This window comes from Trachypithecus francoisi, unplaced genomic scaffold, assembly GCF_009764315.1.
Source record: "Trachypithecus francoisi isolate TF-2019V2 unplaced genomic scaffold, Tfra_2.0 Lachesis_group4, whole genome shotgun sequence".
NCBI classification, from domain to species: Eukaryota; Metazoa; Chordata; class Mammalia; order Primates; family Cercopithecidae; genus Trachypithecus; species Trachypithecus francoisi.
In genome coordinates, this window is record NW_022681469.1 from 17039372 (window position 1) to 17100319 (window position 60948).

General features: G+C 41.3%; 4 protein-coding genes across 6 annotated transcripts; all 4 read right to left on the reverse strand.

Annotated features, from left to right (window-relative positions):
• Positions 1 to 8009: 8009 nt before the first annotated feature.
• Positions 8010 to 12149, reverse strand: TAS2R5 (taste 2 receptor member 5). Its single transcript, XM_033192641.1, has one exon. It carries the CDS (start codon positions 11983 to 11985, stop codon positions 10813 to 10815), a length of 1173 nt encoding a protein of 390 aa, XP_033048532.1. The 5' UTR covers positions 11986 to 12149; the 3' UTR covers positions 8010 to 10812.
• Positions 12150 to 27187: 15038 nt separating this feature from the next.
• Positions 27188 to 28267, reverse strand: TAS2R4 (taste 2 receptor member 4). The gene has a single exon (XM_033192644.1). It carries the CDS (start codon positions 28126 to 28128, stop codon positions 27229 to 27231), a length of 900 nt encoding a protein of 299 aa, XP_033048535.1. The 5' UTR covers positions 28129 to 28267; the 3' UTR covers positions 27188 to 27228.
• A 6632-nt stretch (positions 28268 to 34899) lies between these two features.
• On the reverse strand, positions 34900 to 36179 carry TAS2R3 (taste 2 receptor member 3). The gene has a single exon (XM_033192646.1). The coding sequence runs from the start codon at positions 35930 to 35932 to the stop codon at positions 34982 to 34984; it is 951 nt and encodes a 316-aa protein (XP_033048537.1). The 5' UTR covers positions 35933 to 36179; the 3' UTR covers positions 34900 to 34981.
• An 11821-nt stretch (positions 36180 to 48000) lies between these two features.
• Positions 48001 to 60373, reverse strand: SSBP1 (single stranded DNA binding protein 1). Of its 3 annotated transcripts, XM_033192647.1 has the most exons (8): positions 60203 to 60336; positions 59526 to 59592; positions 56232 to 56292; positions 54763 to 54903; positions 54480 to 54567; positions 52924 to 53012; positions 48316 to 48406; positions 48001 to 48151 (listed from the first exon to the last, which is right to left on the reverse strand). In XM_033192647.1, exons 2-7 carry the CDS (start codon positions 59547 to 59549, stop codon positions 48333 to 48335), a joined length of 477 nt encoding a protein of 158 aa, XP_033048538.1. In that variant the 5' UTR covers positions 59550 to 59592; positions 60203 to 60336; the 3' UTR covers positions 48001 to 48151; positions 48316 to 48332. The 3 variants fall into 3 exon arrangements, with proteins under 3 accessions (XP_033048538.1, XP_033048540.1, XP_033048539.1); XM_033192649.1 differs by lacking the exon at positions 48316 to 48406 and having other exon boundaries at positions 60290 to 60373; XM_033192648.1 differs by lacking the exon at positions 48316 to 48406.
• Positions 60374 to 60948: the final 575 nt, after the last annotated feature.

Here is a 60948-nt window from a genome sequence, read left to right on the forward strand (position 1 = left end):
TAATCAACCACTGAGCCTCCACTGACATTTTTAGAATTAACTCTCCATTTGTAATTAATATAAAATATGTTGCTAGCCAGGAAAATATTTCTAAACTTCTCTTCTTAGTGTTACTTGAAAATAAGAACAGAGTTGGTCTGCACGGTCCCGGGCGCCGGCTGCATTTTCGCGCGCGGGAAAAGTTGGTGAAGAAGAACCCGGAAGTGCACCATCTTGCCTCCGTTCGTCCAAACACTGACGATGACTCTCTGAGTCTATAGAACCTCTGTATCTCTTTCGGGGCGGAGCAAGATGGCCGAATAGGAGCAGCTCCAGTCTCCAACTCCCAGCGCGAGCGACACAGAAGACCGGTGATTTCTGCGTTTTCAACTGAGGTACTGGGGTCATCTCGCTAGGGAGTGCCGGACAATCGGTGCTGGTCAGCTGCTGCAGCCTGACCAGCGAGAGCTGAAGCAGGGCGAGGCATCGCCTCACCTGGAAGCGCAAGGGGGAAGGAAATCCGTTTTCCTAGCCAGGGGAACTGAGACACACAACACCTGGAAAATCGGGTAACTCCCACCCCAATACTGCGCTTTAAGGAAACAGGCACACCAGGAGAATATATCCACACCTGGCCGGGAGGGTCCCACGCCCACGGAGCCTCCCTCACTGCTAACACAGCAGTCTGCCGCGATCTATCCGCAAGGCAGCAGCGAGGCTGGGGGAGGGGCGCCCGCCATTGCTGAGGCTTAAGTAGGTAAACAAAGCCGCTGGGAAGCTCGAACTGGGTGGAGCTCACAGCAGCTCAAGGAGCCTGCCTGTCTCTGTAGACTCTACCTCTGCGGACAGCGCACAGCTGCAGCCCATTAGGGGAAAGAGCGGGGGCGGGCAGACGCGAACGACTCTGTCTGACAGCTTTGGGGAGAGCCGTGGATCTCCTAACGCGGAGGTTGAGATCGAGAACGGACAGACTGCCTGCTCTAGGTGGGTCCCTGACCCCTGAGTAGCCTAGCTGGGAGACATCCCCCACTAGGGGCAGTCTGACACCCCACACCTCACAGGGTGGCGTCACCCCTGAGAGGAAACTTCCAAAGAAAGAATCAGACAGGTACACTCGCTGTTCAGCATATTCTATCTTCGGCAACCTCTGCTGCTGATACCCAGGCAAACAGGGTCTGGAGTGGACCTCAAGCAATCTCCAACAGACCAACAGACAGTCCTTCTGACTGTCAGACGGAAAACTATCAAACAGGAAGGACACCTATACCAAAACCCATCCGTACGTCACCATCATCAAAGTCCAGAGACAGATAAAACCACAAAGATGGGGAAGAAGCAGGGCAGAAAAGCTGGAAATTCAAAAAATAAGAGCGCATCTCCCCCTGCAAAGGAGCGCAGCCCATCGCCAGCAACGGATCAAAGCTGGTCAGAGAATGACTTTGACGAGATGAGAGAAGAAGGCTTCACTCCATCAAACCTCTCAGAGCTAAAGGAGGAATACGTACCCAGCGCAAAGAAACTAAAAATCTTGAAAAAAAAGTGGAAGAATTGACAGCTAGATTAATTAATGCAGAGAAGATCATAAACGAAATGACAGAGATGAAAACCATGACACGAGAAATACGTGACAAATGCACAAGCTTCAGTAACCGACTCGATCAACTGGAAGAAAGAGTATCAGCGATTGAGGATCAAATGAATGAAATGAAGCGAGGAGAAACCAAAAGAAAAAAAAAAGAAAAAGAAAAAGAAATGAACAAAGCCTGCAAGAAGTATGGGATTATGTAAAAAGACCAAATCTACGTCTGATTGGGGTGCCTGAAAGTGAGGGGGAAAATGGAACCAAGTTGGAAAACACTCTTCAGGATATCATCCAGGAGAACTTCCCCAACCTAGTAGGGCAGGCCAACATTCAAATTCAGGAAATACAGAGAACGCCACAAAGATACTCCTCCAGAAGAGCAACTCCAAGACACATAATTGCCAGATTCACCAAAGTTGAAATGAAGGAAAAAATCTTAAGGGCAGCCAGAGAGAAAGGTCGGGTTACCCACAAAGGGAAGCCCATCAGAATAACAGCAGACCTCTCGGCAGAAACTCTACAAGCCAGAAGAGAGTGGGGGCCAATATTCAACGTTCTTAAAGAAAAGAATTTTCAACCCAGAATTTCATATCCAGCCAAACTAAGCTTCATCAGTGAAGGAGAAATAAAATCCTTACAGATAAGCAAATGCTTAGAGATTTTGTCACCACCAGGCCTGCCTTACAAGAGACCCTGAAGGAAGCCCTAAACATGGAAAGGAACAACCGGTACCAGCCATTGCAAAAACATGCCAAAATGTAAAGACCATCGAGGCTAGGAAGAAACTGCATCAACTAACGAGCAAAATAACCAGTTAATATCATAATGACAGGATCAAGTTCACACATAACAATATTAACCTTAAATGTCAATGGACTAAATGCTCCAATTAAAAGACACAGACTGGCAAACTGGATCAAGAGTCAAGACCCATCAGTCTGCTGTATTCAGGAGACCCATCTCACATGCAGAGACATACATAGGCTCAAAATAAAGGGATGGAGGAAGATCTACCAAGCAAATGGAGAACAAAAAAAAGCAGGGGTTGCAATCCTAGTCTCTGATAAAACAGACTTTAAACCATCAAAGATCAAAAGAGACAAAGAAGGCCATTACATAATGGTAAAGGGATCAATTCAACAGGAAGAGCTAACTCTCCTAAAATATATGCACCCAATACAGGAGCACCCAGATTCATAAAGCAAGTCCTTAGAGACCTACAAAGAGACTTAGACTCCCATACAATAATAATGGGAGACTTCAACACTCCACTGTCAACATTAGACAGATCAACGAGACAGAAAGTTAACAAGGATATCCAGGAATTGAACTCATCTCTGCACCAAGCGGACCTAATAGACATCTATAGAACTCTCCACCCCAAATCAACAGAATATACATTCTTCTCAGCACCACATCGCACTTATTCCAAAATTGACCACATAATTGGAAGTAAAGCACTCCTCAGCAAATGTACAAGAACAGAAATTATAACAAACTGTCTCTCAGACCACAGTGCAATCAAACTAGAACTCAGGACTAAGAAACTCAATCCAAACCGCTCAACTACATGGAAACTGAACAACCTGCTCCTGAATGACTACTGGGTACATAACGAAATGAAAGCAGAAATAAAGATGTTCTTTGAAACCAATGAGAACAAAGATACAACATACCAGAATCTCTGGGACACATTTAAAGCAGTGTGTAGAGGGAAATTTATAGCACTAAATGCCCACAAGAGAAAGCAGGAGAGATCTAAAATTGACACTCTAACATCACAATTAAAAGAACTAGAGAGGCAAGAGCAAACACATTCAAAAGCTAGCAGAAGGCAAGAAAAACTAAGATCAGAGCAGAACTGAAGGAGATAGAGACACAAAAAAACCTCCAAAAAATCAATGAATCCAGGAGTTGGTTTTTTGAAAAGATCAACAAAATTGACAGACCGCTAGCTAGACTAATAAAGAAGAAAAGAGAGAGGAATCAAATAGACGCAATAAAAAATGATAAAAGGGATATCACCACCGACCCCACAGAAATACAAACTACCATCAGAGAATACTATAAACACCTCTACGCAAATCAACTAGAAAATCTAGAAGAAATGGATAATTTCCTGGACACTTACACTCTCCCAAGACTAAACCAGGAAGAAGTTGAATCCCTGAATAGACCAATAGCAGGCTCTGAAATTGAGGCAACAATTAATAGCCTACCCACCAAAAAAAGTCCAGGACCAGATGGATTCACAGCTGAATTCTACCAGAGGTACAAGGAGGAGCTGGTACCATTCCTTCTGAAACTATTTCAATCAATAGAAAAAGAGGGAATCCTCCCTAACTCTTTTTATGAGGCCAACATCATCCTGATACCAAAGCCTGGCAGAGACACAACAAAAAAGAGAGAATTTTAGACCAATATCCCTGATGAACATCGATGCAAAAATCCTCAATAAAATACTGGCAAACCGGATTCAGCAGCACATCAAAAAGCTTATCCACCATGATCAAGTGGGCTTCATCCCTGGGATGCAAGGCTGGTTCAACATTCGCAAATCAATAAACGTAATCCAGCATATAAACAGAACCAAAGACAAGAACCACATGATTATCTCAATAGATGCAGAAAAGGCTTTTGACAAAATTCAACAGCCCTTTATGCTAAAAACGCTCAATAAATTTGGTATTGATGGAACGTACCTCAAAATAATAAGAGCTATTTATGACAAACCCACAGCTAATATCATACTGAATGGGCAAAAACTGGAAAAATTCCCTTTGAAAACTGGCACAAGACAGGGATGCCCTCTCTCACCACTCCTATTCAACATAGTGTTGGAAGTTCTGGCTAGGGCAATCAGGCAAGAGAAAGAAATCAAGGGTATCCAGTTAGGAAAAAGAGAAGTCAAATTGTCCCTGTTTGCAGATGACATGATTGTATATTTAGAAAACCCCATTGTCTCAGCCCAAAATCTCCTTAAGCTGATAAGCAACTTCAGCAAAGTCTCAGGATACAAAATTAATGTGCAAAAATCACAAGCATTCTTATACACCAGTAACAGACAAGCAGAGAGCCAAATCAGGAATGAACTTCCATTCACAATTGCTTCAAAGAGAATCAAATACCTAGGAATCCAGCTTACAAGGGATGTAAAGGACCTCTTCAAGGAGAACTACAAACCACTGCTCAGTGAAATCAAAGAGGACACAAACAAATGGAAGAACATACCATGCTCATGGATAGGAAGAATCAATATCGTGAAAATGGCCATACTGCCCAAGGTGATTTATAGATTCAATGCCATCCCCATCAAGCTACCAATGACTTTCTTCACAGAATTGGAAAAAAAACGGCTTTAAAGTTCATATGGAACCCAAAAAGAGCCCGCATTGCCAAGACAATCCTAAGTCAAAAGGACAAAGCTGGAGGCGTCACGCTACCTGACTTCAAACTATACTACAAGGCTACAGTAACCAAAACAGCATGGTACTGGTACCACAACAGAGATATAGACCAATGGAACAGAACAGAGTCCTCAGAAATAATACCACACATCTACAGCCATCTGATCTTTGACAAACCTGAGAGAAACAAGAAATGGGGAAAGGATTCCCTATTTAATAAATGGTGCTGGGAAAATTGGCTAGCCATAAGTAGAAAGCTGAAACTGGATCCTTTCCTTACCCCTTATACGAAAATTAATTCAAGATGGATTAGAGACTTAAATGTTAGACCTAATACCATAAAAACCCTAGAAGAAAATCTAGGTAGTACCATTCAGGACATAGGCATGGGCAAGGACTTCATGTCTAAAAACCAAAAGCAACGGCAGCAAAAGCAAAAATTGACAACATGGGATCTAATTAAACTAAAGAGCTTTTGCACAGCAAAGAAACTACCATCAGAGTGAACAGGCAACCTACAGAATGGGAAAAAATTTTTGCAACCTACTCATCTGACAAAGGGCTAATATCCAGAATCTACCAAGAACTCAAACAAATATACAAGAAAAAAACAAACAACCCCATCAAAAAGTGGGGAAAGGATATGAACAGACATTTCTCAAAAGAAGACATCCATACAGCCAACAGACACATGAAAAAATGCTCATCATCACTGGCCATCAGAGAAATGCAAATCAAAACCACAATGAGATACCATCTCACACCAGTTAGAATGGCAATCATTAAGAAGTCAGGAAACAACAGGTGTTGGAGAGGATGTGGAGAAATAGGAACACTTTTACACTGTTGGTGGGATTGTAAACTAGTTCAACCATTATGGAAAACAGTATGGCGATTCCTCAAGGATCTAGAACTAGATGTACCATATGACCCAGCCATCCCACTACTGGGTATATACCCAAAGGATTATAAATTACTCTACTACAAAGACACATGCACACGTTTGTTTATTGCGGCACTATTCACAATAGCAAAGACTTGGAATCAACCCAAATGTCCATCTGTGACAGACTGGATTAAGAAAATGTGGCACATATACACCATGGAATACTATGCAGCCATCAAAAAGGATGAGTTTGCGTCCTTTGTAGGGATGGATGCAGCTGGAAACCATCATTCTTAGCAAACTATCACAAGAAGAGAAAACCAAACACCGCATGTTCTCACTCATAGGTGGGAACTGAACAATGAGATCACTTGGACTCGGGAAGGGGAACATCACACACTGGGGCCTATCATGGGGAGGGGGGAGGAGGGAGGGATTGCATTGGGGAGTTATACATGATATAAACGTCATGCACATGTACCTAGAACTTAAAGTATAAAAAAAAAAAAAAAAATAATATAAAAAAAAAAAAAAAAAAAAAAAAAAAAAAAAAAAAAAAAAAAAAAAAAAAAAAAAAAAAAAAAAAAAGAAAAAAGAACAAAAATATTACTAGAAAAAAGTCATGCAAAATCTTTGTTCTGTATTCTCCCGAGAAATGTCAATCTGATTCTTGATCTGTTCTTTCAAAATTGAAATTCCTTGACTTCGGTATTCTTAAATCTCTACAATGCGTTTAAGTGTGACGAATTCCTCCCACTTTATCTGTCTTCTTTGACACCCTTTGAGTCCTTTTAGTCCGTCTTTTTTCATCATTAACTTAATTCAATTCTTGGTCGTTAATTCTTCAAATATTTCATTCCTTGTGCTCATTTTTTCCATGTCCTTCTGAGGCTCCAGTCATACCTATGAGTGTCCTTTTATTGCTGAGTGCCATTTTGCTTTGCTTTTAAATTTCCCATCTCTTTATTACTTCACCACATCTCCTGTGAGAGTTCTAGAGCTGGCCTTCCAGTGCCTCAGTTCCACACCAGGAGCTGTACCCATTCCGCAGCTTAATTCAATGGCGGGATAATTTATTTCACCTAATTTAAAAATGCATATTTCAGAAGCCAAAGGGAAACCAGGCTTTTCCTCACCCCAGGGCCTGTCAGCTAGGGCAGGCCTGTGATCTAGAATCAGCCAGCCAAAAATCCCACCCAGGATGGCTCAAAGAGACACAGTCTCAGAGGCCGTGGCAGTATCAAGGACACAATGCTAACAGCTGAACAGGAGAGGCGGTGCCGGCATCAGTCCCTGTAGTGTGACTTGATTGTGTTCTTGTTTATTTAACCCCTCTTGGTTCCCATTCTGGGGTGGATTCTCCAGCCTTCTCCTTGGTTCTATAATCTAGCCAATTTCCTTTCAATAGTGTATTTTTTCCTGAAGTCATATGAAGTTGGACTATGTTGTTCATAACTGATACCATAGGTGACAGAAGTTGGGATATGGGAGAAGTGCAGGACAGGTGAAGCACTAATTTCTTCCTCCTACATAGTTGGGACTCTGTGGATACTGTCATAAGGCACGGTTCAAAAAAGCAAGGTAGAAAATATATTACTTACAATTGTAAAAGTAATGACTGTTAGAACGACAAAATAAAACTAATCAAATCTAGGAGAGGAAAATGGATTGGGGTAAAATGAGATAGTCCCCAAACCTGATGAATGGGACTCAAAGGCTACAGTTTAAAGCTGATAAGACAAGTGCGAGAACCAAAATCTTACTATTTAGAGTCATAAAAAATAACCAATAAAAGAACTAACACAAGTGATAAGATACAATTCTATCCAGTCTGTGGGACTAATAATGGAAGGTGGGAGGGAAAAACGTTGCTGTTCATTTTCTATCTTTCTGTCGTTTTCAAATCATTTTTAGCCATGCTCATATATCACATTTTTAACACTTCACATCTCTCAGCTACACCACCATAGAGCATATCACATAATTAAATGTAAGGCCATTAATATCTACACACACACACACACACACACACACACACGGATCCAGCTGCAACTCTAAGAATGCAAATTACAAAAGATTCAATTACATAAGAATCAATTCAAGAGTATATATTTGCCTTCGGATTTGTTTTCTTTGCTAAAACACAAAGCAGTCTCATACCCAATGTAAGGTAAACTGTGTACAGAAAAAGAAGAAAATCAAATCCCAAAAGGTGATGTGGAAAATGCAATAATTTTTTCTGCTTTATTGAGGAATGATTGACAAAAAGGGTATATATCTACAGTACACAACGTGTTTTGACATATGTATACACTGTGAAATGATTACCACAATCAAGTTAACATATCCACCACCTCACAATTATCTTTGTTGTTGTTGTTAGCAAAAACATTTAGCATCTACTCTCTCGCAAATTTCAAGTATATGATATGGTTCTATTAACTATAGTCACTACGCTGTACGTTAGATCTTCAGAGCTTATTCACTCTGCCTAACAGAAACTGTACCCTTTGATAAACATCTCCTCATTTCCCCCATGCTCCCAGCCCCTGGCAACCACCATCCTACTCTCTGCTTCTGTGAGTTTGGCTTTTTGAAATTCCACACATCTGTGGTATCTTACAGTATTTGTCTTTCTGTATGTGGCTTTTTTCAGTTAGCATAATGGTCCTCTAGGTTCATCCACATTTTTTCAAATGACAGGATTTCCTTCTTTTTTAAAGCCGAATAATATTCCATTTTGTGTGTATATATACATATATATATGTACACCACATTTTCTTTATCTGTTCAAATGTTAAAATCTGATATTTGAGCATGGCTAAAAACCATTTGAACAGTACAGAAAAGTAGAAAATGAAACAGATACACATACATGTATACACTATATTTTCCTCATCTGTTCATTTGTTGATGGACACTTAGGTTGATTCCATACCTTGTCACTAAGAAAAGCAGATCATAAACTTTGATCTGTTGTGATTTTAGATCTTAGATCCCATCAATACCAAATCTGAAAGATTAGTTGCTTATTGCCTGTGTGTAAAAATACTCATAAACTTGAGGGAAGTTCCACAGGCGAATCCTAGTTTGAAGTCTTATAAGTATGAACAATGAGATACTTAGGATTTACTGGAAAGAGCACAAGACTCGGAGTCAAAAAATTTGGGTCTGCCCCATCTCCATTATTTACAAGTTCATGATCTTGGGCAAATCATCACTCCAGCCTGAGTTTTGTCACCTATGAATTGGGGATAAAATTGCTAACTGCATAGGGTTGCTATTAAAATCAAATGAGATAATGGGCTATATATGAGATTGGTAAAATGTAAAGCCCAATACAAATGTTAAATACTGTTGTCACTATTACAACAACTGGTCACAAAGGACATCTGTAAAAAAAGTAGAAATGGCATAATGAAAATTCATCCTAATAAAAAAAAATATAACCAAGCACAAGCACCTTTCTTTTTAAAAGGAATGAATATGATCCTTCCCAGGACACAAAATATGGTACTTGACCTCACACAGCTCACGGTGGCAGTGGAACCAGTCTCCTGCTGTGTGATGACTGATACCCACACGTCCCCAGCAGGTATCTCAATTCTCAGCTTCAGGTAAGAAAAAGATATGTTTGAGAGAATATATTAATGAACAGATTTTCACTTCCTTGATCACAGGAAGTGAAAAAAAAAGTTTAAGAACATCAAGTGTTGTCCTTTGGATTTCAGATTCCCTGGAACTGAAACAAAGAAGGCTAGAAAGAAGGTAGAGAAAGAGGGGCGTAGAAGAGTCTGTAAAAGAGGCATGGGGTTCCAAGGAGGGAAGGACAAAGCTAGCTCGTTAGGAAAGTAGTATGTTGTAAAGGAAAGAGCCCTGGACCAGGAGTCAAGAAACAGCTCCAGTCCCCACTGTCAGAGGCTCTCTATGAAACCCTGGGCAGGCCACTGCCCCTCTCTGGGCCTCGGTTTCTTTACCTATAATACAAAGGAGGCATCATAAAACCAGTTAGAGCAGCTACTCAATCATTTACAAAATATGTATTAAGTGTTTATTATGCGATAGGCAGTGTTCTAGTCACAGAGACATGGGAGAAAATAAAAACAGACATGGTTCCTGCTGCCATGGATCTGGCATTCTAAATGATCTCACTCCAACTCAAAGACCTGGCACACTAGAACTGACTGTGGGCTGTGGTGAGGCCACAGTAGACAGGCACAATGGCTAAATGACTGAAGAGTAGACAGCATGACCTCTTCAAAGGCAGTCTATTTTTTTTAAGCAGAAGCAAGTGCTCCTCACTCTCATGTTGCCCCACTCCAGGTCCTGGGCCTCGGAGCTTAATACAGATCATGGCATCCAACAGACTTTTATCTGAAAGCCAAGGTTAGGGCTCAAAGAAACTTCCAGAAATATAAAGATGTTTTGTTTTGTTTTTCAGTTAGATAATTAGACTCATTACAGCAGAGAAATGGGGACATTATCTGATACTTTTTAAAAAGCATATCTAAAATGACTAACATTAATGTACAGGTGAAATTTCATACAAATTAATGATCACTGTAATTGTTCCTAATCTCTGTTTTCTATACTAGGAAAAACACAATTTATATATGAATTATTTGCTACATATAGACAGAATTGTTCCTAATCTCTGTTTTCCATAATAGGAAAAAACACGATTTATATATGAATTATTTGCTATACGTAGAGAGAATATAATACCTCTTTTACCAAACATGAAGTCCTAGCCTTGATTTCTGTGGTACATTAAAAAAAATGTACTTTGCATTGCCAAAAGAGAAATAGTATTGAGTTTTGATCTGTATTTTCTGTTGCTCATTCATTAAATTGGTGTAAAAGAAGGAAAATCTTAAAAGACATGGAAGGCAGCTCCCTTACAGACAGCTATCAAAAAAGCGTCCCAAGGGTGCCCAGACCACACTTTTCTTCCCAGATCATGGGCCCCAGCATCTCCGAGCACACACTGTCTTCCACAGGATCTTCTGACAAGTCTGCTTCACCCTAGGAATCCCCATGATCAATATGAGAGAATGAAGAGAAGGATAGGCCGCCATGAGTGTCTCCCAGATGAAGACACTGGTGAGATCAGGAGGATAAGTCTTGGAGGTGATGGAGAAGGGGCTGGCCACGATATAAACCAGGTGAAGTAAGAGGAAGCAGCCCAAGGACTTCAGGGCAGTGATGTGAGCCTTGGCCCGGGCATCCCTCCTACCAGCTGAATGGACCTTCATCTTCTTGTGGTGTGTATACAAAGAGACAATCAGCATCCCAGAGGAAACAAGAAACACCATTAAAGGCAAATAACTTCCAGAATTGAGCTGAAATACATACAGGTACTGCCAGTGTTCAAAGGGATAACGAATGCTGCTGTTTCCTTGGGGAGGATGATGGACCGTTAAGCCAAATTTGACTGTAAGCAACAAACTGATTATAAAGTAGCCCAGAAGGCACCAGAGACTCAGGTTATAGGCCCTCTGCTTCAGCCACAAGTAGGCAGGGCGATCAAAGGTGGTGATCTTCTTGCAATAGAAGACACTGAGGAAGGTGGCAAACCACAAGCTGGCCTGGCTTACCAGGACCCAGAAGACACTAAGATAGCGGAGCCAACGGCTGCTCTGGAAAAGTGGAAACAAGCTTAAGTCCAAAATGATCAGCCACTGCAGGAAAAACCGGCAGCCAGCCAGGCCCAAGATAATGAGGTTATATGAGGACCAGCTGAATTTTCTGATCCATTCTCTAAAACTCCAGACCACAAGGACTCCGTTTCCAATTAAACCGATGAGAAATTCAATCACGGCCACCAGCATCAGCAGTCCTAGGCCAGCGCTCAGCATGACGGGGGAGGGGAGGCTCTCACTGCTCCTGGCTGAGCTCAGATCTCCTAGCAGTGATAACACACCAGGGTAAATTTGCACACCACAAAATCTGGATTTGGCCTTGTCCTTCCGTAATCTGTCTTCAAGCAAGACTGAACAGCTGTTACGAGGAACAGAGAGGTTGAAAGTTACGATACCATCTGTATTTGCATCTACACGAATGAACTCTGGGTGTAGACCCAGAGATTGCCAACAGTACCATAGACACTGGCTCTCCATCTCAAAGGTCATGGGCCAAAGTCTAGACACCAGGATATAATGTAACAAGGCCCCTCAACAAGAAAGATCAAATCAAAACATGCTCAGGTGCTATATAGTGCCAGTTATGAGCTCATATATATATAAAAAGAAATTTTATTTTCATAAAAACAACATTGGGCCGGGCATGGTGGCTCACACCTGTAATCCCAACACTTTGGGAGGCCAAGGCGGGTGGATCACCCGAGGCCAGGAGTTTGAGACCAGCCTGGCCAACATGGTGAAACCCCATCTCTACTAAAAATATAAAAATTATCCAGGCATGGTGGCAGCTGCCTGTAGTCCCAGCTACTTGGGAGGCTGAGGCAGGAGAATCACTTGAACCCAGGAGATGGAAACTGCAGTGAGCCGAGACTGCACCACTGCACTCCAGCCTGGGCGACAGAGCAAGACTCTATCTCCAAAAAAAAAAAAAGAAAAAAAAGTAAGCATGCTGAGAATTCTCTGTGAAGCTGTAGGCAGGCAGGCCACTGCCCCTCTCTGGGCCTCAGTTGCTCTACTAATAACCGAATGGATTGTAGGACTAGATTTCCATTCCTTTGGATTAAATTTACAGAGTGCTTATTTTGTGTCAAACTAGTGTACTAGGCACTGGGGATGGTGCCATTGTAATACACAGTCCCTGCCTCCAGGTGGCTTTCATTGTACATCATCTCCACCCAGCTGCAAGACCTAGCACTCTAAAACTCTGGCTGTAGGCTATGGAGGGGCAGAGAAGGTCACGATCTTCTACTGGCCTAAAAATCTAGATGATGCTTGAACCTGTCCAAAAGCAGTGTTTCTTTGGCGACTTTCTGATAGAGACATAGTGCCTCTCTCTGCCCACCTGCCCCAATCTAGCCTGGCAGTGGAATTTGCCACAGATCCTGGTAGCCAACTGACATGTTTCCAGGAAGCTAGTCTGGTGTCAAAAAATCAAAGTATCCAGAAATATAAAGAAAGGTTTTTGACAGACTAGTTTACTACCAGTGTTGAGAGGCTAAACCACATAGAAAATTGAGATAATAATTTAGCTAATTCCACTAAGAAAAGTGCTTGCCTAAAAAATATCCAGCAATTAACATACAGGTTCACCTCTTTTTAAAATACATTAGTTTCAAACTATAGCTATTTTCTACTTCCTTTTATCAAAAACATAGCGTATTGGCAAGGAGAATTGGATTATCTGCAGTAATTTTTTAAAATGTGATACTTTCCATGCAAAATATGAAAACTCAGTTTTGACTTCAGTAGTTTATTAAAATGATGTGATTTGCATTGCTTATAGAGCAGTAAGGTCCAGTTTCTAACCTGTTTTTCATGTTACCCTTTCATTTTGTTTCAAAATCAAAGAAGAAATGAGAAGAATTGAGAATAAAAGTTTTATTTTTCTAAAATCTAGTTATTTCTACTGTTGTCAATGATACAGTTAAGGACCTGATTAGATCCTTCTCCCAAGCCATGGCCTCTAAGATTTCCAAACACATATCAACTCCTACAGAATTCTCTGACAAATCTGATTCCTCATAACCATTACAACAGAGGAAAGTGAAGTATAGACAGCCATGAGTGTTGCAGAGATGGCAAGAATGGTGAGATCAGAAGGAGATTAGAAGGTTATGGAAAAGTGGCTGGCCAAGGCAGAAACCATGTAAAACGGGAAGTTCAGAGCAATGAGCACCTTGGTTCGAGCCTCCTCCTTACAGCTGTGTGGTCCTCCATCTTCCTGTAATGTCTATACAAAAAGACAAGTGGAGCAGAAACATCACAAATAGCAACCAGTTTCCTGCACTGGACTGCGATCTATAAAAATAACAGATTTAAAATGGGCTGCAGGATGTTGCTGTTTCCTGTTAATGGTTTTTAAAGCATCCAGCCAACAGAAGCTGAGAAATAAAAAGTGATCTTGAAAGACACTAGCAAAAACCAAAAACCCGGCCTTTTCAGCTACAAGAAGTCAGCGGGGCAAAGGTCATGATCTCCATGCAGCAGAAGCCACTGAAGAAAGTGGCAAACCGCATGTTGGCCTGGCTTACCAGGACTCAGAAGACATCAAGATAATAAAGCCAACCACTGCTCTGGGAACGTGGAAACAGACTTACGTCCAACATGATCAGCCTGAGTAGGAGAAAGTGGCTACTTACCAGAATCATGAGGATTTATAGGAACTTCTAACTTTTTTTTTTTGACCCATTCTCTAAAACTCCAGACCACAGGGACTCCATTTCCAACCAGGCCAATGAGAAATTCAGCCACTGCAATGGGCATCAGCAATCCCAGGGCAGCAGCCAACATGGCTGGGGAGGGGAGGGTCTCAGTGCTGAATCAGGAGGTGCCCTGCTTTAGTGCTGATTAACATGTACTGCTCTCGGCTGTGTCAGAATCCCTGAGGATGGTATTAGTATCATGGCAGAGCATTCCACTTCTCACGACTCAGATTTTGTTACTGTCTGAAATCCCTTCTCTGGTAAAGATGTTACAACTGTGAACAGAATAAACGTTCTTGAAGGTAACAATCCCTCCTTCACTTACATCTACCTGACACTGGCCTGAGATCTGAGATTAGGTACAGAGACACAATTACAGAATGGCCTTCCGAAGGAAAGAAACTCCAGACAGCCTAGAGCACAGTCTCCTGAAATCCTACTTCCACCTGACCTAACTCCACAAAACCTAAGTCAGACATTCTGAGAATTTAAACAGTGGCAAATGCAAGGCAACTCATGTTATATAACGGGAAAGCATGGGCCGGGCGCAGTGGCTCACACCTGTAATCCCAGTACTTTGGGAGGCCAAGGCAGGTGGATCGCTTGAGGTTAGGAATTTGAGACCATCCTGGCCAACATGGTAAAATCTCGTCTCTACTAAAAATACAAAAATTAGCTGGGTGTGGTGGCACAGGCCTGTAGTCCCAGCTACTCAGGAGGCTGAGGCAGGAGAATTGCTTGAACCCGGGAGGTAGAGATCGCAGTGAGCCGAGATCGCACCATTGCACTCCAGCCTGACAACAGAGCGAGACTCCATCTCAAAAAAAAAAAAAAAAGGGAAAGCATGACATTTATCAATTATTTAACCAATATTTATTAATGACCACTATGTGCCAGTCCTCTGTTCCAAGCTCTTGGAATACAGTGGAAAGAAACAAAGTTGCTGCTCTCATGGAGCTTACGTTCTGGTGGACGAGGCAAGTAATTAATGGTTTTAATATGTTTGTAATTTGAATATATAAACATGAGAGCTATATTTACACCTATGCAAAGGCTTATTGCAATAACAATGAAAACAAATGGAAGGATAGGGTGAGCAAACAAGCAAAAACAAGGAGAATACAGGATAAATATCAACTGCTGAATAACAAATTCTAGGAGAGGTGAGGCAGGAGAGAAATCTGTGAACCACGGCTGCTACTTCATCTCCACACAGAACTGTTCAGCCTATCGGCATCCACACCAAGAGCTGCAATGAAGGGGTGTATGTGCAGAGTAACAGCCTCTGTGCCATCCACTTTACCAGAGCAACAGTATGGTTTTTACTTTTGACACAACCAAAATGTGCCTGCCATTATACTACCATAAGTCTTTCTACCAAAGTCCCTTCTATTCATGCTCCTATTCCCCACTGCTCTGAGCCCTCAGCTACTTTAGCAGTACCTGAACCAAGAAAAGAAAGCTGATGAAAGATCAAGTGGGATACAAGCATCCAAAGAGACCCTCCTGCGGGCAAGTTATGGCTTTATACTCAGCGTCAACAGAGCAGTCTATAATAAGAATATTAAAAAGAAAGAAACAAAGAACAAGCATTGGTTTCCAAAACCTGGCACTTTCACCCAAAAAATCACCCTGTCCTTCTACCACTCAGTACAGTTCCACCTTCCATCCCCTATTCTACATCTCTCTTGCAAATCTTCTGTATTCCTGTACTCAAGACTTCTTAAAATGCTTCTCAGACTTGTTCCTATTTTGCCACTAGATGGCGTCAAGGCAACGCCTCTGTACAAGATGTGGCCGTAAACCTTAATGAGCTGAATTAGTTCAGATATTCAGAAACTGAACAGATCAAGCATGTTTTTAATAAGCATGTGTAACAGGAACACAATTTATAAATGTACACAAATTTACAGCCTTGCCAGCTTCCTTCCTCACAAACATGAAGAAGAGGAGTCTTGCTCACCAGTCATTGCGGCCTTTTTGGTGCTGCAATTTAGGCGTTTGGAGACAGGAGGAAGCACAAACTACACCGTGGAGGGTGCTGTGTGCAGCAAAGACCACAATTCTGAAGAACAAGATGACCAGTATCGGCAACGTTGCTCAGGGCAGGGAAGTGAATACAGTAAAAGCGGACTAGTGAGGAGACTGCAGATGAGAGGGCAGGAGCCTCTTCTCCCCTCCCCTCCCCTCCCCTCCGCTCCCCTCCCCTCCCCTCCGCTCCCCTCCCCTCCCCTCCGCTCCCCTCCCCTTCCCTCCCCTCCTCTCTTCTCTTCAGAGTCTCCCTCTGTCTGGAGTGCAGTGGCGGGATCTCAGCTCACTGCAAGCTCCGCCTCCCGGGTTTACGCCATTCTCCTGCCTCAGCCTCCCAAGTAGCTGGGACTACAGGCGCCCGCCGCCACGCCCAGCTACTTTTTTGTATTTTTTAGTAGAGACGGGATTTCACCATGTTATCCAGGATAGTCTCGATCTCCTGACCTCATGATCCACCCGCCTCGGCCTCCGAGAGTGCTGGGATTACAGGCGTGAGCCACCGCACCCGGCCCGGGGAGTTATTTTTGTGTGCTTTTATGAATACGAAATTTGGAGGACTGAGAATTTTTAACTATTGCAGGCAAAATGTGGGGAACCCTCCAGGAGATGCAGCATAATTTCCCTCCCTCTGAGTTTGTACAGGACATAATGACTTGCTCCCAACGAACCAAGTGTGGAAATGGGGGAAAAAATCGTAACTTTACAATGTTCCTGGCAGACATCACCTTCACCAAGTGATCAAGGTTAACGTCACCAGTGACCAGTCATGTTGATACCACAGAACTCCTAACGTGATGAGTAGGGCACGTTACCTCAGTCTAACTGAGAAAAATACCAGACAAACCCAAACTGAGGGGCGTTCTACAAAATGCCTGGATAGTAATCTTTAAAACTGGCAGGGTAATTTTAAAAAGAGCTGAGAAACCGACACAGACTAGAGATACTAAATGCAACCGTACCATGGCAATGGTAAGCTATAAATATTAGCAGAAACTGGGTGAGGAGGATGTTTGAAATCTCTGTACTCATTCTGCAACTTTTCTATAAAATATTATAAAATACAATGAAATAAAAACATTTTCAAAATTTAAATAAAACTCAGATATAATAATTACATTTTTAGCATTGAGAATTACATTTTTAGCATTTAGCAATGAGAATTGTGGATATCCAGAAGACGCTGAGGTGTTCCCATAACATTGCAAGATCATGCTAAGGAAAGGGTCAACCAGCACAGACTACAGACAGGGCTTTCTGAGTGTCTGCCCATCCAAGGCAAAGAGTTCACATGTTCATGCTAGTACCGGCCCTCAATGGGACACAGGCCTCAAGGCTAGCTTTCTGTTACATGTATTAATCAATGGGGCACTTGTGGCCATGCAGAGAAAGGCAATGCGTTTTGAAGTCAGACAGATTTGGGGGTGCTCCCAACTCAACCAGTTAGCAGCTAGGTCCTTAGACAAGCCAATTAACCCCTCTGAGCTTCAGTTGCCCCTCTATAAAAATGATAATGTTTACTTCACAGGGCTATTGTGATGATAAAACACATTACCTAGCCTGTTGCTTCCTAAATAGTCTAATTAGTGTTATTTTTCTTTCCTTCCCTGGTGATTTCTCTCCCTAACTACTACTTTCAATAAAGTCAGAGAACACCTGAAGTCTGTTATTCACAGTATGCAAATCCAGGATGAACTGAGCTACTGATTCTAGACACAGGTGTCCAGTTCTGAATAATTACAGAATGTCTGGAAAGCATGAATAAAGAGGAGACTGATTAATCCAGGCCTTTAAAACACATAGAAGTCAAAGATGTAAAGGGAGTTAGGAGAGGTCTTTTCTGAGTAATATCAATGTTTAGCTATTTCTTCTCTTGAGATACCTGGAGTTCAGATCATAACCATAGTCATTGTCGCATCTGTGAAAGCAGCAAAATCAAGACAAATAATTTTTCCATATTTAAAATAGGTCAGAAATGTTATCAGACCAATCAAGTATGCACCTGTGTTTAGATAGCTCATTGGCAAGCTAGCTGTGCACACACCCAGTCATTTGCCCAGAGCTCCTGACTCCTTCCTGCTGACCCAAGGCAGAGTTGCAGTCACCCCATTTCCCAGACCCCATATATCCACATAGACATAACACAGAGGACAATCATAACCTGGTGAAGTGATGTTGACCTCACACCTCCACCAGGCATAGGGAGGAAGGTGTACAGAATGCACCCCTCCTCCTGCTATTGACCTTACCCTCATGTCTCCTGTTTCCTCTCCTCTTCTCCCACCCCCATTAACCCATATCACTCTCTTGTTAATTTCTATGCCAGGCAGATTCTTACACAAACATGGAATTTCTTTTCACACTATTTTCCTCATGGAGTTAAACTGGCCTTGGGGTCTTCTCTTAGAGGGGGAAATAAATGTATATCTGTGCCTTTCCTTAGACCACAATATCCAAATCCCTAGGGAGTTTTGTCAAATTCCACTTCCCCCTTCCACTCCCACACTCAGAAGGAATGAAAACAGGGTATATAAAATGTGAAAAGTAAACATTCCCAACAGACTCTGACATACTTCTCACCCTCCTGGCTCTCTTTGAGAACCAGTGAACTAGACTAGATGATCCATCTCCAGTTTTAACTTGTAAAAAAAAATTATATTATTGGAAAATTTATTTTAAATGCCTTCAGTAAGCTTCAATTTCACCTGAAGACTGTAGCTTTTGACACTACCTTAAAAGTTACATTCCGTTCAAGCTTTAAAAGACCCTTTTCTAGTAATCTTTTCTCTTTTTTAAACAATTGAAAATGGTTCATCAACAGAAGGCTAGTAACAATTATCAAGGAAACCCAAAGCCTGACATGTTTAGAAATGTTTAAATGAAATTTAAGCGATATAAAGAAGCTTTTTAAAATCCCTGAAATTTTTGAGGGGAGGTTCCAAGATGGCCAAATAGGAACAGCTCCAGTTTACAGCTCCCAGCGTGAGCGACGCAGAAGACGGGTGATTTCTGCATTTCCAACTGAGGTACCGGGTTCATCTCACTGGGGCTTGTCAGACAGTGGGTGCAGGACAGGGGTTGCAGCCCATGGACCGTGAGCCAAAGCAGGGCGAGGCATCACCTCACCCAAGGAGCACAAGGGGTTGGGGAATTCCCTTTCCTAGCCAAGGGAAGCCTTGACAGAGGGTACCTGGAAAATTGGGTCACTCCCAACCTCATACTGCACTTTTCCAACGGTCTTAGCAAATGGCACACCAGGAGATTATATCCCACACCTGGCTCGGAGGGTCCCATGCCCACGGGGCCTTGCTCACTGCTAGCACAGCAGTCTGAGATCAAACTGCAAGGCAGCAGCGAGGCTGGGGGAGGGGCGCCCGCCATTGCTGAGGCCTGAGTAGGTAAACAAAGAGGCAAGGAAGCTGGAACTGGGTGGAGCCCACCACAGCTCAAGAAGGTCTGCCTGCCTTTGTAGGCTCCACCTCTGGGGGCAGGGCATAGCTGAACAAAAGGCAGCAGAAACTTCTGCAGACTTAAATGTCCCTGTCTGACAGCTTTGAAGAGAGTAGTAGTTCTCCCAGCATGGAGTTTGAGATCTGAGAACGGACAGACTGCCTCAAGTGGGTCCCTGACTCCCGAGAAGCCTAATTTGGAGGCACCTCCCAGTAGGGGCTGACTGACACCTCATATGGCCAGGTGCCCTTCTGAGATGAAGCTTCCAGAGGAACGATCAGGCAGCAACATTTCCCGTTCTGCAATATTTGCAGTTCTGCAGCCTCCACTGGTGATTCCCAGGCAAACAGGGTCTGCAGTGGACCTCCAGGAAACTCCAACAGACCTGCAGCTGAGGGTCCTGACTGTAAGAAGGAAAACTAACAAACAGAAAGGACCTCCACACCAAAACCCCATCTGTATGTCACCATCATCAAAGACAAAAGGTAAATAAAACCACAAAGATGGGGAGAAACCAGAGCAGAAAAGCTGAAAATTCTAAAAAGCAGAGTGTCTCTTCTCCCCCAAAGGATTGCAGCTCCTTGCCAGCAATAGAGCAAAGCTGGATGGAGAATGAGTTTGACAATTTGAGAGAAGAAGGCTTCAGAAGATCGGTCATAACAAACTTCTCCGGCCTAAAGGAGGATATTCGAACCCATCACAAAGAGGCTAAAAACGTTGAAAAAAGATTAGACGAATGGCTAACTAGAATAACCAGTGTAGAGAAGTCCTTACATGACCTGATGGAACTGAAAACCATGGCACAAGAACTACATGATGAATACACAAGCTTCAGTAACCCATTCGATCAACTGGAAGAAAGGGCATCAGTGATTGAAGATCAAATTAATGAAATGAAGCGAGAAGAGAAGTTTAGAGAAAAAAGAGTAAAAAGAAATGAACAAAACCTCCAAGAAATATGGGACTATGTGAAAAGATCAAATCTACGTCTGATTGGTATACCTGAAAGTGACAGGGAGAATGAAACCAAGCTGGAAAACACTCTGCAGGATATTATCCAGGAGAACTTCCCGAACCTAGCAAGGCAGGCCAACACTCAAATTCAGGAAATACAGAGAACGCAACAAAGATTATCCTCGAGAAGAGCAACTCTAAGACACATAATTGTCAGATTCACCAAAGTTGAAATGAAGGAAAAATTGTTAAGGGCAGCCAGAGAGAAAGGTCAGGTTACACACAAAGGGAAGCCCATCAGATTAACGGTGGATCTCTTGGCAGAAACTCTACAAGCCAGAAGAGAGTGGGGGCCAATATTCAACATTCTTAAAGAAAAGAATTTTCAACCCAGAATTTCATATCCAGCCAAACTAAGTTTCATAAGTGAAGGAGAAATAAAATCCTTTACAGATAAGCAAATGCTGAGAGATTTTGTCACCACCAGGACTGCCCTACAAGAGCTCCTGAAGGAAGCAAGAAACATGGAAAGGAACAACTGGTACCAGCCACTGCAAAAATATGCCAAAATGTAAAGACCATTGATGCTAGGAAGAAACTGCGTAAACTAACAGGCAAAATAACCAGCTAACCTCATAATGACAGGATCAAGTTCGCACACCAAATAGTAACCTTAACTGTAAATGGACTAAATGCTCCAATTAAAAGACACAGACTGGCAAATTGGATAAAGAGTCAAGACCCATCAGTGTGCTGTACTCAGGAGACCCATCTCATGTGCAGAGACACACATAGGCTCAAAATAAAGGGATGCAGGAAGATCTACCAAGAAAATGGAAAACAAAAAAAAGGCAGGGGTTGCAATCCTAGTCTCTGCTAAAACAGACTTTAAACCAACAAGGATCAAAAGAGACAAAGAAGGCCATTACATAATGGTAAAGGGATCAATTCAACAAGAAGAGCTAACTATCCTAAATATAAATGCACCCAATACAGGAGCACCCAGATTCATAAAGCAAGTTCTTAGAGACTTACAAAGAGACTTAGACTCCCACACAATAATAATGGGAGACTTTAACACCCACTGTCAACATTAGACAGATCCATGAGACAGAAAGTTAACAAGGATATCCAGGCACTGAACTCACCTCTGCACCAAGCAGACCTAATAGACACCTACAGACCTCTCCAGCCCAAATCAACAGAATATATATTCTTCTCAGCACCACATCTCACTTATTCCAAAATTGACCACAGAGTTGGAACTAAAGCACTCCTCAGCAAATGTACAAGAACAGAAATTATAACAAACTGTCTCTCAGACCACAGTGCAATCAAACTAGAACTCAAGATTAAGAAATTCTCTCAAAACCACTCAGCGACATGGAAATTGAACAACGTGCTCCTGAATGACTACTGGGTACATAACAAAATGAAGGCACAAATAAAGATGTTCTTTGAAATCAATGAGAACAAAAACAAAACATACCAGAATCTCTGGGACACATTTAAAGCACTGTGTAGAGGAAAACTGATAGCACTAAATGCCCACAAGAGAAAGCAGGAAAGATCTAAAACTGACACCCTAACATCACAATTAAAAGAACTAGAGAAGCAAGAGCAAACACATTCAAAAGCTAGCAGAAGGCAAGAAATAACTAAGATCAGAACAGAACTGAAGGAGATAGAGACACAAAAAACCCTTCAAAAAATCAATGAATCCAGGAGCTGGTTTTTTGAAAAGATCAACAAAATTGATAGACTGCTAGCAAGACTAATAAAGAAGAAAAGAGAGAAGAATCAAATAGATGCAATAAAAAGTGATATAGGGGATATCATCACTGAACCCACAGAGATACAAACTACCATCAGAGAATACTATAAACACCTCTACACAAATAAACTAGAAAACCTAGAAGAAATGGATAAATTCCTGGACACATACACCCTCCCAAGACTAAATCAGGAAGAAGTTGAATCCCTGAATAGACCAATAACAGGCTCTGAAATTGAGGCAATAATTAAGAGCCTACCAACCAAAAAAAGTCCAGGACCAGATGAATTCACAGCCGAATTCTACCAGAGGTACAAAGAGGAGCTGCTACCATTCCTTCTAAAATTATTCCAATCAACAGAAAAAGAGGGAATCCTCCCTAACTCATTTTATGAAGCCAGCATCATCCTGATAGCAAAGCCTGGCAGAGACACAACAAAAAAAGAGAATTTTAGACCAATATCCCTGATGCAAAAAATCCTCAATAAAATACTGGCAAACCGAATCCAGCAGGGCATCAAAAAGCTTATCCACCATGATCAAGTGGGCTTCATCCCTGGGATGCAAGGCTGGTTCAACATACACAAATCAATAAACATAATCTATCATATAAACAGAACCAAAGACAAAAACCACATGATTATCTCCACAGATGCAGCAAAGGCCTTTGACAAAATTCAACAGCCCTTCATGCTAAAAACTCTCAATAAATTCGGTATTGATGGGACGTGTCTCAAAATAACAAGAGCTATTTATGACAAACCCACAGCTAATATCATACTGAATGGGCAAAAACTGGAAGCATTCCCTTCGAAAACTGGCACAAGACAGGGATGCCCTCTCTCACCACTCCTATTCAACATAGTGTTGGAAGTTCTGGCCAGCACAATCAGGCAAGAGAAAGAAATAAAGGGTATTCAATTAGGAAAAGAGGAAGTCAAATTGTCCCTGTTTACAGATGACATGATTGTGTATTTAGAAAACCCCATCATCTCAGCCCAAAATCTCCTTAAGCTGATAAGCAACTTCAGCAAAGTCTCAGGATAAAATATCAACGTGCAAAAGTCACAAGCATTCCTATACACCAATAACAGACAAACAGAGAGCCAAATCATGAGTGAACTCCCATTCACAATTGCTTCAAAGAAAATAAAATACTTAGGAATCCAACTTATAAGGGATGTGAAGGACCTCTTCAAGGAGAATTACAAACCACTGCTTAATGAAATAAAAGAGGACACAAACAAATGGAAGAATATTCCATGCTCATGGATAGGAAGAATCAATATCATGAAAATGGCCATACTGCCCAAGGTAATTTATAGATTCAATGCCATCTCCATTAAGCTACCAATGACTTTCTTCACAGAATTGAGGAAAACTACTTTAAAGTTCATATGGAACCAAAAAAGAGCCCACATTGCCAAGACAATCCTAAGCCAAAAGAACAAAGCTGGAGGCATCATGCTACCTGACTTCCAACTATACTACAAAGCTACAGTAACCAAAACAGCATGGTACTGGTACTAAAACAGAGATATAGACCAATGGAACAGAACAGAGCCCTCAGAAATAATACCACACATCTACAACCATCTGATCTTTGACAAACCTGACAAAAACAAGAAATGGGGAAAGGATTCCCTATTTAATAAATGATGCCAGGAAAACTGGCTAGCCATATGCAGAAAGCTGAAAGTGGATCCCTTCCTTACACCTTACACAAAAATTAACTCAAGATAGATTAAAGACTTAAATGTAAGACATAAAATCATAAAAACCCTAGGAGAAAACATAGGCAATACCATTCAGACATAGGCATGGGCAAGGACTTCATGTCTAAAACACCAAAAGCAATGGCAACAAAAGCCAAAATTGAGAAATGGGATCTAATTAAACGAAAGAGCTTCTGCACAGCAAAAGAAAGTACCATCAGAGTGAACAGGCAACTGACAGAATGGGAGAAACTTTTTGCAATCTACCCATCTGACAAAGGGCTAATATCCAGAACTTACAAAGAACTCAAACAAATTTACAAGAAAAAAACAACCCCATCAAAAGTGGGCAAGGGATATGAACAGACACTTCTCAAAAGAAGACATTTATGCAGCCAACAAACACATGAAAAAATGCTCATCATCATTGGCCATCAGAGAAATGCAAATCAAACCCACAATGAGATACCATCTCACACCAGTTAGAATGGCGATCATTAAAAAGTCAGGAAACAACAGGTGCTTAAGAGGATGTGGAGAAATAGGAACACTTTTACACTGTTGGTGGGATTGTAAACTAGTTCAACCATTGTGGAAGACAGTGTGGCGATTCCTCAAGGATCTAGAACTAGAAATACCATTTGACTCAGCCATCCCATTACTGAGTATATACCCAAAGGATTATAAAGCATGGTGCTATAAAGACATATGCACATGTATGTTTACTGCAGCACTATTCACAATAGCAAAGACTTGGAACTGTGCCCAAGGGGGACTTTGGGTAAGTGCCTAAGCAAAGACTGAAGACTTTCTTCAGACAGCAAAAACAGTCCTAACACAAAGACAACATATCCAACCCAGATAGGGGAAAATTGAAGACAGTGTAAGACAAACAGGAAACAAATTGTCAGAACTTTGCCAATACAATAAAAAGAATCCAGACAAAGCAAGACAATTCACTTACCCTTCTTAGCGAGGACAAACTGGATGTTGACCTCAGAACTCCCTCTCTGTCTTTTAGGTAGGTGGGTGGATGGACGGACAGACAGACAGACAGACAGACAGACAGATAGATAGATAGATAGATAGGCTGTACGTATGTTACATATTTAAATATATTTTTTGATTACAAAAAATGATCATTATAGAAAACTTGAAATATACAAAAAGATACTTGATTCCTCCCACCTAAAATAATTACTGTTTACATTTTTATAAATTTCCTTTTAGACTTTTCTTCATATGTATACATTTTTACCAAAAAAAAGGTATTATACCACGTGTACAGGTTTTATTTCAATTTCATGTAGTAGATCATATAAAAATGTTCTTTGACTATAAGATGGTAACTACATACTATTTCATCATAAAGATATGTATTATTGTATAGATTTAAGGTATAGCATAGGTTATTTGACTAAGGTAACAGAGACCAAAAATCCAGCACCTGAAAGAATGGAGACACTGATTTCTCATAAACAGTCCCGGAGTTCAGGCTTGAGCAGTCCAGAGCTGGTGTGACAAGTCCACAGTGTCAAGAAACATGGAGCCTGCTCTAGGATGGAGAATTACTCCACTATCGCAAGCATTCACCTCATCTGCATTGTCCAAGATAGACAATCATGACGTCAGCATTCCAGCTCATGGAGGGAGTAATGAAGAAAAGATTAAAGAAGGGAAGGCAGGACTGCTCTGAAGCACCACCTACAAATTGTATACATCTTTTCTGCTCATATCGTGGCAATAATGGAATTTGCTGCCAAAATTCTGAACAGCTAACGATTTGATTACTATGGAAGAGAGGAGAAAGAACAGATACTGAGGGACCAACGAGGGTGTCTGCCACTCATTTAGAGTTCTTAAGACACAGTGTGCATTTAATCACTCTCAGTAATCCTTTTATCTCTCTTAGGATTTAACGTGATGAATACCTCCAGGTTTCATAGCACAAAATATTGGCTTGGGTAATTTTTAGTGAATATTGCAGTCAAGATTCTGGTAATCAGAATAAGAAAAGTCATGTAATTTATAAAATTTTAACATTTATTTGACATGTAAATATTACATAAGCATTTTATGAACACCAAAAAAAAAACTAAATAAATACAAATTATGGTTCCCCAATTCACATTCCAAAGCTTGTCAACATCCCATCTTCACTTGTTCTTTTGGAGCCACAGTCCTATTGTCCCAACCACAGAAACAACATTCTGCAGAAGAACTGTGTTATGCACAAATGCATAAACAGATAAAATAAATTCACCACAAGTCAAGCACTCCCCCTACCTGTCCAGTGCTTCTTTGGCTTTCCACTGAGTTCCATATCCTACGGTACAGTATTTTGTAAATTTGTACTCATATGGTGTTAATTTCATTATCTAGCACTTGCCTTTGACCTTAGGCTGGCTCCCCTGGATTTTAAGATTTTTGGAACCATTCTTGATTCAGCTTCTTAAATACTAATCACTTCCCTCTACTTACCAACTCTGGCAATATCCTCTTTTCCAGAACAAGCCTAGAAACCTTAGGGTTTCTTGATAGGAATAGTTCAGTTACTGTTACCCAGCAAGTGTGAGGACACTTTTTCTGTCTTGTCCCACAGTGTTCTTTTCACCTTTCTCTTTCCTTCTTTTCTCTCTGAAACCTTTTTTCCTTTTCTCTTTGTACTGTCCTCTGCTTTCAGTCAGTCTAGTGGCTCCCAGTGACCACCTATCCACTGCTGAGCCCTTACTCAGGACTCCGCGGCTAAACCACAAACATTTAACTCATCATGTGCACCCCAATGTATTCTCTATGTGGAAGAATTTCCCATTATACTTTAATAGACAATGAAACAATGTGATGATTTCCATTATCCATGGATTCAATGGCCATGCAAAATACATGATAAATAATGCCTCAAAAAAGTTTCTTAGAGAATGTGCCTTATTTTAAAATACTTACATACCAAAAACAATTACAGAATGAGCTGAAATTCAGGCACTCAAAAGCCTAAGAGTCAGATCAGCAATCACAAAACTGAATTCCTCAGACCACTGGGAAAACTGCCAACAGAAAACCTTGCCCCCAAACCATCAAGTGAATCTAGGTATTGTTTACTGAAATTCCACTATTTTTTGAAACAAAGAATCTTCTTTGCTGTTGTTTTCAGTTTAGGATGTGTGATAATAATGAGAACAGAATGTCCTGGAGAGTAAAGGGTGGCAAAAATCAGACAAATGGATTTGGTCCCCATATCCATCCCTGCATAAAAGGGGAGATACTGGACCAGTGTAGCAACTGAATATGGAATGTAGAGGATGAGGAAATAGATCATCAGCTTCATAGCACCTACATGAGCTTCCGTCTGGGGATTCCAGAAACCAGTGGCATTTTTCTGCATCTTCTGTATATGTCTCCTCAAGGAGTATATTAGCAAGGAAGCAGAAGTCACATTAATGATGAACTGGAGAGATGAGCTCAAGACAAAAGAAACCACTAAAGACAAGATGCCGTCACTGATATTAAATGATGTGTTATTTCTCTCAGTCACAAGTGCAGGAAAAGGTGATGCCTGGCTAAGCGTGATATACAGGCAAGTGGTGAAAGCAGAAATCAGCACACAGGCCAGCAGCAGTCTGGGGATCTTTGGGGAGATATTCCGCTTCAGCAGGAGAAACACTGAGTGTTGGAAGTTGGTAATCTTCACACAGTACAAGCTGTTGAGCAAGGTCACAAACCAGAGACTGCTTGAGTCCAAAAACATGAAACACAACACAAAAAAAGCAGACAGGTAGACTGACCTTTCCTTATTTGAAGAGACGAAATACATGGTGTTCACCAGAAATAGTCCCAGCATAAGAAACCTGGTGATGCTCAAGCTGAACAGGATCCTTTCAGAAGAGGAGATTCTATGGCTTTTGACCCAAGTTTTATAATTGACCACTGTAATAAACAGACTCACAATGATTCCTACAAAATTTAAAATAACTGAGGCAATAGTAGCAGAGAAATAGAATAACCGAAGCATCTTTACTCATTGAGGATTCAGCAGCTGTGGTGCTGATAGTGGAGGCAGGAGAAATACCAAAATGTATAAGCAGACACACCAGTATCCTGCCAGAAGGACATCTCCTTTTTAATTTTTCCCCAGCGTGGCAAATGAGCCATCAATGATCTAAGGGCCAGCTGCTTTTACTGAGATGCAAATCTTCCAAGGATTGCATTACTATTCCTTCATGTGTATCCTGTTCTCCCTAGAAATGCCTAATTACAGCGAGCCTAGGTGATCCTGGGAGTCCAATCCTCCAAGAGCAGGAGGGTGAGAGGGAGGAGTCACAACAGGCTCCAAAAACTTAGAATCCAAATTGGAAAGCTCGAGTCCAGCAATGTTTCTGTCACTGTTTTACGGTAAAGTTTTTCTTCATAAAAATGCCAGAATATGGCGGAAATCCTCATTCCTCACTCCTACCCACCCACCTTCTAGCCTCATATTCATGGATGACCAGAATCCAATTTCTCTCTCTCCTCTAATCTGTTGCTGCCACAACCAGTTTCTCCAACTGTAATTCTGGCCATGCCAATGCCACTCTTTCAACCGTAGTGACTCACCTACAGTGATTTACAGGGATCTAATAGATCAAGTTCAAAGACCCAATATCTCCTTGAAAAAACCTTTCTCAATGAATCCCATCCTTTCTGATGCCCTTTGCTTTGCATTCTCTATCTACATACATAGATTTGTGCCATAACCATTTGCTATGTTCTGGTTTTTCTTAGAAAAAATTAAATCAACCCTTGTAGGTGTTTCCTTTATAAATCTGGGTTTATGTTTAGATCACATATGGCTATTTTCTCTTAGGCATTTAACTGTCAATCCACGTACCCTGAAATGAGATACACAGTAATGCATTGGTTGCAGTTTTGTGAGCCAAACAGCTAGGCATCTCATTGCTGGATTTCTCTGTGCTTGCTCAGATGGGAAATGGCACAATATCCCTGGCAAATGATATTATGGCGGACCACAGGTGAATGTAAGAGTATGGCATCTCTTATCTACTCTAGCAGCTGAATGAAACCAAGGTGCAATCCTGGATACGGCCACATATGTTACCAAATTAGCATTAAGGTACAGCACAAAGTCCTACTGCCAAGTCCAAATAGAAATAGACAAGAAAAAGGAGCTAAGATATAATGATAATCAGGTCCAGAAGAGGGGAATACATTCATGAGGCCCTTTAAGACAGATGACAGGAAGGCAAGCCTGGAGAAATTCTCTGACCTGGTGCCCAGGTGCTTACAGAAGCTTTTTATTCAAAACTAACAGGCACTGATAGAGGCATGCCCACATCAGTTAAATAGGCAAACAGAATGAGCCAGGAAGACTATGACTAAAAGGAAAATTATAGCACAGATTTCCAATTAATTATCCATAGATGGCTGCATTAAAGTGAAGTTAAAATATTACTAACATCACATTTAAATAAAATAAATAATATAGAGTAAACCATAAGAAATAAATGTGGCCAAAAGAGCAGGAATCCCAGAATTAGATAGTAACAGACTCTATCCAGAACGTACTATACCAAATTGTTGGGTTCTGTGTAGGAGGAAGTGCTGTAATTAAGATGTGATAAAGTTGGCTAGCACAATGAATGAATGAGCTCATTCAGTTAGAAGTTATTTCCACAAGGGTCAGTATAGGAAGTGTTAGCAGAACACTTTCTCCCTCTGCATGAGAATTTGACCTACAGTTAAAATTCCTAGCTGTTTTTCTTATCAACCTGATAAGGGTGAGAACATCAACTATGTTTCTAGACCAAAAAAAAATGACTCCTGATTGGCAAATTGCATCCTGACTGGAAGGAACTGTAAGTGAACTGTAATAAGTATCTTATGGAGACTGCATGCATTGGGCTTCCTTCTCATGTGCCTGTATCTTGACTCAACCCTAGAAGCTTTGTCTACAAAATTATAATATGATAAATTGGATCTTTTGGGACACAAAGCTTTTAATTTATGGCAGCTCCCACCATTCCTCTAATGTATATCTCTTATTATTGTACCTGAACTGTATGGCCTGCACCAAAGACTCTGCAAAAGAGGAAGGCCTGACACTGCCCTGCTGGTAAATTAGGTCCCTCAACTCTATCTGTCTGAGCAGACTGGTATCACAGTGGACTAAGACAGTCTTGTAAGTTTGATTATTTACTAGAGCCCAAGAAGACCAACTAGCAGGCATTGCAGGCATGGGTCCAAACTCTGCTTCTTGACAGGTCTGTAAGAAAAGCTTTAGGGCAAATTATCAAAGCAAATGAATGGCACTTAACTTATTTGATGACAGCTCTAAAGAATTAGGTCAGTCATGAAGAAACAGGAATTAAAAAGTTTGAAATTTTTTCAAAAAAGTATATGTGGCACTTACGAGAAAGAAGAAAACTTTCATTTCTTGTGTTTTTTTTAAAATGCTTACTATGTTCCCAGCAGTGCACCAGGCATCCTAGGAGGAGTATATGGTTATCCTATTTATGAGTGAGGAAAATGAAGATCAGGGAAAATAAGTGACTGCTTAATACCAGAGCAAATGCCTTGGCCCATTTTCTGCTGCTCTAACAGAATACCACAGATTGGGAAATTTATAAAGAAAAGAAGTCTAGTTGGCTCACAGTTCTGGAAGCTGGGAAGTCCAAAAGCATGGTGCTGGCATCAGCTTGGCATCTAATGAGGGACTACTTAGTACTTCATAACACGGCAGAGGGCAAGAATGTGTACATGAGAACAAGACAGGAAAATGGGGCCAAACTCCTGCAATAACAAACCCACTCCTGCATTAATCCATTCATGAGGGCAGCCCTCATGACCCAGTCACCTCTTAAAGGCCCCACCTCTCAACACTGTTACAAGGGCACAATTACATTCTGGCATGAGTTTTGGAGGGGACATTGAAACCATAGCAGCAAACGAGTGGCTAAGCTGAAAGGTCTGAGACTGAGCTCTTTCTACTACACTAGACTTCCCTCACTGGTTCTTTCATTCTATAAACTGTGGTTATCAGCCAGGCACTGTTAGGTGCTGGAGAAACAGAGAAGAATCACCCACAGCACACCTGCCTTCAAAGAATATACAAAATGGTAAAAAAAAAAAAAAGACAGATGAATAGACAATTAGAGTTGAGAGTTTCAGATGCCATAATAAGGAAACACAAGGAGCACAACAGGAGTGCTCAGGAGACGCACTTGATCCAGTTTTGGCAGTTCAGGAACTGACAAGACATATACATTCAGTCTTAAAGGATGCAAAGAGATTATCCAAAAAAAGCTAAGGTAGGGAGAAAGAAGGATATTGCAAGCAGAGAACTCTACATGCAGACTAAGAGGTGACAGTGCGTGGTGGGTTCAGAAAACAGAAGAGGGGAGGGGTACAAGGATAGGAAGAGAAATAGTGGGAGATGAAACTGGAAGGATAAATCAGGAAGTATCTATGCCACAGTAGGTACAGAATTTGGACATAATTATTCCACTAATGTGATCAGAGGCATGTACAACATTGGAAAAACACACAGAATAAGTGCGTAGCTTCACCTAAAAGAATCAGACAAAGTTTCCTGGAGTAGGGAGGTCTTGAAAAATAAGAGAAGTTGACACAGTTGATAAGAAAGATAATTCTAGGTATAGAAAGTAGCACATGGAAAAGCATAGCAGCAAGAAGCGTATGGCATATTTGGGAACTAGAAGCAGTTCAAAGTTCTTTTGGAAAAGCAAGGAACAAGAAGATGAAACTAAAAAGAAAACAGAGGCCAAATGATGACTGGCTTTATGCTGTAAACTACGTAGTCTGGACTTCACCCAAAGCAATGGAGAGCCACTGCAAGACTTTTAAGAGGGGAGCATTACTCTTTTCACTGTATGAAGAATACAATCCAAGTAACGAGGAAAGGCTTTGCTGGAAGGGGATGGAGTTGGAAACAGGAAACTAGTTAGAATCCTGTTGCAATCACTCTGATGGGCTGAAAAGAGTAGAAACGGAGACCAGGGAACATGTGAGAGAAATGTTTTGAAGTACAACCAAGGGGATCTGGCAACTAAATGGATACTGAGGTTGTAGGAGAAGGCAGAATCTGGAATGATTTCTAGAATTCTGGTGTACTTTGAACACACACACACACATGCACGTACACTTATATGTCTTTTAGTGAGTATCTTTATCGTCTGCACTAAGCTCTTTAATAAAGAGATTACTTACATGAGAGATCTGCCAAGAGGCAGAGGCTTAAAAAAGATTAGATGTGCAAGAGATCTTAGGTGGGTGGGAGCCAGAGGAAGTGAGCAGAGTATTCAGATAGCAATGTAGGTTTGACAGCTATAAAAGGGGAAGAGGTAAAGTGGGGTATGGAATAATCAGGTAGAGAGAGCTCAAAAGCGTAGTAGAGGTCCAAGAAAACTTCAACCAAGCTGATGCAGAGTTCTTGGCCAAAATTGCCTGTTAGAGGAGTCCCATGTCTCAGCAAAACAGACTTGCCTTAGTACTCCACAGTGCTCCACCACTGGCTGGGAGAAGACTGCAGGAAATGTGGCCTCACGGTAGTGGATCTCCCAAGCTGGAGCCATCAGTCAATTGAGCCTCCACAGCAGAGATCTGAGTGCACATTTTCAAGGCTGACACAAAAGGGGTCTAGAGACAAAGATCACCTGCACCAGGACCCTCAAGATAGGATGATCTCTTTATTGTACCTGAAGCACCTGTTTCAGTGATGCAGCAATTAAATACTTGTTACTGTGTCTTTATGGCCCACTACGTAATGTTTTTGAGAACAGAACCGTGTTCAAGGAACAAGCGTCTCGTACAGTGCTGGGTCTGGTACAGTGCTTGGTACACAATAAGTGTTAAATAAATGTTTGTGGCAGGAAGGAATGAACTGGAATCAAGGCTAGCCAGAATCAAAATGAAGTGAGAAATGTATTCATTCCTGGAATATTACGGCAACATCCAGAAGCTAGGCAGCTCTCATCCCTTTCTCAAGGAGGATCTGCTAGCTGGGCAATAAGGGGAGAAGCCTGAAAAGCCAAGGATAACTCAGAAATCCTTCCTCTCTGGCTACGAATACCCTGTCTGGCCACAAATGGAAACTGAGATCAGACAGAACACGGCCAAGAAACTCCACTCATCAACTCCTGAAAATATGTATTTCAGAGTTAACCTGGAAATGTTCCTCAGCCCATTGGCTCAGCTCCACCAAGTCACAATGACAATTTAATGATAGTGTGGCCAACAAAATTTACTCACTCTACAACCTCAAATGTGCTGAAAACAAGTCAGTTCTTTATTTTATCTATCAGTAATATGGTTTTTCTCCTAAGCCCCCACCTGCTGGTTGGGGAGGTGTTTAATTCAATGGGATAATGCAAACTGTGGAGACCAAAGGAAATTTTTTTCCCGTCATTTTAGAAATTAAGATATAAATCCCAGAACAACCCTAATGTTAATTTCCGGTTACATATGACCAAATGTCCAGTAATGTAATGCACATTCATGCTATGTCCAAATATACTCCTTTTTATTATGTCAAAATATGCTCCTTTTCACAAAATAACAACAATGATAGCAGTTTTATTGTGTGTTTACTCCATGTAGGACAGCACTTTTCATATGTTAATTCGCTCATTCCTTCCAACAACTTTATCCCAGCACACACACACACACACACAATTACTATTTCTATTTTACAAGTGAAGAAAGTTAAATAGAGACTGGTTAGGAAGTTTCCCCAAGGTCACCCAGTTCAAAAGGGCCAAAGCCAAATTTAAACACGGGTTGTCTGGCTTCAGGGTCCACATTCTTAGCCACAACAATCCACTTCTGAGAGTCCCATTAGGACTAGAAATCCACATTTCTGAATAATGCCATATGTATTAACTGAATATGTTTACAAATTTGAGAATTCTTCAGGATATTAAGCAATATCTTTTCATTGAGATGTCAAAATTGTTAGTAACAGGAAGTAAATCAGCATCTATATACTTCTGTTTAAATAAAATTGATTAAACATAAAATTTGCTTATATTACATTTGATAAAACTGTAATTTTAAAACCAGGTAGGCATCTTGGTCGAAAATAAAAACAAAACCACTTGGTCTTTTGGCCAATCTACAAAATAATTACTTGAAAATGTACTTTAGCAAAATGATCATGAAATGCAAGATTGAATTGCAATCTAGAATCTAAAGGTCTTAATTTTCTTTCCACTGTTTTCATCATTACACAATGGGTTTGTGGAAACTGGAATCATATGGAAATTGCTGTCGCTGCACAATCCAATATTAGCACAATAATAGCCTTCACTTACTGAGTACTTTACGTAACACACTGTGCTAAAATGGCCAGTAGGGATCAGAAGAGGGGATCAGACAGGTAATTAAAGTAACTCACCTGAGCCCAAAAATCCTGGCCAGAATCAGAACTCGAGCCCACATCTACAGGACTGCAAAACTTTTGCTCTTTCCTTCAAGTCTACTATGTAATTTTATGTTTATCACTGTTAGTATCTAATTGAAGTTGAAACTAGTAATCAGACTCATTGTGTTGAGCTGATGATCATTAAAATATAGCAGCGTGTGTTTATAGTGAGAGTGTTCTTACAACATTGTCATTTCCAAAACACTACTACTCCTGCGCCCTCCCCACCTCCACAACCACCATACAGAGAGAGGCCGTGAGAAGCATGGCTTTCACCTTGGAAGAGGTCCCCAGGGACCAGGGGCAAAGCAGACAGGGCTTCTCTCCTAGTGATGTTATGGAACTGGTATCATGGGAGGGTCAGGGAGAGTCTCCGTAGTCTTGAGCCAGGCAAAAGGCTCATGGGCTCCACCCCAGGCCCTCTGTTACTCTAAGAGAAAATGGGTCCCTTGGATCCAGGCTTCAGGTGGCCAGACTCACACTGGAGCATCTGTACAACTGTCTGCTTCAGTTTGCTGTTCCCCAGAATGACAATAAATGAGTGGCCAGCAGGATAAAACATTGCCATTACTTCGCCAATCATCTTAGCCATCTTGGTTTTTGGTAGGAAATGACTAAATGATGCAATTAAAAAGGCAAGAAAGTAAAGTAAGAAGAGAAAGAAGAAGGAAAGGATGATTCTGATGGCCCTCTTGTGGGCCTCAGTGCTTGGTTCTCTGGAGCTTGCACTATTTTGCAGCATCTGCCGTGTGTGCCTCCCCAAGGAGAAGATAAGCAAAAAGTAGGAGGCCAGGGACACAATTAAAGGAGGCAGGTACCAGAGAGTCCCAAGAACATGGATCAGATAATACTCATTCCTCTTCTTTCTGAAGTGTTCAGTCACATTCCTGGTGGCCTCACTTCCCCTAAGGGCAGAAGAGAGCTTAAACTCATTGATCAGAGATGCGGTACTACCACAGGATAAGAGCAGTGCACCCAACAGCATCCATACCAGCACCCTAGAAACTCTCCACTTGAGCCAGAGGAATGTGGGGTGAGAGAAACTGGCGATTTTCAAGCAGTAGAGGACACCAAGACAAGTGGCAAACCAAATGCTCAGATGGTTTGTAAATGTCCAGAAAACATCAATAATTTGCATTATTATCCCTGAATCATCTTCGTTGACAGAGAATACTATTAAAAAACTATCAGTCAAGAGAATACACAGCAGAATGATCCTCGAGAGTGCCAGGGTGGCAATGATGAAGTCAGACAAAGACATTCTCTTGGTCTTGAACCAGCTCCTACCATTGACCAAACCAATGAAACCATTGACCAGAATTCCCAGTGTGAACTGAGTGCCACACACAATCAGGAACACCCCCTCGGTGAGTCCCATCATGTCAGCAATCAGGCAGTCCTGATCTTTGTTCTTTCTGTTAATATGTAGAATCTCCTCACTGATTTGATATTTTTCTCGTTAATCTACTCCTCTACCTGTTGCTTCACTGTACCTGTCTCTCATCTCTGCCCAATTTAGTCTGTCGTAGAGCACAATTTAGGGAATCCTCTCTGTCTCTTTCAGGTTAGTCTGTCCTCTTCACAGATGATATGGATTGTCACATTCCATCTATGAACCTAAACTTAGCAGCTCTTTGCTAAAATGCAAATGAGTAGTGTCCAGTGTCACATAGAGAAGGAAGAGATCTAGGTCACAAAGATGATGGAGGACTTGGACTCAATTTCAAAGGGTGTAGGGCTCTGAGCTACCCAAAACAGAAAGATGAGCGGCACCAAATGGAGGAGGCTCAGAATTACTCAGAAGAGTAAAAAGTTTCATTCCTCAGGAGGGAGGACTCAGAGATACAGAAAAGGAATTCCACTAGGAGCCACTATCCACCTGGAGTGAGGTTTAAGTGCATAAAATTGTAAAAGTTCAGTGCCATTGATCCTGGATTAGAATTAAAAGGCCTGCTCCTTGGAACCTGGCTTACATGCAGGGAGATGGCGGTAAGCTACAAGCCAGCAAGAGAAGCCTCACCAGAAAGTGGCCAAGCTTACATCCCAATCTTGGGCTTGCAGTGGGAAGTCTCAGAGCCACTCTGGATTTCTAGTCTGCTGTAATACTGCCAAGGGAAGCATAAGAACAATACTTCTGTTCTTAACCTAAGAGCTCCTCTATTTAACAAGGGGCTATTTACTAAGGATCTTCACTCAGGATTATATGCAGAATTAAACAGTACTCAGTTTATATTAAAGTATGCTTATGTTCACTCTTTTTAAACTTAATTGCTAAGGTTTGTGTACTTTTTATGCCCCACTCCCTTCCCTAAATTTAATGAGACATTAGTTTAAAACCTAAAGGACCGTGGAGTAACAATAAGATTTTACTTCTTCTTGCCGTGGAAGGTCATGTAAGAGAAAGGTAAGAGTAAAGACTTGCTCATGTATATGGAGACAAAGTCAACAATGTATGAATAAGGAAGAATTAGGTTTAAGTACACAACACAAGTAAGTGGCTTAGAGGAGAGGTATATTTGTGTCCCCCAAAGCAGTCCAGAGGCAAACTGTCCAGGCTGGTATGGTGGTTGCATGGTGATCGCAGATCCCAGCTTCTTCTATCATCCATTCTGAAGATTGCCTCATGATCTAAGATGGCAACTGGAAATCCAGCCATGCAATGTCCACATTTTAGACAAAAAAGAAAAAGCTGTAGGATGAGAGTCTGGGGAAGCACACCGGATATGCCCCCCAAGAGTTACTCATATAAAAAGTTCCCTGAGAGCATCACCAAGTGACTTCTGCCTATAGCCCCTTGGCAACCCCTAACTGAAAAGAATAGGAATGCAGTGCATGCACTGCGCACCCTCTCACAACGGGGTTCTATAAATACAGAAGGGACGGCCGGGCGCGGTGGCTCAAGCCTGTAATCCCAGCACTTTGGGAGGCCGAGACGGGCGGATCACGAGGTCAGGAGATCGAGACCATCCTGGCGAACACGGTGAAACCCCGTCTCTACTACAAAATACAAAAAACTAGCCGGGCGAGGTGGCGGGCGCCTGTAGTCCCAGCTACTCGGGAGGCTGAGGCAGGAGAATGGCGTAAACCCGGGAGAGGGAGCTTGCAGTGAGCCGAGATCCAGCCACTGAACTCCAGCCTGGGCGACAGAGCGAGACTCCGTCTCAAAAAAAAAAAAAAAACAAAAAACAAAAAACAAAACAAAAACAGAAGGGACAATAGATACTGGGTGGTGCATTGACCATGTTTATTTTCTATATTTTATGCTTTGACACTTTTGGGCCTTGCAGACCCAGAGAAGGCGTGCCCTCCCAAGGTTAGCTAATTCCTAGAGTTAGCAAACAACTTGCCTGAGAAAACACCTTGGATAAGCAAACCAGCCAATCCTGAATCCATACTGCCCCTCCCATCTACCTCCTTTGCTTAGGACGGAGAAAATGAGCCCAGGACACTACGACCTTGCTTTCAGTCACCCCAGGGCCAGGTACCTGATAACTAGGGACCATCTTGAGAGCCTGGAGCCTGCTGAAATTATTCAAACTACCCAATCCTAAACTTGCTCAGCTTTCCACCAGTACCTTACTCATTGCTTCCCTATGAAAAGCACAACAAAGGCTCTGGCTCATGTTTTCCCCTCTCCTTCTTCCTCCTGACCAACTCCAGTGCGTCCCTAAGTGGCCCTGCATGGCATAGCATGCCACCTCCTATTGGGAACTGTGAAATAAAAGACTCTTCTTTCAAAGCAGTTGTCTCCGTGACATGATTAAAGCAGTTGTCTCCTACCGTACATGATTAAGGCAAATCCCAGGTACACTGTAAAACAGGTGGGCAACTGGAAATCTTTTCCACAATATGGTTTTCTAAAATAGAAAGCTAGACTCTACAACAGAAAGCTAGAATGCTTTAAAGTTATCTCACAGCCAGGCATGGTGGCTCACGTTTATCATCCCGGCGACCCAGGAGGCCAAGGTGAGAGCATCACTTGCACCCATGAGTTTGAGGCTGCAGTGAGCTATGATCGCATCGCTGCACTCCAGCCTGGGAGACAGAGCAAGACTCCAACACATGTACATATGTTATAGACAAAGGATAAAGAAATTTTAAAAATTAAAAATAAAGAAAATAACCAGTTTATAATGTGTTTGGCAGAAGAAAAAGAATAATCACTCCTGTCTCAACTTCTCCTCTGAGCTCGACTAACATAATTAATGCCCTGCCAAGGAGCAGTTAGAAAGTCTATGGATAAACCATATTCAAAACTAAGCTCATTATCTTTCCCCCTCTCAACTCTGCTCCCACATCCATGTTCCATAAACTCAGAAATGAAGTGCTACTATCCACACATGTCTCCGTGCAGAAACCTCAGAACCACCTCTGAATTGCATTTCCTCTCAGTGATAGCGATTCCGTCACCACTAGATCTTGGGCAGAAGCTGTAAGTGATTCTCTGCAGTATTTCTAACCCAGAGCCTAGCACAGGGTCTGGCACAAAATTGGTACACAATTCGCATTTGTCAAATCAATTTGAATCCCAAACACCCCTCAAGTCACCTCTCATCCCCACTCTTGCTAACCTTTCTAGGCTTAGTACAGAGCTTCCTAACTGCCTCTAGGCTTTCTTCTTTTAGCCCTTCACTCTGTCTTTGTTGTTCTCCTTCTAAAGCACAATTCTGATAAAATGTTCTTGTTTTCAAACCTTCTATTGCTCCCCATTGCCAAAGTTCTCTGAAAGCTTTCAAGGCCCTTTACTATCTAGCCCCAACCCACTTTCCATATCTCACCTTTGTTTCACAAACTTTTGTTTCTGGATCTTTGCTCGTGCTGTTTCCTCTGCTAAAAAACCTATCTATTCTCTTCTAAGCTACTCCTCACACCCTATCACAGTTAGATACAAAGGTTTCTGCTTATCCTCCCTAACCCTCCATAAGCTTAATTGCGAATTCTTTCAGTGCAGGAATCCTGTTATATTCGTCCCTACATCCAGGTCCTATATGGGTGCATGACATATAGCAGATGCCCAACTGACTTCAGAGTTTAAAAAGATACACAGATTGATTATAAATAGTTGTGGAAGATTAAAAGCATAAAACAAATCACTAACATGGAATATGCTGTTTAGTAATTCATGAAAGTTAACAAAACAAGTCAGGTACAATAAACTATTTTAAGGTTAATATGCTTTGTAAATATCACATAAGACTTGGCAAGATGGACATAGTGACTTAAAAGAATTATATGGTCAGGTGCAGTGGCTCATACCTGTAATCCCAGCACTTTGGGAGGTTGAGGTGGGTGGATTACAAGGTCAAGAGATCGAGACCATCCTGGCCAACATCGTGAAACCCCATCTCTACCAAAAATACAAAAATTAACTGGGCGTGATGATGCACACATGTAGTCCCAGCTACTCGGGAAGCTGAGGCAGGAGAATCACTTGAACCTGGGAGGCAGAGGTTGCAGTGAGCCGAGATGGCGCTGCTGCACTCCAGCCTGGCGACAGAGCGAGGCTCCGTCTCAATAAATAAATAAATAAATACCTTGTTTAAAATAAAAACTAGAATAATAATAACAGCCAAGATGTATTGAGCACTTGTTTCAGTTACTATGTATTATATAGGTTATATGCACTGTGTTACTTATTGTGCTTTTCACAGCACGCCTATGAAGGAGGAACTATTATCCTTGTTTTACTTCCAGGAAAACAAAACAACAAAGATCTGAGGCAGATAAAGTTAATTAACTCACGAGAGAGACCACTCAACTGTCGAGTGGAGAGGCAGGAATTCAAATCCAAGCTGACTGCACAGCCTTAATTCTGAACTATTATTATAGACCACTTTTTTTTCAAATGACAGGTAAGGCAGCGAAACTAAATGTCAAGGTGTGCACCTATAATGGCAAAACAAGACCCTGACATGGCAGAGAAAAAATGATGAAGAATAAAGAGACAAAAAAAAAAAAAAAAAAAGAATTTCATCGTGCCTGTAGTCCCAGCACTTTGGGAGGCTGAGGTAGGCAGATCACTTGAAGTAAGGAGTTCGAGACCGGCCTGGCCAATATGGTGAAACCCTGTCTCTACTAAAAATACAAAAATTAGCCAGGTGGTGTGGTACGCACCTGTAATCCCAGCTACTCGGGAGGCTGAGACAGGAGAATCACTTGAACCCAAGAGGCAGAGGTTGCAGTGAGCCAAGATTGCATCACTGCATTCCAGCCTGGGCAACAGAGCAAGACTCCATCTCAAAAATAAATAATAAATAATTTTATTACTGTAGTTGCATGGTGCTGACAACCTAAAAAGTCACACACTATCCTAGTACAGACTGTGGGACTGGCCCAGAAGCAAATTACAATAGTGAGGGGAGACTTCAATGCTGCTAATGCCTGCCAAAAGTCTCATTCTCTAAAAAGTGGGTCTGACAAATTCTTAAGCAACATTCTTGATTATTTCAACTGGTAATGAGTAAACAATGAAAGGAGCAGACGCTCTGAACTTACTCTAACCAGTATAAAGACAGTGCTTGATATAAAGGAAGAGGAATATGTTAAGATAACATGGTAGAGAAACTGACTCATTTCTTGTAAGATCATTAAACTGAAAATCAGAAAGAATTAAGAGGTAGAGGTATTCTCCTTCACTCATAACTCTCCCTCCAACCAAAACCGATTAAATTCCCAGTGTGATTTAGATGCACGTGGCATGGGTCACTCTTGAAAGGTTGGCTGTGGGATGTTCACTGTAGCACTATTCACAATAGCAAAGACATGGAATCAATCTAAATGTCCATCAATGGTAGACCGGATGAAGGAAACATGGTACATATACACCATGGAATACTATGCAGTCATAAAAAAGAATGGGATCATGTCTTTGCAGGAACATGGATGGAGCTGGAGACCACTATTCTTGGCAAACTAATGCAGGAACAGAAAACCAAATACCTAATGTTCTCACATACAACTGTGAGGTAAATGACGAGAACACATGGACACATAGAGGGGAACGGCAGATGCTGGGGCCTACTAGAGGGTGAAGGGTGGGAGTGAGAGGATCAGGAAAAATAACTAATGGGTACTAGACCTAATACTTGGGTGACTAAATAATCTGTACAACAAACGCCCACAACAGGAGTTAACCTATGTAACAAACCTACACATGTACCCCTGAATGTAAAAGTTTGGAAAATCTACATTCTCCGTAAGGAATCTGACAGATTTCTAACACTTTCTGATTTCTGTGGTAATATCAATGAATTTGATTAATAGTATACAATAAATGTGTCAACATTTGAAGAAAATAAAAGGTTGGTGGTATGGTTTGCCTCTGTCCCCACCCAAATCTCATCTCAAATTGTAATCCCCACATGTCAAGGGAGGGACCTGGTGGTGATTGGATCATGGAGGCGGTTTCTCCCATGCTATTCTTGGGATAGTGAGGGAGTTCTCACAAGAGCTGATGGTTTTAAAAGTGACAGTTTCCCCTGCTTGCTGTCTCTCTCCTGCCACCACGTAAGACGAGCCTTGCTTCCCCTTTGCCTTCCACCATAATTGTAAGTTCCCTGAAGCCTTTCCAGCCATGTGGAACGGTGAGTCAATTAAATCTCCTTTGCTTATAAATTATCCAGTCTCAGGTAGTATCTTTACAGCAGTGTGAAAATGGACTAATACAGAGAACTGGTCCTGGGAATAGGGCACTGCTATAACAATAACCTAAAAATGTAGAAACGACTTTGGAACTGGGTAAGAGGCTGAGGTTGGAACAGTTCAGGGAGCTCAGAAGACAGGAAGATGTGGGTAAGTTAGGAACTTTAGCCTAGAGACTTGCTGTATGTCTTTGACCAAAATGCTGATAGTGATATGGACAATGAAGTCCAGGCTGTGGTGGTCTCAGATGGAGATGAAGAACTTAATTGGGAACTAGAGTAAAGCTCACTCATGCTATGCTTCAGCAAAGAGATTGGTGGCATTTTGCCCCTGCCCTAGAGATCTGTGGAACTTTGAAGTTGGGAGAGATGTTTAGGGTATCTGGCAGAAGAAATCTCTAAGCAGCAAAGCATTCAAGAGGTAACCTGGCTTATTCTGAAAGTGTTCGTTTATATGCATTCACAGAGTTTGAAATTGAACCTTACGTTTAAGAGAAGCGGAGCATAAAGGTTTGGAAAATGTGCAGCCTGACCATGTGGTAGAAAAGAAAAACCAACTCTCTGAGAAGGAATTCAAGTTGGCTGAAGAAATTTGCATAAGTAACAAGGAGCCTCATGTTAATAGCCAAGACAATGGGGAAAATGTCTCCAGGGCATGTCAGAGACCTTCACGGCAGCCCCTCCTATCACAGGCCCAGAGGCCTTGGAGGGAAACATGGTTTCCTGGGCCACGCCCAGGGCCCAACTTCTCTGTGCAGCCTCAGGACTTGGTTCCATGCATCCCAGCGGATCCAGCACCAGCCGTGGCTAAAAGGAGCCCTCAAGGAGAACCTCTGCTACAGCAATGTGGAAAGAAAATGTGGGGTTGTAGACCCCCAACAGAGTCCCCACTGGGGCACTGCCTAGTGGAGCTGTGAGAAGAGGGCACCCATCCTCCAGACCCCAGAAAGGTAGATCCACTGACAGTGTGCACCATGTGCCTGGAAATGCTGCAAGCATTCAACACCAGCCCATGAAAGCAGACACAGGGGCTGTACCTTGCTGAGCCCCAGGAAGGCAGCGGCAGCTGCCCAAGACCAAGACTGTGGGAGCTCGCCTCTTGTATCAGCATGCCCTGGGGTGGCCTACATGTGAGACATAAGAGTCAAAGATTATTTCAGAGCTTTAAGATTTAATGACTGCTCTGCCAAGTTTCAGACTTGCATGAGGCCTGTAGCCCCTTTATTTTGGTCAATTTCTCCCATCTGGACCGGAAACATTTGCCCAATGCCTGTACCCTCATTGTATCTTAGAAGTAACTAACTTTATTTTACAGGGTCATAGGTGGAAGGGACTTGGCTTGTCTCAGATGAGACTTTGGACTTGGTCTTTTGAGTTAATGCTAGAATGAGTTAAGACTTTGGGGGACTGTTGAGAAGGCATGATTGGTTTTGAAATGGGAAAGACATGAGATTTGGGAGGGTCTGGGGCAGGACGACATGGTTTGGTTATGTCCCCACCCAAATCTCATCTCGAATTGTTGTCCCCGTGTGTCAAGGTAGGCACCTGCTAGGTGACTGGATCATAGGGACGGGTTCCCCCGTGCTGTTGCCTGTGAGGGAATTCTCCCCAGATCGGATGGTTTTAAAAGTGGCAGTTTCCCCTGTGCCCTCTCTCTCCTACTGCCTTGTGAAGAAGGTGTCTGCTTCCCCTTCACCTTCTGCCATGACCATCAATTTCCTGAAGCCTCCCCAGCCATAGAGAACTGTGAGTTAATTAAACCTCTTGTTTATACATTACTCAGCCTCAGGTAGTATCTTCATAGCAGTGTGAAAATGGGCAAATACAGTTGGCTGTGGGAATTTGTGGATATGGAGGGCCAATGGAGAATGAATGCAAGTGGAAGCAGGCAGTGGGCAGAAAGCGAAATGCAAACTTCACATACCTGAGTTCAAACTCCAGGTGTGCATCTTGGAAGATGCATGACTTTGACAAGTTATTAAACCTCTCTCGATTTTGGGTTTCCTCACCTGTAAAATGGGATTATTGTACCTTCTTCTTAGAATAGCTAAATGAGACAATGATAAAAAGTTCTTCGCTTAGTGCTCAGTACATAGTAACCAGAAGAGAAATGTCAGTCATTAAAATGATTACTCTTTCATCTTAAGAGATTTCCCTGTAATTCATTAACCTTGGACTTGTCTCTCATCTTCCACAATGATTTTCTTGCTGTTACTCCCACAGATCTTCACAGAGTATTATGCAAACTCTGACAGAAAAACAGTAAAGTGATCCTGCCCTCATTTTCTTTTGGAGTCCCACCTAACTGAATGACAAACATTTATTAATCTTCATGTCACTGTGCTAGGCTGAGTTAGATTGGGGGTTTGAGTAAAAGAAAGCCCTGCCTTCAAGAATTGCATGATCTCATTTGGGAACAAAGGGAAAACAGCACTAACTTCTCCTAACTGAGCTGCAAAAGTTAGGCTGTAATCCACATTGCAATGATGAGTAATTCCCAAAGAAATGTATACTCTATTGTCACAACTGCCACAGAAACATATCTTTGGTATTTTTAGATATCTCTGAATTAAATGTCCAGTGTGTTTTAAGAAATGATTGATTCTTTGAGAACTGTAAAGGCATCAAAAAGTAGATCTCATATAGGTTGTTGTTGTTTGTTTTTGAGATGGAGTCTTGCTCTATCGCCCAGGCTGGAGTGTAATGGCACAATCTCCGTTCACTGCAAGCTACGCCTCCCGAGTTCACGTCATTCTCCCGCCTCAGCCTCCCGAGTGGCTGAGACTACAGGTGCCCTCCACGACGTCTGGCTAATTTTTTGTATTTTTAGTAGAGATGGGGTTTCAACGTGTTAGCCAGGATGGTCTCGATCTCCTGACACCGTGATCCACCCACCTCGGCCTCCCCAAGTGCTGGGATTACAGGCATGAGTCACTGCACCTGGCTAGGTTGATGTTTAAAGTACATCATTTTGGGCTGTGTACACGTATTAATAGATGAATGAATCATACAAGCATGAGATGCTAAAATGCAGATGGCGGGGGAAAATATATAAAAGATTTTCTTGTTCACATCCAGTGAAGTGGTACTCATTAAAAGTGAATGAGTCAAGTAAGCCTGGCTCAGAAATAATGGAAAGATCTTTTTCCCCAAATAAAGTTTTATTTTTTTCTCATTATAAAATGTATGTTCAATGCTAAAATATATATATATAAATGGTAAAGAAACAAGGAAAATCACACATAATCACCCTCTCTAGAGATAATAACATCCTGTTTCTCCCTCCAGACTTTAAGCATATCTTAATTACAACTTCTTTTTCAAAAACGGGATACCCTGGACATACTGTTTGATACTTTTTCTCCCATTCTTCTAGGTATACTATTCGTCTTACCATTTAACATGAAACCTCCAAATCGAGGTCACAGTGCAGTTTTCTGAGTTTATTCCCTGACACTATCACATCAAAAAGGGAAATGCAAGACCCAAAGCTTGGGTTAGAAGATCCCTACAGTATTTTACTGCTATCATATTCCCACATGTGCTCTGCCTAGACTAGCTAGGGAGCAGGAGAAAGTTTATCAGCAGACGGTGCTTCCTAGGGGTGGGCAAAGTTTACCTAGCAAGTCTGACTGACTTGAGGTGAGAATCAGTCTGCTAGAATCATATGCATGCTGAGGACTGCACGCTACACACCTGAGTCTGATAAAGCACTGCTGCTTCAGCCCCACAGCCTTTCAGAAGCGTGGAGAGAAGAGGTAACCTTCAGGGAAGAGTTTAAAGCAGAGCCCCTCGGCTCACAGTGATCCAGCACAGCATCCTCTTCTGCCCCTGCGTTCTGGACACAGAAACTGCTCTGGGTTGGTAATTAAGCTCTTTTGTTCAGCATGTCATTTTCCCAAAGCAGAGATTTATCACCCTGCTTAAACAGGACTATTAATCTGCATAATTTCTCACAACATTTAAGGCATATGAAAGTTGCTGTGCTGATGGAAGAAATAGAGTTGCTCAAAAGATAAATTTTATACACTTCACAATTTTGCTTAAGGAATGTGGCATAAAGGAATAAAGACTACATTACCAGGCAGTTTTAATGTGTGAACTTAAGAGAGCAGAGTTAATATGCTGATTAATAGTCCCAGGTGCAGGAAAAAGAAAGGCAGGAGAAAACAGCAATGAATGTTCTACTGTTCCTGGGCAAGGAGAGGATAAAGCTAAAAAATTCCATCTTTCCTCAACCAAAATACACTGCAAGTATTAAAAAGCTACTCAAGTGTACAGAAAATACCTTAAGACAAAAAAGTCATGGACCTGTAACATAGCTTGTGAATTCTGAACCTAATAAAGTCCAGTATGACCTAAGCTGCAGTTAGCACTATACTTGTACTCTCAGGCAGAGAGGACAGAACATGTAGGCTGGGGAGCAAATATATAGGCTGGGTCAGAAGCCAAACTGGAGACAGAGTGGCCTAGATAGTATGAAAGACTTCTACCATTTGAACAAAACAACCTGCACAGTGGCAGCCAACCTCTGGGACACAGCAGCAAACCGGGAGGCAGACCTTGGGAGAGCTGATGCAAACTTTAAAGAGCAAAAGATGCATGAAAAACTGAGTTTATTTCATCTTTATTGGTAAATTATTAGTATTCTAAAATTTCCTGAATCTTGTAATAAAAAGTAAGATTACATGATGTACCTAACGATCCATGTGGAAAAACAAAAGGAAAATGTAGGACCTAAGACTCTAAGGGAGGCACTGACAGAGGTTGTTACGAGGATCCACTTCTACCTTCCCCAAGAAGAGTTCTGCAGAAGATGCTAAAAGGATAGAGAAGAGGGGCAGAGAAAGACAGAATAGAACCACAGCTCCTGTGGCATCACCTGGAGATGAACCATTTCATCTCTAATTATATTTCAGGTCCTTATTGCTGGTAAACTATGTTTCATAAATGCTACTAGTGAAACTGTCTGAAAACAAAAGATATGAAGAAGGTAGGTTAGTCTTTTTTTTTTTTTTTTTTGAGACGGAGTCTCGCTCTGTCACCCAGGCTGGAGTGCAGTGGCCGGATCTCAGCTCACCGCAAGCTCTGCCTCCCGGGTTCACGCCATTCTCCTGCCTCAGCCTCCCGAGCAGCTGGGACTACAGGCGCCCGCCACCTTGCCCAGCTAGTTTTTTGTATTTTTTAGTAGAGACGGGGTTTCACCGTGTTAGCCAGGATGGTCTCGATCTCCTGACCTTGTGATCCGCCCGTCTCGGCCTCCCAAAGTGCTGGGATTACAGGCTTGAGCCACCGCGCCCGGCCGGGTTAGTCTTAAAGATGTTTAGGTTACACACTAACCACTGCTCAACAACCCCCTTCAATTTGAGCTGAAGCTTAGAATCCCATTGGGATGATTCATCTGTCAATACTTACTGAGTGGCTATTCTGTGTAAAGCACTGTTTAAAGTGCAGGCAAACAGAAGATTCAGTCCTTGCCTTCATGTCTACAGAGCAAAACGGTAAGAAAATCAGTATTTACAAACATGGGATAAATGTCTCATATACAGTGATGCTCAGTAAATTCACTGAGTGGACAAATCGATATTGTAAGAGAAGTGTATACAAAAACCAGGAGACCTTCCCAAAGGATATTTATCCTTTTGCCATAGCACAAAAGAGCCTGCAAGTTTACTATTTTGTATGCCTGTACATAGAAACCACCCCTAAAAGAATAAACAACGAGTAAATGCTGTAACAGAGAGTAGATACCAAGATTATACACAAAAAGGAGAGTGAGAACGACAGTCAGAAAAAAGATTATCACTCATTTTATGTAAAAGAGTATTTTAATTCTTGTCCTTGGGAGCGATAAAGATTATACATGACTTAGAAATGAGACTGTACCCAATGATGGCCAAAGAAGAATCATCCTTTCTACTCCTTCTCTTTCGTCTGGTCACTCAGAAATATAATATTATCTGTAAAAAAGCCAAAATGTAAATATTAATTTCAGAACTCTTTCTCCATCTCATTCAATAATTCTCCTCTAATACATACAACTTTAGTGCTGTTCATTAAAAGGATTTTAGACAAACTTTCAAAATATTAAATAACTTGCTATGCTCATGAGAGGTATACATACAGTTGGCATAAGTGGAGCTAAAAGTTAGGCACTGGCTGCTTTTCTAATAATTCAGATTTTGTTAGAAGAGGTGGGATATTTCTTGTCTTCCCTGAAAAGAAGATAAAGTCTTCTTAGAAACAATTTCCTGCAAAAGAACTGGTCACAAAATTGGATGCTTGCAATGGTCAGGCAGATGCCATGACACCAGGCAGCACATCCTCAGAGAAAAGGATAAAACTATATCACATTCTACACTCTGGAGGTCTAGAGGAAAGAGTAAGAGTCCATATGTGGCCCTGTTAGCAATGACAGGATTTATTTATGTTTTTAACTTTAAAAATTCAAATAGAAGAAGTTTTATTTTTAAATTATAAAACAGAATAATTTCTTTTTTTCCTTTGGAGATGGAGTCTCTGTTACCCAGGCTGGAGTGAAGCAGTGTGATTTCAGCTTACTGCTGCCTCCTGGGTTCAAGCGATTCTCCCGCCTCAGCCTCTCCAGTAGTTGGGATTATAGGTGTGCATCACCACACCCGGCTAATTTTTGTATTTTTAATAGAGACAGGGTTTCACCATGTTGGCCAGCTGGTCTTGAACTCCTGACCTCAAGTGATCCGCCCGCCTTGGCCTCCCAAAGTGCTGGGATTACAGGCGTGAGCACTGCACCTGGCCCAGAATAATTTTAATATACCAATTCTTGGGAACATTTTTATGAATCAACATCACAGAGTTAGCATTTTTATCCAAAAATATCAAATGTTGCTCTTAAAATGCTATTCCAGAGGGAGTTAGCTAAAGATAAACAAAAGAACAGAGGTAAGTAGTAGTCATCCTTCAGTATCCATGGGGGGACTGGTTCCAGGACCCCTATGGATACCAAAGTCCACAATGCTCAAATCCCTGATATAAAATGGTATAGTAATCACATATAACCTATGCACTTCCTCTTGTATACTTTAAATCATCTCTAGATTACTTACAACATCTAACACAAGGTAAATGGTATGTTGACAGCTGTTACACTGTATTGTTTCGCTTGTATTTTTGTTGTTGTATTATTTTTATTGGTTTCTTTTTTTCAAATATATTAGATCTGTGATTGGTTGAATTCACAGATGCAGAACCAAGGGACATGGAGGAATGACTGCATTTCCTTTATAATTCCAAAAGATCTAGATTCTTGTAACCATAAAATTATCCAGCAAGGACTGAATATTTGTTCATGACCATAATCTTCCAAAAACTAGAATGTTTTGGTCTAGAACGGTTACTTCAGAAGAGACTATTCAAATATCACTGTGGAAAAAGCCAAGAGTGCCATCCACTGGTAGTGATTTTTAAGTTACAGATAGGATCCCTAGGAGAAAAAAAAAATCACCAATATAACAGATCAACCAATAAGCTCTATTTTCTTCAATTCAAATGTCACTAAAGAGCTCAATTTTGCCATCAGACATAAACCTAAAGGAAACTGACTGTGCTAGTGGAACCTAGTGACAAGAAAAAAACAAAACAGCAGATCATCTGAAATGCTTCCGTTTGGCTTGGTTACTAACAACACAATAATCCGAACAATCTAAATTTTCCCCACACTCTTGGTTTACATTGGGACCCACAGGAGGGTAGGAAAATACCTACACTGCTTTTCAAGGTTAATAAACTTTCAAAAAAACTTAGCAGTAAGAAAACATATGAGCATTCTATACAACAAATTATAAATTATTAATAAGGTATGGTGGTTAAGACATGAACTCTGGAGCAAAGGAAAGAAGAAAGATAAAAGGAAAATCTAAGAGACTTAAGGTAGAAACCATGTAATATAATGTATGAATATTTATGAAGTAATCAAGGAAATATGAACACTATGATATTTAGTTAAAATTTTAACAGTAATATATTAATATTAGGTGTGATAATGGCGCAGTAGTTACATTTTCAAAAAGACACCCTATCTTCTAGAGATTCCTATGGAAATTTATGAATAAACTTATGTCTAGCATCTGTTTCAAAACAATCCAGGTGGACGACAAGTGGCTGGAAGCATGGATATAACACTGTCCATAAGCTGACACTGAAGCGAAATGGTAGGAGTTCATTTCACCATTCTTTCTGCTCTCATATATGTTTGACATTTTCCATAGTAAAAAAAAAATTCATTATTTTTTTTGAGAGAGTCTTGCTCTATTGCCCAGGTTGGAGTGCAGTGGTGTGATCTCAATTTGCTACAAACACTGCCTCCTGGGTTCAAGCAATTCTCATGACTCAGCCTCCTGAGTAGCTGGGACTACAGACACACATCACCAGACTCGGCTAATTTTTGCATTTTGTGTAGAGACAGGGTTTCACTATGTTCACCAGGTTGGTCTTGAACTCTTGACTTCAAATGATCCACTTGCCTCGCCTCCCAAAGGACTAGGAGGTGTTAGCCACTGCACCCAACCCAAAAATTAATTTTTAAAAATATTATCTAATTTGGGCATACCTCAGAAGTTCATAAACACAGAGACATATAGTAAAATTTAGTTTATTGCCATGTATTTATTTTAAAAAGGTTTCTTATTTCTTAGTATTTCTATCCATAAAAACAAACAAAAGCACAAAAAAAGCACAAAAAAATCCATAAAAACAAAAGCACAAAATTCAGTGTCTAATTTTAGCAATTTACTCAAGAAGTGAAAAAAGCACCACTTATCTCATTTAAAGACGTATTTCCAATATAATTTAAATACATTAAAATTGTTTTGGTCAATTAGGTACTAAAAACAACTTTAATGATAAGTCAATTGAGGAGAATTTGTCATAGAATTCTTTTAAATATTTTAAAGTTTCTTTTATGTATCCATTTTTGTTACAAATAGGGTAATAAAAAATTCTTAACTATATCATATATTATTAAGATACACTTCTGAGGGGAAAATAAAAACAGTAAAACAAGTTCAAAGAAAAAAGAATAATGTAATCTTTCCAAATGCTGAATCGGTATTTTTTTTTTTTTTTTTTTTTTTTTGGAGACGGAGTCTCGCGCTGTCACCCAGGCTGGAGTGCTGTGGCCGGATCTCAGCTCACTGCAAGCTCCGCCTCCCGGGTTCACGCCATTCTCCTGCCTCAGCCTCCCGAGTAGCTGGGACTACAGGCGCCGCCACCTCGCCCGGCTAGTTTTTTGTAGTTTTTAGTAGAGACGGGGTTTCACCGTGTTAGTCAGGATGGTCTCGATCTCCTGACCTCGTGATCCGCCCGTCTCGGCCTCCCAAAGTGCTAGGATTACAGGCTTGAGCCACCACACCCGGCCGAATCGGTATTTTTTTTTACAGGCTAGTAGGTATCACATTGCTATGCTATTTAGATTCCATTAATACATTTAAAAATAACACAATTTTATATTGAAAAAAATGTCCTAATATCACTTGCAGACATCCAGAGGGGTGTATTATTTTCAAAATTCTTATAGCATTTTCAAAATTCTTATAGCATTTTCAAAAGTTTAAAAACTCTTTCCTAGGGGATATCTTCTTAATCTTCTTTAACCTTTACGTGTACATCTTTTTTATGTTGTACTGTATTTTGTTTAAAGAGACTATTAGGCCAGGCATTACAGGCTCATGCCTGTAATTCCAGTATTTTGGAAGGCTGAGGTGGAAGGATCATTTGAGCCCAGCAGTTCGAGACCAGCCTGGGCGACGTAGTGAAACCTCATCTCTACAAAAAAATTGACAAATTAGCCAGGCATGGTGGTGTACACCTGTAGTCCCAGCTACTCGGCAGAAGGCTGAGGTGGGAAGATCACCTGAGCCTGGGGAGGTAGAGGCTGCAGTAAGCTGTAATTACACCATTGCACTAAAGCCTGGTTGACAGAGGGAGACACTGTCTCAAAACAAAAACAAAAAAAGAGAATATTAAAAACTTCTTGGCTGGGCGCAGTGGCTCATGCCTGTAATGTCACAACTTTGGGAGGCCGAGGTGGATGGATCACCTGAGGTTAGCAGTTCAAGACCAGCCTAACATGGTGAAACCCCATCTCTATGAAAATTACAAAAATTTGCCAGGCGGTGTGGCACACACCTATTACCCTAGCTACTCAGGAGGCTGAGGTAGGAGAACCACTCGAACTGGGGAGACGGAGGTTGCAATGAGCCGAGATCATGCCATTGCACTCTAGCCTGGGCAACAGAGTGAGACTCTGTCTCAGAAAAAATAAAATTAAAAAAAAAAAATCATAATTTCAGATAGAAATTTCAGCATACTAAGTACCAAAGAGGTTCCGAATAAATCTGCACACTCTCATTACTGTAATTCTTATCTTGGCATATGCTTCTTCCTGGTTAGGGCTAGAGCCTTCCAAAAGACAATACATTCAGTTTTGGTAATTCTCAACAATAAGTACTGGGATGGACATTTCAGTTTTAGGTTTTATTCAAAAGTTACTGGTGACTAAAACTGTGAGTATAAAAATAATTTTTTAAAGGAATGGATAAATGTAGAGACTCTTACCATGTAGAGAAATCAGAGTCATGGACATCTTCTAGTGAGTTGTACTGGTACTCTTAACCCTAGTTAGTTACAATGTAGCCAAGCTTTTGAAAAAGAAAAGGAGAAAACGAAAAAACAGCTATTTTCACAAGCTTCTTACCAGCTATGATAGTTGTTGCTTGTCGCCTCACATTATTTTTATCCATGTATTCACCATAGTCTATTTTCCCTTCCAAATAAATTCGAGACCTGATATAAATAAAATGTACAGTTTTTAGGTGAGATCCTAATACGCTTTATAAGAGTCAGGTCGGGGTGGTACTGAATATAGGACAAGGATGAAATCTATAATCGTACATAACCTAATTTTTGCTACCACTTCTCAATGTTCAGGATTAGAAGTACTGAAACAGAGTGTACAAACAGACTTGGTAACATCTAGGTAAAACAGACAATGTTTTCATCTGTCAGCTATTTCTCTTATGGAAGTTAAAAAATGAAACAAAACAGTTCAAAGGGCAAGTTAGTGGCAACCTTTAAATCTCTAGGAACAATTTACAATGTACCAGTTTCCCTGACCTTTGATTTTGGAGTCCCTAACAGACTTGATTTTCATTTATTTATCAATTCTTTTCTATGACCTTAGAAACTTAGATGATTAAAATGCAAAATATGAATTTGTAGCTTAGTATAATATTACCCTGAGTTAATTACTATTTCTACACCGCATCAGCTTAGAGGTAATTACTAAGACTATTTCTACACTATCTAGAAGGCTAAACTGGGTAACCTAATCATGATTTTCAAGAGTGGGAAAATGACAACAGCACCAGTTTTGAGAGTCTACCACCACCAAAAACGCACAAGAAAGACCAGTGAAATGTCAGGTGCTCCCCACCCCCACACAAACCCATCAATCAGTAAGTGGGAATGCAGACAGTTTCCTTGAAATACCTTATATGTGTGTGTGCATGTGCACGTATTCATAAACACATACATAAAGGGCAATGAAGATACATAGGAAAAAACCTATACAGTTATTGAAAAGAAAAATTTTAGTGATTGCTAAATTCTTTTTCATGAAATTTGTTTTGATTATTTCTACAAAACAAGTACATTTCTAAACATATTAACTATCAATACAACTGCTGTTACACACACCATTTTGTACTTCTATGACTTTCGAAAACATACTTTTTATACATACTCAATCCAAGCCTTCCAAAAGGGAACTATTAAGCCTATAAAAAATCATCAGATATAAAATAACAGCCATGAAGATGAAGTCGGCGTGTCAGGCTTCAGACATTACAGATTGTCTGCTGGAACACCATGTGGCAGCCAACAGGCAAGAAGCCACACTCAGCATCCCCAGCCACAGAGGCACAGGAATTCCTGAAAGCAGATGTTCCACTTGCTCAAATGCCACTTTGCCTTCTCTCCTGCCTCATCTATTTCTATTTATGTACACACCCTGTTTGCCCTAAACTGTACATTCTTAGAAAGCTAAAACTATGTTTTAGATACCTTTTAATTAGTCACACATGGCAACACGCCATGCATATAGTATCGAGGACTTAGTAAATACCTCTTAAATTAATACAGTCATTAGTAGTACTCAGGGATTTAAGAGGCTACACACTCCTTGCCAAGAGAACACTTCTTATCAGTTCTTTAAACCATTCAATCCATAAGATCCTTCCTTCTTCAACTTACCCCTTTTTCACATACTGATATGCCACGTCTCTGAGGCCTGGCCGGAATACTGATATTCTGTGCCATGTTGTCTTTTGACTGACATCACCTAAATAACACGAATAGGAAACTGGTTACAAATGCCAACGGACAACATGCCCAGGAAAACCAATGTCACAATTTCTAAGAGAACAAACAGAAAGACAGATCTTGTTTAAAGTGGCTTATCTCTAAATTAGACAACTGGTAATAAATAGTATCTATTTATTGCTGATAAAATTAAACCCCCATCTTTTCTACTCACCCATTTGGTAAACTTCACTGTCCCCTGATCGCCACATCTCATTAGTTGCTAGAGAAAATATTGTGACTGGATTTTTTCCTTCCACCTGTCTCAAGACAGGGTCCTGACCCACTCGCCCAAGTAACTGCACACGATTCAGGGCTGAAACACAACACCAAGACCAAATGAGACACAGAACCTGCTATAGACTGAATATTTGTGCCTCTTCCCCCAAAATTTGTATGTTGAAGCTCTAACCCTCAATGTAATGGTATTTGGAGGTAGGGGTCCTTAAAAGGTAATTAGGCTTAGATGACATCATGAGGGTAAGGTGCCCCTATAGGAAGAGTTCAGAACTTTCTGTCTCCACCATGTGAAGACACGGTGAGAAAGCAACCATCTGCAAGCCAGGAAGACAGCCCTCACCAAGAGCTCAATCATACTGGCACACGAATCCTGGATTTTTAGCCTCCAGAACTGTGAGAAATAAATGTTGGTGAAGCCACCCGGTCTATGGTATTTTTTTATAGCAGCCTCTAAGCTGACCACTAAAGAAATCCACACCCAAGATTGAGAGAAATGTCCAGAAGAAAGGCTATAAATATCACTGCAACTTCAATCTCTGTATTCAGTAAAACCCAAGTTCTGGAAGATCAGAAAATAAGTTAAGGAATGAATAAGGAGAGGTTGCGAAAGCAAAGAGTGTTGTCAAGAAAGAAGAAAATAGTCATAGAGAAAGCAGCCCCATGAAACAAACTGTAAGCTCTAGATCTTAAATCCTTCTTTAAGATATCTTTTTTAACTGACTGTGGAGCTAAAAGAACAAATCTGAGATCTGAAAATCTTTATAAATACAAGGGAATATTTCTGTGAAGAAACAATATCTTTTATAATCTCAGACTAATATAATCTGGGAAGACTCAGATAACCAAATATGACTCAAGGAAATTCTTTTTTTTTTTTTTTTTTTGAGACCGAGTCTCGCTCTGCCGCCCAGGCGCCCAGGCTGGAGTACAGTGGCCGGATCTCAGCTCACTGCAAGCTCCGCCCCCCGGGTTCATGCCATTCTCCTGCCTCAGCCTCCTGAGTAGCTGGGACTACAGGCGCCGCCCCCCCCACTACACCCGGCTAATTGTTTTTTGTATTTTTAGTAGAGACAGGGTTTCACTATGTTAGTCAGGATGGTCTTGATCTCCTGACCTTGTGATCTGCCCACCTCGGCCTCCCAAATGCTGGGATTACAGGCGTAAGCCGCTGCGCCCGACCGGAAATTCTTATGCAGGACAGGGTTGATGAGAATGAGTAGTAGGGGCTCAGTTTATACTATGTCTCCACAGCCTGATGGGTCAAGGCTAAGATCTGAAGAGCAAACATAAACTAAAAGCACAATGATAACATGGTTAACTCAACCAGCATAACTCTTCTACAGCACATTTGAGATTGGCAAATTACTAAAAATAACATTTTAAACTTGGAAATTAGCTACTTACATCTTTCAAGAACCAAACTGGTAGTTGTTTCGGACTCATGTCTTACAAACTGACGAAGTACCTACAGAAGAACAAATGAGTAACATGGCTTTAATTTTTTAGGAAAGGCAAAAGCAAACGGAAGAATTACTCACATTCATTCACCACGTAGTCAGTAATTCCTGTAAATTCCAGAAGAGAAGAGAAGCTCTTCTCATGTTCTCCCAAAAGAGTGCCAGAAGGACCCGGCAAACACTTCAAGTGCAGCCTACTGCAGAAGCCCAAAGGTAGAGGGAAGGTACTAGAAGCACGCTCAAGAGTTAGTTTATAGTACTCCCCTGTTTATTTTGCGACAGTCCCTCTGATTACGGCACTTCTGTGTTTGCACACAAAAGGAAAAGTCAAAATAATATGACTTTAACATTACAGAGTATGATAATATTTGCAAATCCAACCTGTACCTAAGAGTTGCTGCCAAGTATTTTCAAAATCCAGCTTTCATTAGCTGGAGAGACAAAAAGTACTAGATATATCCAATATATACATCCTCTAATTTTTTTTTTTTTTAGTATAAACAACTGGTATATTATTACTGTATTTTGGTTACAGTAGACTTTAGAAATTAAGAAATTTAGATCCAACATGGGTACTGATTTAATCCATCATTAGGCCAAAGGAGAGTAAAAAGAGACGTTTTATAATTAATAATTTAATAAGTAGATTCATTAATAACATACGCAATGATCAAACAAGTGTCAGGAGGTGTGGAATAAATGCAAAGCCTCGCTCTCAGGCATAACAATGAGCTAGTTTAGAGGAGGATCCCCAACCTCCAGGGTCAAGGACTAGTAGAGGTCTGTAGCGTGTTAGGAACCCGCTGCACAGCAGGAAGTGAGCGGCAAGCAGTGAGCAAGCATTACTGAGATCCGCCTCCTGTCAGATCAGCAGTGGCATTAGATTCTCTTAGGAGTGCGAACCCCATTATAAACTGCTCATGCGAGGGATCTAGGCTGTGCACTCCTTATGAGAATCTAACTAATGCCTGATGATCTGAGGTGGAAAAGTTTCATCCTCAAACCATCCCCGCGGCACCCGCCTCCTCCATGGAAAAATTGTCTTCCGTGAAACCAGTTACTGGTGCCCAAAAGGTTGGGGTCTGCTGGTTTAGAGAATGAGAAATAGGTTAAATTCCAATAAAACAATACACTCTTGAACTAACCACATGAGTGACTTTCTGACACAGCAACAGGAACATATTCCAAAGTCAGATTCCCTGTGTCTATGTAACTGCCTTCCCCTGGTTGCTCCTTCAGACCTTAAAAGGAATTAGGATGCCTCAAATATGATTAACCTAAAGTGCTTCATTTTAAAATCAGCAAAAATTATGATAGGTATTATCTACTTCACAAGGTTATTGCAAAAATTAAACAGCTTCAGTAGTGAGCTTAGCCTAATACAATTTCTATAAATATTTCATGGGAAATTTCATGCTTTCAGTACATCAGAAAAGGTCTAATAAATTTAGTTCTTTGATTAAACACAAAGATTCGACTGTCCAAGTCAAAATCATATCACTGTCGGAAAAGGTAGTCACTACCACATAATAGCAGCAATGGTTACTGACTATCAGCTAAGAGATTTATCTATTATCAATTATAAAACTAAATCTACAAGTTATGTAAAATCATCCCCACTTACAGCTGAGAAAACCACCTCAGAGAGACTGCATAACCTGCCCAAGATCCCGCAGGAAGTATGTGGCAAGTGATCTCAAGGCCCAGGCCCTTTGACACCAATGCTACTACTTTCCCAAAGCCCCTTGCTGCCTCCTCAATTTCAAGAGCGACTGTAAAGATGGGAGTACGCATCACTGAATTCAGAGTTGAGAGAGCTGGCCATTCTATCAGAGAAACATTTTCAAAGTGGCAGTACTGTTAATATAAAAAGCAGAAGCCCACCAATCAAATAAACACCAATTCCCAGGGTGCTGTTGGCTATCTAATCCTATCACTAAACTTAGGGGCAGAGTGTGGATAAGAGAATAAAGATATGAGTACAACATACTACAGAATCAAACTGCTAATGAGAACCTGTGTCATGATTCTGGAAATGTACTCATTTGAGCGCTCAGACAAGCAAGAGCTCATAAATCTTACATGGTAACAATGTCTCATTTGGGGCACACAAAAATCAAGGCCTACTGGAGAAGATTAGGAAAGGATTATTTAACCTGGATACTTTTTAAAATTAAACTTTTAACTCTCATTTAAAAACATTTTAATACTGTAACATTACTGTTAAGAAGTAATAACTTTTTCTTTCTTTTTTTTTTTTTTGAGGCTCTGCCTCCCGGGTTTACCATTCTCCTGCCTCAGCCTCCCGAGTAGCTGGGACTACAGGCGCCCGCCACCACACCCAGCTAGTTTTTTTTGTATTTTTTAGTAGAGATGGGGTTTCACCAGATTAGCCCGGATGGTCTCGATCTCCTGACCTCGTGATCCACCCATCTCGGCCTCCCAAAGTGCTGGGATTACAGGCTTGAGCCACCGCGCCCGGCCAGAAGTAATAACTTTTTCATGTTTCACATTTCAATATAGAAAAAATAGATTAAAGATACATACAGGTTAAAGGGGGGGATCCAAGAATATAGGATTAAGGTGGGAAAAATGACAGAGTCATGGAGGAACTGATTCTTCATTGATCTTCACAGGAGGATGGGGAGTAGGAGAGCCAAAGAAGAATCTACAGGAGTTGGTGCCCAAATGTGCTAAGTGAGGAAAAACGGTAGTCTAAGCTGGCTCAAGGTAGGCCAGAGTGACTGGAAAAGTGAGGAGCCATATTAAGTGGAATGAGAAGGCATTTTCTACATAGTGAAATCTGTGGTGACCATTCAGACTTGAGCTGCTCTCTTCAGGGTGGAAAGATGGGGGAAGAGGAACGTTTAGCAATACAGCAGGTAGACGGTCAAAAAAGCAACTACATGCCTTAAGAAAAAAGTTGGAACAATATTCCTACAATCTTTAGGTCACTAAAGACCTTTAATGTCCTCTCACTGCTTAAAGTCAAGCAACACACACACGTTTTAAAAAATTAATGATTCCTATTACGTAAGTGAATAAACCTGAACTTTTTTTTTGTTTTAGTGAACATAATTTACACTGGCAAAATTTACACTACCAATCCTCCATATCAAATGAGTACAGAGGTGGGTGGGTGAGCTCAAAGGTCTTTTGCCCTGTAGTTAAAAGCCTGAAGAAGTCTTCTGATCACCGCTGATAGTAACACATTTCAGTATTAATACAGACAAGTGACTACCTGTAACACAGGTCTTCGAAACATGGCTTCTATTTTCTTTCCTCACAGTCTAATCTTTAGGCTCTTCCTGAAGGAAAAAAACAAATTAAGAAACATTACTTCTTATGGCAAAAGCACAACTCACCAGTCCTAAATTCCTAACTGCATTCATAATTCTTATGCACTCCAATTTTGTGACCACAACGTACCAACATTCCTGCACACCTGATGAGGATTCCTTCCTCCCTCCCAAATAAACTCACACCTGTATGTCTTTTTGGTCCCAAACAACTTCCTCTTCCTCCAATCCACACAAAATTTTGATTGTGAGTTAATCCCACTTCCAATCCATTTCTTCTCAAATTTGATTATAATGCAAGCTCCCTTAGGGAACAGATTTTTATCTGCTTTATTCACTGCCATTTTCTAAACTTCTAAAAAAGTTGAAGCATAGTAAGGGCTCAATAACTATTAGCGTCACCAAGGGACTTATATCTAAAACCTGTTGCTGAAAAATTACTGTCTTCATCGCCGTTAGCAAAGACCAAGCAGCGTAGAGATCCCCGGGCTAGCCAGCCACACCTTAGGGAGAGGTGGGTGCCCTTTACCGGACGTGGCGCCACCACCTGAAAACCGAGGAGAACTGGGAGGAAATCACGCAGTCCTCCGCACGACTGAGGAAAGGGCCAGACACCTACAGAAACACCTCCTGACCCACGCAGGATCACGCGCAGCCAAAACACAGGACTCCAACACTTGCTTAGCGCTTGCTATCCCTCCCTCACCCGACGCTCTAACCCGAGCAGCGGAGCCAACCAGGGATCACTTCCGGTGCACGGGGAACGCAAAGCTCGCGAGAGGAAAAAGGAAGCAGAAACTCCACAACGTGCGCCTTGGAAATACTGCCGGCGAGCGCTGTGGGAAACTCCGCCCCTTAACTCTGAAGTTCCGCGAGTTTCTCTTTGGGCGCGGGAGGATGATTAACGCCGCCAAGTGGTGAGTTTGGAAGATTTCAAGTTTCAAATTAAATGAAATTATGTGATGAGGTTTCTAACTGCGCCCGGGAGGGGGCGAGGTAGGCAAAACAGAGACTAGCTCTGCCTGTGGGGGAAGAAAGGAAAACGATTTGTGACCAGCCTAGGCGACATAGTGAGACCCTCTCTCTACAAAAAGTATAAAATTAGCTGGGCGTGGTGGCGCGCCTGGGGTCCAAGCTACTCGGGAGGCTGAGGTGGGGGGATCACCAGAGCCCTGGAGGTCGTGGCTGCATTGAGCCGTGAACGCACCACCGCACTCCAGCCTGGGCAACAGAGCGAGACTTTGTCTCGAAACAAAAAAAAAAGAAGAAGAAAATTAAAGAAAAAAAAGAAAAAGAAAACGTTCCAGGCCTGTTAAAGCTCTAAGAAAAGCAGAAAAAGAAAGGGGAGCCGGGGAAGGGCTGACA

Excerpts from the sequence above, each read along its gene's own strand:
- TAS2R5 (XM_033192641.1), bottom strand. The coding sequence starts at position 11,985 with ATGACCTTTGAGATGGAGAGCCAGTGTCTATGGTACTGTTGGCAATCT.
- TAS2R4 (XM_033192644.1), bottom strand. The coding sequence starts at position 28,128 with ATGCTTCGGTTATTCTATTTCTCTGCTACTATTGCCTCAGTTATTTTA.
- SSBP1 (XM_033192647.1), bottom strand. The coding sequence starts at position 59,549 with ATGTTTCGAAGACCTGTGTTACAG. Across the intron at positions 54,904-56,231 it reads CAGTTTGGTTCTTGAAAGAT|CCCTGAATCGTGTGCAGTTA; the intron begins GTAAGTAGCTAA and ends GTTGTGTTTCAG. Across the intron at positions 53,013-54,479 it reads TATCAGTATGTGAAAAAGGG|GTCTCGAATTTATTTGGAAG; the intron begins GTAAGTTGAAGA and ends TATTTATATCAG.
- TAS2R3 (XM_033192646.1), bottom strand. The coding sequence starts at position 35,932 with ATGATGGGACTCACCGAGGGGGTGTTCCTGATTGTGTGTGGCACTCAG.